Source organism: Mustela lutreola, chromosome 5 (assembly GCF_030435805.1).
Source record: "Mustela lutreola isolate mMusLut2 chromosome 5, mMusLut2.pri, whole genome shotgun sequence".
In the NCBI taxonomy this organism is placed as follows: domain Eukaryota; kingdom Metazoa; phylum Chordata; class Mammalia; order Carnivora; family Mustelidae; genus Mustela; species Mustela lutreola.
In genome coordinates, this window is record NC_081294.1 from 52,266,746 (window position 1) to 52,335,679 (window position 68,934).

General features: G+C 35.8%; 1 protein-coding gene across 1 annotated transcript; it reads left to right on the forward strand.

The window, feature by feature from the left end:
• The first annotated feature begins 1,140 nt into the window (after window positions 1–1,140).
• Window positions 1,141–58,310, forward strand: GABRA1 (gamma-aminobutyric acid type A receptor subunit alpha1). Its single transcript, XM_059174228.1, has 10 exons — window positions 1,141–1,591; window positions 3,881–3,969; window positions 7,347–7,459; window positions 21,174–21,241; window positions 28,129–28,349; window positions 30,605–30,687; window positions 37,008–37,151; window positions 46,089–46,241; window positions 50,601–50,803; window positions 56,155–58,310. The coding sequence occupies exons 2-10, from the start codon at window positions 3,896–3,898 to the stop codon at window positions 56,464–56,466; spliced, it is 1,371 nt and encodes a 456-aa protein (XP_059030211.1). The 5' UTR covers window positions 1,141–1,591; window positions 3,881–3,895; the 3' UTR covers window positions 56,467–58,310.
• The last annotated feature ends 10,624 nt before the right edge of the window (window positions 58,311–68,934 follow it).

Genomic DNA, 68,934 nt, shown 5'->3' on the forward strand with positions numbered 1-68,934 from the left:
CAAAATGACTAGGGAGCTCAAAGTTCGGACCTTGCTGACCAGAAGAAATACCTGAAGGCACCCTATCTTTCAGCGCCTCCTATCTAGTCTGGCGCAAGTACAGAAGGGACAGTTTCCAAGCTTCGGGTCATTTCAGAAACACCCATTTCTTCTGTGCTACAAACACCCATTCACAAAATCCGAAGAGAGAACTCAGTCGCCCCTGGCTCGTTGAAAATTTAGTTAGATTGATGTTGAAATACACCCTCCTTCCCTAAGTGTATAGTTTATTCGTGGGTGGAGAGCCACCAGGGAGGGTAACAGAAGAGGGCAGGGAGGAGGGGCGGGGGGGGGAAGTAGAAGACGGTTTTGTCTTGACTTCTAAAAATCTTTCTGTTAATCTTCTTTCCTCCCCCTCTCCCATTTTCCTAATCCGGAGGATGATGGAGTTCGAGGCGAGGGAATGATTCCGGAAATGGAGCTATGACTCTCAAACCTAGAAATGATCTGGGTGCTTTATTTAAAGTTAAATACTCCTCGTCCTGGGGACCCAGCACAATTCTTACTTAAAGGAGCCCGTGTTTTCTCCTTCATAACGTAAACAGACAAACAGTGGCCTCCAGAGATTAAAAACGCGGTTCCGGAGCGCGTTTATTGCTGCCCTCTAAGCTCCAGACCAAGGTGGGGTGAAAAGCGCTCACAACCTGTGAAAGTGCGAAAGCCTCGAAACCCGGTGGCCAGTGCCCTCCCGGCCAGAACTCTTCCCCGCCAATCTCTCATTATTCGTGACTCCGCAAGACACAGGGACTCAGACATGTGTGTGGGAGTGCGTGTGAGGGAGACAGGCGAGAGGACAGTGGCTTTCCACACGTGCAACCCTGCAGCTCCCTGCATTCATTCATATGCATGCACGGGTTGAATCTTTGATCAAAGGATTAGTTACACTGATGAGTGTTTTTTTGTTTTTGTTTGTTTGTTTTGTTTTTGTTTTTTTAATGGGCACACCTTAAAATAGTGTTCATAAATTGAAAGTATGAAAAGGTTCTGAGTGGAGTCCCTGGGTCTCTAATCCTGTCTACCCTTTGCTCCCCCATTCCTACTCCCCAACAAAAAAAAAAAAAAAAAAAAAAAAAGGAAAGCTTGCAGCAGATTGTAGAAGGATTTGAGTCTGCAGCCAGAGAGAAGGGGATTAGGGCCAGAGCGGTGCAAGTTAAATTGTGCTGCATATAAAAAATGGGCGGATTGGTCTCCAGATCCAGAGGCTGGTACCACCTTCCTTTCTAAAATAAAATCTCTCTGGCATGAAGTCACCGCCTATTTCACATCCGGTTTGCCCTGGGACGTATTACTACTGTCTTGGTAAAGAGAAATCTTTTGTTGTATAGCTGCAGATCGGATACTGGGTAGCGGATTTGGGTGTGAAATCTTCAGCAAAGGAGCACACAGAGTCCATGATGGCTCAGACCGAGTGAGTGAGAGGCAGAGCGAGGACGCCCCTCCGCTCCCGGCGCGCCCGGACTCGCGGACTCGCGCTGGTTCCAGGCTCTCCGCGATTTTCTCTTGCACACTTTTCCCGGGTCTTGAGCGATCCTGTGCCCAGAGGGGGCCCGAGGTAAGTGCGGCTTCAGACCGCTACACACTGAGCTTTGAACGTTGCTTTTCCTAGCTGGAGAGACAGGAATGCTGGAGAAAAAAGAGAAAGAGGAACAGGACAAGAGCCCGATCCCCATAGCAGGTAGAAACAACGAATGTTTTTCTTTCAGGGTGAAAACCGCAGCGATAGAGAAGCATTATTTTTGCCCCTCTGTATCTCTTCTTTCCTTTCTCCCTTTCTTAGGCAGATATGAATTTATTCCGTGGGGTGGGTGGTGACATGTTGTTTTGATTTTTTTTTTTTTTTTCAAGAGGGTGCTGGGTTGAGCTGGGGAGGGGCTTTGGGGGGCATCATCTAAAGTTAAGACGCTGGGACAGAAAACCTGTCTTAATGCTCTGTCCTATGGAAGGCACTCTCACATTCTGTCTGCAAAAATGCCTCTTTTCTCCTTTCCAGTGGACGCTGCTAAAATGCCCTCTGGTGTAGGGGTCTCTCTGGTTCTGAACATGAAAAACTCAACTTATCATTTGATATGAGTGGCATGGGATATGGGTGTTTGGAGGGTGTGCGTTTGGTGGGGGAAGATGGAAAAGGGTAAGGAGGCATCTTAGCATTTCTTTTAAACTATTATGTTTGTATTTGCAAGAAACTTTCTTACTCAACAACTCGAGTACCATGATAGGTTTGTTTTTCTCTTTAAAATGCCAGAGGAGGACAAAAAGCTATGGTACCTTGTCTTGGGATTTTGTTTCATTTACCCCTTCAGGAATACCCCCCCCTTTTTTTATAAAGACCAATAATTATTAATAGGGCAAGAGAAGTTGCTTTTCTTTCATATTATGTTGAAGATTAATGCAGGGTGAATTATAAATGTGCAATTTAGATGCAGTATTTTAATAGAATGATATTTATCCAATATTTCTTCTCATCCGTGCCAAAACCAGTGACTAAATTAAGTAAAAACTATGAAGCTCACTGCTCTTATCTGTAGATCTAGACCATTTTACTCCAAACACATTAATTATGTTTCATTGCTAACATGCCTGTTTGTAATGGTTTTTACTGATATAAATGATCCCCAAGAGTGTGGAAAGCATTTGTGTAGATGTACTTAAAGGCATATCACATTCAATCATAGAGTGGTTAATGAAAAACATGCTTTAAAAGACATGCAATCCATTAATCACTGTCTATACTAAGGAGTATAGATTCAGGGAAGTGCTAAAAAATACCTTTAACATTCTCATGTTATAACTGCCTTTAATTGTAGCACATGAAATAAAGTGTTACCATATCTGCTCCTTAACCAGGTAGTGCACTAATTTTTAAAAATTGACTCCACAAATAGATCATAATTTTTTGAAATATTTAAGCTTTCCATACTCCTCCTTTCCTCCAGCATCCCACTATCAAGTCTAAAATTCAACAATCAGATAGTGATTGATTGCACTTTACCTAAGAGGGAAAAAAGATTCCCGTATTCATGTAAAGCAAAGCACTCCAGCTTCCATCTGTTTGAGATGAAACATTTTCTAGCAGCAACCTGGTAGAATTCAAGAGGGCTTAAAAGATATGTGTGGGCATGTTTGTATGCATTTATGTGAGTGTGGTTTGTGTGTATGAGAGAGATCAGCACATGGTTTGACTGTAAAGTATGTCCTTTAGCCTCACAGAAGCATTAGTGAGCATATTTAATAAGGCAATCACAGGCAGAGAACATAAGCACGACTTCGGCATTCAACAGTGTGTTTCCTTTTTTTTTTTTTTTTTTTAAGATAAATACAGTTGCTTCTGAAATCAAGGTGCATCCAGAATTCAAAGATGAATTCAGTCATTGAAGCATATTAACCTACCCCATCTCAGCTCCAAAACATTTCTCCCCGTTACAAACACCAGCTTAAAAATTTCAATTCACAGTTCAGGCATAGAAACTCCAATCACAAAGGTCAATATTTTCAGATCATAAACAACAAGAAGAGAGTAATTCACACTATATTGGAAATATAAAACCTAAAGGGAAAAAAAAAAACAGTTTTTATGTTGGGCAGTATTGGCACTTGAAAGCATTTCAACTTGTATTTTTTTACAGGAGAAATTAAGACACTGATATATTTCTGAATGGAGAAATGGAAGGGATAGTGGAGAATGGATGGTCCAGGTTTCCATTGCTTCCAATGAGGTGTCATATCCCAGTGAGGTCATTTCCTGACTTCAAAGCATTCATCTGAACTGCCTCAGTCAGCCCTAGTGGTTATAACCTGATGTTTCTTGCGAGAGACATTGATCTCTACTTGTTCTACTTTTCAGCTGCACAAGCCCGCAATGAAGAAAAGTCCGGGTTTCTCTGAGTATCTTTGGGCCTGGACCCTCCTTCTGAGCACATTGACTGGAAGAAGGTGGGGGCACTTTATTTTAAATCTGCATGATAATTTCTGTAACTTTTCATTTATTCTTTCAGGGGGAAGAAAATTGTCCTTGGATGAATTCATGACTAAGGGAATTCAAAAAACTTAACGGCAATAAAATCCCAACTAAGAATAAAGAAGAGCAGTATGAAAAAATAGCCATCCTATTTGCATGATGGTTAGAATACACTTAACACGCTTTTGTTAAAGGAATGTATTAATTCAACATTTAAGTCTTAAATCGAACTTTTCACTGTTCAGTTGTAACTGAATGAAATATGTAGTTTCCAAATTCATAGAGAAAGTTACCCCAATTAATGTCTGCATACTCTATGAGTTGATTTTCCAACAAGAAAATTTCTAGCCAACTGTAAAGATCATAGAGTAACTTGTGACTGCATGAAAGTGGAAAGTTTAAAATAATATTCGTAATTTGAAAGTCCTAAGTCTCTATAAATGTGTGTGCATATTATGTTTTGAAACCATTCTTTGTATAATCAATAGAGGTAGAATATACTAAACAAATATTTAAGAACATTACATAAAATTGAACTTCTCTATTTAAGCGTGACTATTGTGGGAAAAGTTATGAGAAAAATTTAAACATATGTTTAACCATATTTGAAAATTTGCTGATGATCCAATCAAGCATATAAACATATTGTAGTAGCAGTGATGTAAGTGACCAAAAATTTCAGATTCTTCTTTATCTGCTTTTATACTTCTTGCTTGGTCTATTCCTGTCGCCCTTAAGACAGTCTTAGACATAAAAACCCAAGGTTCTTTGAGATGTAATGGAAGGTAAACTCTTAAAAAGTTAAGGTGGAGAGAAGGAATAATCTGGAAAGATGCGAATTTGGGAATTTTTTTTTTAATTAAGAAGTTGTCTGTTTTTATTTTTTGCTATTGTGTGTGGTAAGTGATGACTATCAGATGAAGAGGAGATCCACTATTGCCAGATACTCTTAATCCGAGGAGTTAAATGTTTTCCATTTCTTTTGAAAAATTATATGAAGTGTTACTATTGTAATGACCTGTAGATGGAGTTAGTGCACAGTGTTTTATTACAGAGTGGTTCATTCGGAATCAAAATCAGGTACTGTAACTGACATTTCTCTTCAAATTATATATTCTGTTTAGGAAACCTTACATTGGCATAAGTGTTTAAGAGCAATAAACAATCTTGATCTCTATTCTGGGGTTATTCTTTGACAGTTATAACTGGACATGGTAAATTAGACGTGGAGATGAGAAATACCCTCATTAGAAAATCACAGGAAATAAAGATTACTATTCCAGCTGGGATAGCAGAACTAGTTTTCTGGGAGGGATGGAAAAGTCTCCTTTGGCATTTGCATTCTGTGCATACAATTGGTGGAAAAGGCACTTATAAGATAAAACCAGGGATGAAAGTTTTTCCTCAATTTGGTATAAGCTTCAACACGCAGAAAATGCAGGAAAAGGTAATAGACAACTGCATATTCTAGGAATTGTATCCAGAATCGAATTGTGCTCTGTCACTTACCCCATCTCACCTTACCCTTCTTATTTTGCTGCTTTCCTCCTTAGACTACTTGATCAGGCCCTCCTCACAATTTAAAGTGGACTAGCATTTCTTTTCCACCTTTATCAAGATGACCTTCCAGTATCCTTGAAAGATGCATGCATGTGTGACAGTTCGTTTTGTGAAGACTTTTTATAAGTAATTACATTTAGACAACTATTTTTGCTTTACTGGTATCATCTGCTAATGAGACATCCTGGAAAGCTCAGTGAAAATTTGATTTAAAAAACTAGTAAGATGTTTAATTTTGCCAAGGGAGAATAAACTGTCAAGCTGTATGATATTACTGTTGAATTTAGGAGAATGGGAAATTGTTCCATACAGTTGAATTTCATGTATTTAGCATCATGAAGAGCCTTTAGTTATAATAGTTTCAGTTATTAAATTAAAATTCTATCAGAAAAATGGCCATTGAATTTTGACAATATAAAACTAATTACCTTTTTAAAAATAGTGTTTGTTTTTGAAATGATACTTTCTTTATATTTCTTATTCCTGTCAAATAAGTGAATCCTGGTTTCGGATGTTACTATTTTTTTCATTGATCAGTAATATAAACACACAAGAGTGAAGCCAAAAGCATATTAAACAGAGTATGAAAGTGATATTTTTGTGGCATTTCTTAGTTTACACTCTCCATTTTTTTTTTTTTTACTCAAGGTCAGAGCTGTCATTGGAATGTATCAGTGAGTGTGATCCACTGAGATAAAAAAAAATTCTCTCAAAGGATTTTGGAGGTGTCATCCTAATCATTACATAAAGTATGATTCAACAACCATAAATGATAATGTGATTGTTATAAGAAATGCGCAGTATTTGAACTATGGTCACTATGTGGTTGAAACTCAAAGACTAGTAATGATAAGGGGTAGAAATGATTCCTGAAGCTAGAAAGATTTAAATAGGAACAATTAATCCATTATAGAAGAATAGAACTAAAGTTTTAGACTAAAAGTTGAAGAAAACAGGGTATTTCAAGCTCTGCTCACAGATTGCTATGTTTTCTTAAAACACTAATCCCACACTACAGTTCAATAAACCATAAATTAAGAATATTGGATCATATCTTTTCCGAGGTATCTTTTACTTTAAGACAGAAATGACAAAAATTCATTTAATTAGAGATTTGAATAGGCACATTATAGAAATCAGTTCATAAAACTTGAGGGGAATGGAAATTACACACTGATTTGAAACGTAAATTATCCTAAGAAACAAGTTTTAACTTTTTTTTCTCATCTAAATATCCTAAAAGAACATCAAAAGAATAAATACAGATATATGTAGATATTTCTACCTCTATATCTATATACTTATATAAAGTGGATGAAAGAAGTAAATGTTGGTAGGTGAAATCTTAGGCTAATGCTATACGTTACGTTAAATGAAAGCAAAACTACTAATCTGATAGCTCATAAATACGTTTGTTGTTTTTTTTTTTTTTTGGAAGAAGTTTGCCAGATTTTATTTCTCCTTAGCATGCATTAGCCTTCTTGCCCAGGGAAACATGTATTATAGCATTGTATACATGCTGAGATTTATACAGGCAAAGAGAACTCATTTCCTATAATTTTTCTTCCATAGTTAGAAATATTAGAATAAAGAGTTTATCATGTGTGATAACAAATGTGAGAAAATGGTAAAAATTAAAATGACTTTTTTTTTTAACTTTGCCGGAAGGAATTTTCAAATTAAGATTCAATAGGAAAGAAAATAGGAAAATCTAGGGAAGGCTTTATTTGGAAAAAAGGTTTTAATAGAATTATGTAATTTAGATTGTTACCTGCCTTTATGTCTTTTTCAGCTATGGACAACCCTCATTACAAGATGAACTTAAAGACAACACTACTGTCTTCACCAGAATTTTGGACCGACTCCTAGATGGTTATGACAATCGTCTGAGACCAGGGTTGGGAGGTGGGTTGCATTATTGTGTTTTTATTTTAGAGAACAGTATCAAATCTTTACTAATGAAGCCTTGCTTTCCTTCTAAATGTAAAGTAGTAAGAATAGTAGCATGTAGTTTAAGGACTAATCCTATTTTTAATAGATTGCTCAATGTTAGTTCAATTTACTATGGTATTTCTGTGCACATACCTATATGTAGAAAAAGACAGATACAAACATCTCATAATTACATTAAGAAATGTTACATTTACTTGGAAATCATAATGTTTTCTGTGTAATGATTTTATTATCCGGGGAAAATATGAAGTTAATATTCTCCCTGCTAGTCCAAAGAGTACATCTACTTCATTTGGCATTGCTATATTTACATTGAATTCAAATAGATTATCTCTGAGCCTAATGCTCTAAACATTTATTTTGAATTTTACGTATTGATCCACTGTTTTGCATTAGATTAGTACCAACTCTGGGATAAAAGGTGAATGAGATAGATGGTAATTTTTTTAACCATGAATTTGAACTTAAACCTTAATTTTCTATTGTAAAAATTTACCAATTAATATACTAGTAGATTTCTACTTAGGAAGAAAAAAGCGCTAAATAATACAATATTTATTACAATAAGAATAAATAGTGCTAGATATTACTCACATATTTGAATAACGTTTGAATAAGATAATCCACCAATCTTATTTAGTTAAGCAGAGACTAATGAAGCCAAAACAAAATATTGATCTCAGACTAAAACAAGGGAAGCAAGGAAATAAATTATTGTTTAAAGTCACACAGGAAACCAAGGTGAGAATCTCTGATTCCCAACTATAGCTAATGCTGCACCTTCTCTGAAGCATGTGTTAAAAACTATTTGATAGCAATATTTAAATTCCAATTAGATGGCAATATTAAGAAAGTCATCTCTCCTTCACTGAGGTAGCAAATATATACAAAAAATAAGAAGCTTAGGAATCCAAATTTTTATTTTAAAATGGAACGGTAGCATGAATTTAGTCTTTATATATATATAGAGAGAGTAGTGTAATCTCATGGAATGTGGATCATAGGTCTGTTTTGAGGCTAACAAACACCATTCGTGTCTGAGAGGTTTAAGAGGAACTGCTTTGTCAAAGACACAATTCAAATATACATCAGAGGCCTTACCAGGTGTTCTTTCTTGTCAATTTCAAACGTCCATTCTTGGACATGCTATACAAATTCTTTCAGGTTTGAATTCCACCTAGTGTTCCTTTACTACATTCTGAGAAAAAAAAGTCTCAAGGAACAATGTTTTGATCATTAAATGGAATGCATAATTGGGTATGCGATGTATTGCAATGATATTTGTGTATATCTAAATGTTTAAACTGGCTTCAAGAAAATTGTTCTTAATTCATAACATTTGAAATAAGTTGCAAAGATTTCAGGTAGGGAAGGAATGTATAAAAGGAAGAAACAGGATAGTGATACAACTTTTAAAAAGTAAGGCTTTCCAAAGTACTAATGGGCATGCATCTGATTCCTTTACTTCCTGCTCCATGATATCAGTCCTTACTAATCAACAGAATTTTATAATGCATCTATGAAACACTGTTTCCAGTCTAGTTTAGGAAATCCCTTTTAATACTTTAACATGTGAATATGAGTAACCTCTATAAGCTTTATACATAATTTTCAGTTTGTTGAAGAATTCTAAACACACACACACAGGTACCTTTAATGATCAGCTGTCTTGTTTGGAGTGTAAATAACAAACCCAGAACTGCTCCTTGACATTTAATTATATATAATAATTCTTAAATAAATGTGTATGTTAACTCTTTAAATAAATAGAGTGTAAACAGGAAGCATTTTACCTACTTTTCATCTGCATACCTGGACCTTAGAGAGCCACAGAACTTGGGGATGTATAATGTAGGCTAAGAATGAATTGAAAAGCTAATTTTCAAGAAATGAGATAATGCTAGATATGTCAACAGAAACAACTGCATTGATTGAGCCTGCAACATTACTGTTTTGGTAGAATCTACTTTTAATATCTATTTAGTCCCTCCAAGTAAGAAAAAATAGACATGTGTTTAAAGAACAGAAATAGTAGTTGGCCAAATATAGTCGAATTATATTCTTTTAAATTGAAATGGATATAATGCTATAATAATAGTTAATCCAAGGACTCAAGAAAATTTAAAGGAATGGTTGTGCTTTAATCTTTGCTAAAGATGACTTATCTGATATCTGTGACTCCTAGAAACATTGATTTTGAGGATTTGGTAGACAAAACAAATTAAAAAGTAGCTCAAATATTTACCTCTGTTTCTATTTTATGTATCATCCTGGAATGTACTACAATTAAATCTGATAAATTTGACAGTTATGAGGAAGCTTTAATACTAACTTAATCTTCATTAAATTTTTTTGGAGTGCATCTTATTACCTTAAGGGATATACTAACATGTTTATTACATGTATCTCCAGAGTCATCAGAACTTTTATGTACATTTTGAGAATGTCTCTCTATCTTTAGAACACTATACCTTAAAATATTAAATACAGTTTTTAGATATTTTCTGAAGCATCATCAGCTATAGAATTAGAAAAATATTACCACAATGCTTTCTGAGTGCTATAAACTGAAATTACTGAATAAATATTTCTCTGTAGTTATTTAATTTCATTTCTTTACCATAGATTTCTCTTAAGTATGATATACATTCCAGTAGATCTCCATTGCAGAAATGTACCTTTCTTATTTTTGTTGTTACAAGATCCATTTTCTTTTTTATCTATCTATTTTCATAGATGAAAAGCCCATGTAGAGCAAATACTTGAAATATTATTATTAGTTTATAAGAGGGTAAAAGTTTCCTTTCAATTGCTTCATCATCACCACTGAGTTAATCTTCTCTTATGAGAGAAATGGATCCACTCTCTTCTCTATTATGACAAAAGTCTGTTTTTGTTTTTGTTTTTGTTTTTTTAAGAATAATGTTATGCAGAAGGCAGGGATATTTTGTTCTGAATGTTCTCAGAAGGTATAGAAATATGATAAGCTGAGACTCGAAACTAATGGAAGAAACTCTTTATGTGCAAATTCTTCATGACCTGTTTTTCAGAAAAACATACTGCCACCCGAAGGCATAGCAATACTCTTTGGAGATATACATCCTGGGTCCAATAACTAAGAAACAAAATATATTAACTTGGTTCATCTAGTTGATAGAAACCAGTTTGCAGATTGTCTACCTTTTCAGAGCCCAGAGAGCAATCCTGAGAAGGTGAAAATGCAAGGGTAACGTAAAGAGAGCTATCTGGGAAGGGACTTTTTTTTCTTTTTTTCTTTTTTTCTTTTTCCTTTTTCTTTTTCATTTTCTTTTTTCTTTTCTTTCTTTCTCTCTTTCTTTCTAGATAGGAGAGGTGAAAAGGAATACAATGTGTGGAATTCTAATGATGTAATGTCCTCTATTCAAGAACAAAAGAGAACAATAATTTGGCCATGTTCATATTTTAAATACAAAGTTAATGAAGGAACCTTGAAATAGACTTGAATTTAAATAATCAGTAGCCAGAAAATACAAATCAAAATTGTCAGAAGTTGTGGAATTCATTCTCATTTAAAAGTCTCTTTTTTTGAGGGCAGGGTGTCGAGGGCTACTTCTCCCTTGCAACCAGGAACTAAAGAATGTTTTTGAAAGGCTTTTGCCTAAAGCCTGGTCAGTACAGAGGAATAAAATGGTAGGAGGAGGGGAAAAGGTAAAAGCCAGAAAGAGGCAAGATGGGAAAGAGCAGGTTAGTGAAGAACAGAGAAGGAAAGGGGGCATTGAAGATAAGGAGAGGGAAGTGAGAGGGATAGAGAATGTGAATGGAGAGCAACACAAAGAAACTGGTAAAGGAGAGGATCTGTGTTCTAAAGATGAGTAGACTCAGGTGTTCCTTGATTAATCAAGATTTCTCTTCTCATTTTAAATCAGGACCAAACCAAGCACATTCTGAAACAATTCATCTTCTGAAGGCTTCTCCTCATTAACTGAATTTTCTTGAACTTCCTAAAAAGTTAAATGATACAGCCCCTGCACTGCAACACCTAACTTACATTTTGGCCACCATCACATTGGTTCCCCCTGCGCTCTAGGTGGGGGCAAAAACAGCCTATAAACACAGATCCCAAATTTAATTCTGAAGGGAGGTTTCAGGTTTTTAAGGATAAGTAATTCCTTTCCAGTGACATCTTACCCTTTCCTTTTGCCCAGCTTTATGTACACGCTACATTTAATCAATGATATGACACAATCCCAGGGTGAATCGGGTTGATATGTACAGTTTATTGTCTGGAACATACCACCAAGCTGAGGGGTTACTGTCCCTCCCGTTCATAGGCTTCTTCTTAAACATCTTTCTTCTATAAACAATTTTATTTCATTCCTTGGAAAACTGATTAGGGTAAAACCATTTTTAAATAGAAATCAACCAGAGTAGTGTCAAAGGAATGAGATCTTGGTTGAGCCACATTTTCAAGGGACTACAGAACATTTCACTTGCTCTCTCCCTGCTAATGATAGTTTCTGGAAATATTTTTCTAAATTTCTAAATATTGCCTTAGGTTTAATCTCAGTTATTAATATATAGGATGATGGATGCCTCTCAAAGATTGTATCATCAAACCATAAAGATGAAGATGGTAAAGTTAAGAGAGTGAATGCATAATCATCATGTGACAAACCCAGGGGATGAGCGGAAAAGTAAATCAGTAAATGAGTAGATAGAAATGTAGGTAGATAATGGACTTTATTTATCCCTACCATACCCTTAACAGATATTTAGTTAAGATTTTCTTCTTTTTCCTGTAAGTCATACAGAGTTAGGATTTTTATTTATTTGTGTCATTTTTTACTCAAATGTATCAGTTAGATGAATAATTGTAAGGAGTATAATTGGGGTTTTCTCTCTAGTTATTTTAGCACTAACTAATGTTCAAAAAACAATCATACTTCAAAGCAGACTTTCTCCTTATCTTCCTAATTTTCCCAATTTGGGATTTGTAGCTCAATGATTGCAAGAGATCTTAGCGTTAAGATGTAAACATCTCCAGCTAAGCAGGGTGACTGGGTTGGATATGCATACAGTTGGCAAAGTGGTGTTGACTCCTGGGGGATCTTTGGTTATGGGTTTTTGGTCTTTTGGTTTTTGGGGTTTTTTTTTACATCAAAAGAAGTAAAGGTGGAAAATTAATCACTCTGGATAAAAGCAGATTAACTTTTGCGAAGTTTTTTGTGGCTTTGTAAAGTTTAGGTGACTAGGGTTAGAGAAAGAAGCATAATTTAATTCTTTTTCAAAATTCAACTTTGTTCTATCTCAGGATTCCAACGCATCCAATATTCATGTAATTTTTAAAATTATTAATTTATAATTTATATAGTTATCCTATCATTATTATTATTATTCTTTGTATCCTGTGTGATTCTGAGATCAGAGACAACCATTTTATTCATGTTCAACTGAATTTTACACATACATTTTATATTTCTATTAAACAGCCAGAATTTCAAAAATTAAGAGGATGATATATTAAGAGGACAATGTGATGGCTTTTGACAGAATGAAAAGATTCTAAATTAATAACAACATCCAAAAATTTAAAAGATTTGATTCATCTAATATTTTTTGTTGGTAAAAGTGGTGTTATATTTCCTTTACCAGATCATGGCTTTAGTATTACCTTTTGAAATGTGACTCTGGAATCCTTCATTCTGAATTTGCTGTAGCCTTATCTGGTGCATTTAATGTGAGCTGTGGAGCAGATACTCAGACTCTGGCATAATGTAATCCATTTTCACAGAAATATTATATCTAGACATTCCCAAATTCAGTTGAAGTTTTGAGAAAAAGCAGTTACTAAAAACCCAAGAGGAACTGTTAAAATGAACAGAGAGCACCTTTTAACCTTCACTGGCTGGGATCTCTAGTCAGCTCCTAAAGCCAGCTTGTCTAATGAATCCAAGCTAGATACCCAAAGGAATGTTGTAGCATGTTTAGAAACTTTCTACTCTCATCGTTTTCTGTTGTGTATAAATCATCGACAGATCAGTGCCAAGAATTTCCTGAATTAAAATGTAGCCACTGAGGCTATGCTCAAGTTATAAAGTCCAAATTATTAGTAACAGCCGCAGTTTATTTTCTGTGCAATTACTTTTGAACTTTTTATAGTTGTCATTTCCCATCTTGATTCTAGAAACAATGTAGAATATTTTTTAAAAAGTTTTCTGTTGGTGATTTTTTTTTTTTTCCGGGTGAAATCTCAATTCCTTACTTGAAAAATAATGTTGTAGTGTTTCTGAGATGGGAAACTCTGCCATTTTGGAAAACTTAAGAGAAAACACAGTCCTAAATAGATCCCATATTCCTCCAAAGATTGCTATAGTGTTCGTCTTATGTAACTAAAATGCTGTGATGGGAACAGGAAGTATGATGCCTCAAAGCTTTTACAGGTTATACATTTTTTTAAAAGATTTTATTTATTTATTTGACAGAGAGCAAGATCACAAGTGGGCAGAGAGGCAGACAGAGAGAGATGGGGAAGCAGGCTCTCCGCTGAGCAGAGAGCTCAATGTGGGGCTTGACCCCAAGACCTGGAGATCATGACCCAAGCCAAAGGCAGATGCCTAACCAACTGAGCCATCAGGTGCCCCAGTTATATAATTTTGATCAAGACTTACATAGACCAAAAGAAACCCATTCTTCCAACACAGCCAACTCTCTACAGGTTACCCCCTCTCAATAGAAATTGCCTATAACATAAGGAGGGAAGGAGGGAAATTCTCAATGGAAATGAGATTCATCTCTGCCATAGTAAACTTGCCCTTTTTTCCCCCCGGAAGATGTTTGTATCATTTGAGTACTTAGAATCTGAAAACACAAAAGGATCAGGGATTGGTTAGTTACCTCGAAATGTGGGTTTCTACCCCATATCCAGATTTAGTAGCTGAACACAGCCACAATTAAGTAGCTCTACATATCAGCTAGAGAAAGTTGCCAATTATTTTAAAGAATTTAGGGAACAGAAATGAAGGACATGGAGCAAAAATGTTGCCCCAGGCAGATTGGCAGGGAGCTGAAACGTTGTCCAATCCAGGAGTACACACTGACGGTTATGTAGGGAGCCCAGAACATTTTCAATTTCCAAACAGGACCATTTCCAATTGGGATTTTAAGATATACTTTATTATGATGACTAATGTTAGTCCATTTAGTCTCCATACAGTGACTGCTTCTGTGAATTAACAGATAGAAAATAACATAAAGGAGACAATAAACCCCCTTCATAAACTGTAAGTCTACAGAATAGGGCCTAGTGAATATTACTCTGAGTTCCTCAGTAGACAGCATTTCCAGTGAAAATATGGCCAATACCATATTAAATAAATTGTTGTGATAGGCATTCTTAATAAAAACACCATCTTTAATTCTTCATTGTTGATTCCCTATTCCATTTTTTATGACACTCTTAGAACGCATTATTCACACAGCATCAGCTATCTTCTTAAACCGCAAGTAACATCATTTCACTTCATTACCCAAAGGCTCTTTATTGCATTAGAATAAAGGTCAGCTGCTTAGTGAAATGCAGAAAGCTCTTTAGGTGTGGTCCCACTCCCACCACAGTGTCCTTTTGTACCATGATCACTGGCATAACCAGGCTCCAGATGTATTATCAGACTTTCTGTTTCTTTTTTTAAGATTTTATTTATTTGAGAGAGAGGCAGAGCACAAATGAGTGAAGGGATAGAGGGAGAAACAGGCTTTCTACTGAACAGGGAGACCAATACAGGGCTCAATCCCAGGACCCTGGAATTATGACCTGAGCCAAAGGAAGATGCTTATCTGACTGAGCCACCCAGGTGCCCCCGGGCTTTTTGTGTCTTAAACATCACACATTTGCTCTCACCTCAGATCTTGTTCTTTCTTCTCCTCCTTTAATAATCTTTCTCTTTCTGCTCCTCCCTGAATTTTTTTCATCATTGAGGTCTCAGTTCAAAGTTATCTCTTCAAAAGACACCCTTTCAGAGTACTTACAGTGATCCGAAATGAATTTGTATAATTCGTGTATGTGTTTGGATATAATTATATATGTAATTATATCTGTCACCTTCCTGTCATCTACTACCAATTCGTGCATCTAATCTATCATCTATTTATCTTTCCTATTTATGTTTCTAACCTATCTAAAATAGGTTTTCCCCAAGACTGTAAGATGTGCTACAGAATAGGAACATTTGCACTTTTGTTCACCAACCCAGTATTATTACTTAGAACAGTGCCTGTGTGGCGTATAGAAAATGCTCAGTAAACATTTGTTGGTTAAACTAATATACTCAACAAATGTATTTCACAGTGTTTTTAGCATCTAATCTTATTCCGCCCTTACTCTAGCGTGATGTACTCAACTGTGCAGGTGTTATTTCTTCACTGAAAAGGGGAAAAAACAGGCTCAGAAAGATTAAAGGCTTGTACCTAAAATCACACAGCTTGTTCTCCAGGAGAATCAGAGTTAAAATCTGAGTGTTTTGACTTTTAATCGAGTGTGCTTACTACTTACTATACTATACTGCTTTTCTCATTTCTGCCTCAAGCACTAATCATCTTTTTGAATTATCACTTCAAAACATCTGTTATTTCAATACTTATCAGCAGGATATCAACATTGTAAGAAATCTCTGTTAAAAACAGATTTACTACTGTCTAACAGCTATAGAGTATATAATACAGTATGTGTATGTGTTTGTATATATAGATATACATTTGTGTGTATATAAATAACAAATATACACAAATCATATATATAAAGCTTTTATATATGTATATAAAGTATATGTTTGAAGGATATCTTCTTTAAAGACTGATTTTAATTGGTTTATTTATCATCAAAAATTTTGCTGACATTGATGTACTATTTTAAGGTATCCCAAATTACTATAATAATAATCACCAACATTATAATTTCATTTTACAGAACTATTCCATGATTATCCCTATGACAGTCTAACATGTATATAAATTTATACAAATTTTAAAGACTGTTGATTTTTTTTATAATGGACAGGGAAGGATTACTGTGAAGAAAATACTTTAAAAATTATTTGCTAATTAATCTGCTCTTTGAACATTTCCTCCAACTGGGTTATTTTAATTGTTTCCATTTTCAGACAATTTCCTAGTTTCATAAGGGGTTCATTGATGTTTACATTTGAATAACAGTAAAATCACTCTAGCTAAACTTCATTAGAAGTTCCTGACTCATGTTGTATGGTCTTAAATAGAATATTTTAGAACATTAAAGTATCTTCACTTTTCCTCATGTGATTTGTAGAAAGGCCTTGAGTACTTTCTAGGTATTTCTAATAACACTAGAGTCCAGTGCTGAATCAATAAAGTCTGGTATTAGAGCATAAAATTTGGATTTTAATGTTCTAATGTTCCTTCAATAATAAATAATTCCTTAAATAATAAATAACATCCTAAAATTATATATCTATATATTTCTCCCCTTAATGGGGATTTGTGGGAATTTCAAGTTGGAAAGGAGGGGGAAAAGATGACTAAATCTTCCCAGAATTGGAAAAAAGAAGATTCCTCAACAATTCTCTGAGATATAAGCCCAGGCACATACATATGAGCATATCTTCCATTTAAGCCTGATCCTAGACCTAAATGGGTCTGGATTTCAAATCATCATTTCTTTACTGAAAAGGCAAGTTAACTTTTTATAATTTGACTAAAGTACATTCATAACGGTCCTCTATCTTGAACCTTTGCACTCTGAATTATAAATCTTCTGTCTAAAGAATGACTTCATGTATCACTAAGGAAATAGCCTGCGAGTTGTAAGGAAAAACATACTTTTGGTCAAAGGAACCTATTTCTTGTCACTGAAATGTACTCAACTGAATTAGAATGTGGTTTAAGGATAATCATTTGAATAGGGGGAAAATAAAGGAGGAAAGGAATACATCAAGATATTAGCAGTAGATGTATGTGAATGAAGATAATCTAAGGGGGTTAATTTTCTTCATATTTTTCTTTTTGAAATTTCTGAACATACTTTCAAGTTAAAAAAAGATTTAAATAAACAACATGATAAATAACATTAGCCTTATGTTTACCCAAGGCTTTTGTAACATTTTAGAGTAACATTCCCAGATAAGTTTGGGAAATACAGGGATAAAAAAGGTTGATGACATTTATTTAAAACATGATTTCTTAAAGACATTGACATGCTAATTTTCATGATGAATCTTCCAGAGACATACATAATAAGCAGAGTTTTTCAGCAGTGGAAACTGGCCACTCACAAACAGCTGATGACAAATCAAAGAAAACCGTTTGGGTATGTGGCAAGGAAAATATGTTAGAGGGAAAAATACAGAAAGTGTTGTTTCCTTTCTTTAATCACCTTATCCCAAGTTCCAGATGGTTTCCCGGATGTCGTAGCACCATCGTGCTTTCTCTTCTGGTGCATCACCCACCTCTTACATTTAGTAGTTGAGTGTCCCTGCACTCCTCCCAACCCCCACCAGGCAGTCTGCAGTTTGGAAATTTTGCTACCTTAACCTTAGGGTTTGTCAATATGTTTGGAGGGAAAACAGGATGAACAGAGAGCACAAATCAGAAACTCTTTAAGGATATCTGTATGATTAGAGTGCATAGTGAGAAGGTCGTCTGGACTCAGGTGAGGGATCTCAGTCAGGGTGCATGCCTTGGAATATTACAGTGGTGATGTTTGGAAGGTATCAGAGGGAGAGAACTAGTAGAAAATAAGGTCAAGCACTTGAAGATGATGAACTGGTATGGTAAAGATACTTAGGGGCAAGGATAGATAAAGGATTAAAGAAATAGATTTTTAAAGTGTGATTATAGCCATTTGTGTGAACTGCTTTGCATTTATTCCTAATCCTTCTATGTGGCACACTAACAATTATGTTTGGCAATTAATGTGTATGAACTTAACCATGTTTTACATTCCATTTTATTGGTACAGTAATCTTTATAAATAGGCTTTTTGGTCTTTATAATTTGTTAGTTATATGGCAACATCATTTACTAACAATTTAAAAACAGCAGAGGGAAATAGCCCATATATTTGGCAAGTGGATATCTCATTTCTTTAGAGCGCTTTATCATGCTAGATAAAACAGATTGGTTGCTCCTAAAACATCTGCTGAGCCAATTTTTGTAAAGCTAGCTACCTTGGAGAGTTACCTTGAAGTATAAAAATTATGCCCTCCCTACATGCAAGAAATAGATAATGGTGATAAAGGAGTTCAGGAAAGCTGTCCCAAACTGCAAAGCACTTGCAAGTATGCTGATAGGGATTCATACATATTTCCCAAATGAACATGCATTTAATAGTAGATCCCTACCACAAAAATAAAAAAGGAAGAATGAACATAATTTTAATTCTGTAGATGTTACCCAGATCTGTAAGATATTCACCATAAGTCTTACAGTTTATATAAACTCAACCTTAGAAACAAAATTAGGTTGAATCAACCACTCAGAAAAATAAATAAAATAACAAGAGGATCCAACTATTTGAAGATTTTTGTAAAAAGAAAATATAAATATTAATTCTCCTTGATCACATAATATAGGGTACTTTTAAAAGAAATAAATTAATCTATATAAGTAACAAGAAATAAAATTATTACCAATAAGGAGCATACCTGGGATACTAGTAATTAGGAAGAAAATGTGCCCAATTCTCTATTACCTGATATCTTTCTTTTTGTACTATTTTCATGGCAATAAGTGCATTTTTTTTTCATATCAAAGGCTCCTTTGCTTAAACTAGAAAGGAAAATGCTGAAAAAGAAAGGACAATAATGAGCTCAGTTAATAAAATAAATTCCAGCTTTTGGGAATAGATAACATGCATTTTCTTTTTATTATTGTTTTAATTGAAAGTCAGTCCTGGTATTCTAATAAAGTGTGAGCTCTAGATGGAGTCTTAAGAAATAACAGATGTTTAAACTAAGAAAAAGAGTTAATTGAGTAAAGAATACATATGGAAAGAGGGTGCAGGAGAGAAAAAGAGATGGAAGCACTGGGCAAATGCAGACAGAAAGAGGATGGAAACAGCCCGAACAGGCCAGTGGTTACTTCAGCTAAGACATTGCTGATGGCTGTTCCTTTCAAGCTCTTTAGTTGCTGTAGAAGGTTAACACTGACTTTGGAAGGAAGTGAGTTCTAAAGTTTTTTTTTAAGTTTTCTTTATTTATTTGACAGAGATCACAAGTAAGCAGAGAGGCAGGCAGAGAGAGAGGGGAAAGCAGGCTCCCTGCTGAGCAGAGAGCCCATGTAGGGCTGGATCCCAGGACCCTGGGATCATGACATGAGGGAAGGCAGAGGCTTAAGCCATTGAGCCACCCAGGTGCCCTAGGAAGTGAGTTCTAAAAACACAGCTCTGTTTTTTTTGTCTCAAACTATATCCTCCATTTTCAAGTTTTTTAAAGAGTAAATCTCAGATAATTCTTACGTCAGGGGGCCCATTTAAACATTTTGGAGCCAATGAAATTGTTAGGCAGAAAAAAGGAAGAAAAGAAAGAAAGGGGGGAAGGGAAAGGAGCCAAAAAATATTATATTGGTTATTGGAGGGATTATCTCTACCTCCCAAGTTATATTCTCATTTGTGGTACACATTATGTACAGTATACAACATGACCTTCTTGAGAGAAATTTATACTGAAAGTATTAACTGTTTACAAGTGAATTGCTGAGAGATAAAATTCTTGATTTTCAGAAGAATTCATTACTGCTTATATTGGATCACCTTTTTAATGTCCTACCTCAGAGATATAAATGTCCTGATAAATAAAATGAATTGCTTAAGATACTGGACCATTATTTCTCAGAGCTACAGTTTAAAATTACAAAGCCATATTTTTCACTCTCACCTCTAAACAAATTGTGTCCTTTTATGAAAGCAGCATTTTTCTATCATTTTTTTTGGGGGGGTGGCTGAATTTCCTTGAAAATGCCTGTGTTGAGTTGTCACCAGACTATAATGAATATGTTTTATTGGTTGATATATATGCCTCAGAGACTAATAAAATAAAATTGCATTGAACTTGAAATGGAATCTACTAAACGAACTTTTTCCGTGCCATAATATATTCTTCTTGTCCTCAAAATTGCAAGTATTGATATAGGTTGTCAGTTTTTCCTGGGGAGTAATTTGGATGATCCAGTTATGATTTAATGCCAGAAAGCATCATTTACAAAACATGCCCTTGAGCCCTTAAGGAGTTAATAAAGCTTGCTACAGTATACTGTATACTTCCCAGAAGTATCTGAAATAGCTAAAGGATCTGGTGAGCTCTGTAAGAGTATTTAAGCTTAAATGACACCCATATGCCAACATGTTTTTTTATTACAATGTGAAATGGCTTGGTATCATTAGGAAAATGTGCCCATTCTTGAGGAATTTGTTAAGCAGCAGCTGACTTTTCCATAAAGTCTGCCTCCCAAAGTGGCATATTTAGGCTTCATTCTCCATTGAAAAATATTAACTGTGAAATTTCGTGTGTAAGCAGTAAATTATCAGGACTACACAGTGGACCAATTTTAGAAATAGCTAATCAAAGCCAATAAATTTCCCATTTGGGTATGAGTATGTGGTAGTGAGATCTAATAAAGACTGTTGATAGACATTCACTGTCCCAATTTCCTGCTTCATCAGAGCGTGTAACTGAAGTGAAGACTGACATCTTCGTCACCAGTTTCGGACCTGTTTCAGACCATGATATGGTAAGTGACACTGCATTTTTGGTTTTCTTGGTGTATTTCCTAAGTTTAACTTTTGAAAGGAAAATATAAACCAAGTACTTAGAGAATAACTTGAAATAGCTTAGCTATATCTTTGTGTTTTTCTGTATGCTTATATAATATATAACATATACTAATATATAATATTTATATCATAGAAAATACCCACTTACTTTCCAGACCAAACCCATTTATGATATCAACCATTGCAGTCTTCTTTTTTTCCATCCCTGAAATGATTGCTTTGACTTGGGTTATGTTCTGTAAGCCAACTAGTGTAATCTGCCTTACATTTTATTTAGGAGGGCATGTTGATTGAAAGATGCTATGTCTCTAGATAGCCAGCATTCTTATACAGTAGCCATGAACATCATGATTTCCGAATTATTCTTGGCTAGAAAGGGGATGTGAGTGTAAAAGCTGAGTGAATAGTTGACCAGAATTAGACAGAGAAATAGTTCAAATAAAACACATTGGTGGGAAATGTTTAGCTTCACTGCAAAAGAAATTCATTAATTATTACCAAGAATAAAAATAAAATTAATGCATACCTGTTCTTTCTTTTCCCAACCTAATAAGTTAACATTAATTTCTCTTCTATCTCATGGGAATTGGTTTAAGAGTAGAACTCTGATGTAATATTTGCATACTCATAATAGCCACACTCCTATGTAATAAAAAAAATCATAAAGAGCCCATGAAGACACACTGTTATGAAACATTTCAAAGATAGACTTATTGAATATTATTTTCAAAATGCCTTTCTATTGATACCATCTTTACATAAAAGTTCTTTGATTTCATAATAGTTCAAGTGATTGAGAATAAAAGTTATAAAAAATATCAGTTAAAACCAGCAATTTTCCAAAGTGTGGAAATTCACAAGTGTACCCATTTTGGCAGCTCTGACAAGTCCTGAAGTAAGGAAACCTGTTTAACTACATTTAATCTAGTGTTTTCCAGTCATATTTGTCTAAACCTTTAATGTGGTAACTGTTGACATTCTGTAGAGCTAATACTCTGTGAGCCAAAAACTGGGAAATGCTGGCTCAGGATAATTAGATAGGTTAGATCTTAACACAGGTTATGAAATGTACCAACTATGCAAATCAGAGTCACTGAGCATAAGAGTGTTAGGTAAGAATATAGATTTCTGAACCAGAATGCTGTCTGGGTTTATATTCCCAACTTCTGTGCTTATAAGTGTGTGTTAAGTTCCTTAACATCTCTTTGCCTCAGTTTCTTCATGTGTAACATGGGAGTGATGATAATACCATGGGATTATCATAAATATTAAATGAATTCATACATGCAAGAAATAGAAATATAATAATTAGCACAAGTGTGTATTTATTTCTTTGTCAACTTTTTATAGTGGTTGATCTATAGACCACTTTCTTGAAATACTATTATACACTATTTTTTGCTGAACTCTTCACCCCGAGGACCTCTTGTGATTCCCCCATGTTGGAACTCTGTCTTAAAGCATTATTCTCTTGTGCTACTTTTCTAATTAAGAACATTTAATAGATCCTAGTCAAGTTTAAGGTCAAATTTACCCTCCTCTGCCTGTATTCCGTACAGTTCACAGATGATGTTACCATCCGTCCTCTCTTGTTCCTAATATTGACAATTTACTTCAGTCATTTGCTTAAATATTACTTTCTGTGAGGCCATAGCACTTGGGGGTGAGCTGAACTTGTCTAGGATCCAGGCTGGCTGAATTTACATCTCACCACTGCCAATAGCATGACTTTGGGCAAATCACTAAAGTGCATAAGCCTCAAAGTCTCTACAATGGGTGTATTATTGTAATAGCCTCTCCTTGTAAAATAGTTAGGAATTTTAAATGAGCAATGTAAATAAAGTGTTTATAGATAGTGCTCAATAAACTCTCAGTAAACTAAATAGTTATTACTTTTGCCTCTGAACTCCTTATCATGCTGTGTATCCTTCATAGAAAATTCCCTCTGTTTCCCACCCATCTAAATTCTGCATTTCCACAAAGGCCCAAATCAAGACCCAAAAGCTTAGTGAAAACCTTTTTTTTTTTTTTTTTTTGATTAATCCGATAATGGATGAGGTTTACCTTTCTGTATTCTAGTCAGATTTGTTGACTATAAAATAATAGCTTAGCTTCTGATGTCATTTATAACACTGCTTTGCAAAGTTATTTCTCTTATATAAATGTCTTATTTTCCTAAAGTAATGCCAAAAAATGTAAATATACATTTGCCTCAAATCCCTCAGAGTATCAGCACATGGTTGCCTCATAGTAAGTGTTGAATTCCTACTTATTTAATGGTAGGTTTAGTTGTCTCTATTGTCTTTACAACAAAGTCTTGTGAGACGCAACAAATAATACCCTCTTTCCTGAGTTCTGAACCTTTTGAGAAATAAGATAATAAGGGATTTGGAAATTGAGAATCATCATCTTCATTACTAATTATTAAGGTCCTGTGGAAGGTGCTTTATATCTGTAGACAAGTGAGTTTCCAGAGAGTAAACATCAGAATCGATCTGATTAACCCACCCAGTCACCTGGTAAGACTTTGGCCTACTCCGTTTGTTAAGGCAGAGACTGTCCATACAAAACTTCTAGCATGGAGAAACATCAGAATTTGTGAGTCTTGTGGAGAGAGCAGCAAGAAGAGGCTGAGATAGGCAAGATTGATTTCTCCTTCCAGATTTACCCATCAAATGAAATTATTCTTCCCTCTCCCCCTCCCTAAATAAAGGAGTATGAGGGATTGGAGAGCATTCAGAAGTTTTGCACCGGTGAAGCTCTCTTCTCATAAATGGAAACATCAAGAGGGGATGAAGCATTACAAACATCACACACTGATAATGATATTATTCCTCCTCCTCATTATCATTATTATCATTACCATCATCATAATTAAAAATGAATATTCTCTATCGCTGGCATCTTTCATAATGCCTCACAAAGATTAGATGCTCAATACGAGTTGTTACAGGACGGTGCTCAAATAAAGGCATATTTTCTTTTCAAAATATTTGGCATACCTTTGAGTTATTTGCTTAGATTGTCATTTAAGGAAACACTGATTTTTTTTTTTTTTTTTTTGTCTTGGACTAAAGGTGTATGTTGGGGTTTTCGATACACCATTAAGTCTATGACTTATGCATTACTTTTCATAAATGGCCTTTGGTCAAAAATCAGATAGGAAGAAGGAACAGAGTGTCTAAGCCGGTTATACTTCCTGTTGCCTAAAATTTCTGAACAAGATAATGTTTGAATTGTTCTGTCAGAGGACCAAATTACCCAGGTCTACAACTGATATGCTAAGAGGCTACCTGGCCAATTCATTGGAGATTACTCATTTAAACCACATTATGGGTGAATTACAAATAAAGAGCAGTATGACTTAGAGTCTATCAAAATTAGAAGGCCAATGACAAAGCTATTTTCAAGACAAGAAAAGCTTTGTAGTTTTTAAAGTGATAACTAATAAAATATCTAATAAGGATAATTGTAATAACAATTCAACAGTAATGAATGCTTATAATATGTCAAGCACCATGCTAATAGGTTTATAGATCATATTTCATCTAGTACTCATGATTTTACCTAGGCATTATTATTATCCACAGTTTCCAGAGGAGGAAAGTGACCTAGCTAAGTAGCAACTTGAACTCAGGCTGTGTGCCCCTAGAGGTTCCATAGCTCCCAAGGCATCTGACTTCATCTGGAATAGAAAACAAAATTAGGGCAACTCCTTAACTTTATTTTAAAAACCATTAATTGGCAATCAAATGGCACAATCCCAGGGCACTAGGTTCTGACAGAAATATCCAGGCAGCACAGTTGCAGAGCCCTGTTTTCCATAGTGGTGAAAACGTATGAAGTCAAAGCACACACAGATGGTAGTAGATGATGCAAGTGGGAACACTTCAAAACAATATTTATGTAGGAACATAATGGATGTTCTGTCCAGTCTTCAGAGTAAGACACATTCTCCAGCAACCTACACTATTGAGCAGGGTAACGTGGAGAGAGACTTGTCACTTGAATGGTGGCAGCTAGAACACTGAACCTTGAGCAGCATCTTTGTCAGAACTTCCTACTTGTTCAGTCTTCTGTAGAGTCTTTTCCTTTGCCTTCATATTTTACTTTACTTGGTTATGACCTCCTCACTTTCCTGAGGTTTCCTATCCTGCTACCAGTCCAAACAAAGAGCACTTTTTTCATTCTCAGCGACATTGAAATCTAATATAAATTTGTGTTGATGAGCAAAGAAATGGGGAGACAAATAACTTCTAATGTTTACTGAGAACTTCCTCTGTTTCAGACATTCTTGTAAACTGTTCACTTCCATCATTAACTCACTTCTTACAATAGGCAAGTGAAATCGCTACGGTATGATCCCCACTTTATAGAGTGGAATCTGGAGTATAGAGAATGACCTACAGTCACACATCGGGCAGACAGACAATTTAGTTCTAGTTAAAAAGTTTAGAACTTACATCCATAACCATTATGCTGTGGGTTCTGCCTCTCCTCCCTCATATTCCAGCTTCCTAAAGAAGGAGCTCCGGCCCATCCTGGTCTAGTGCACTGTGACCCCAAGGGTGAGGTCATGCTGAGAACCTCCTGCTGCTACCTTGGCAATGTTGCAAGGGCAGTTCTTAGAAAATGGGACACTAAATTTTTACACTCTTGCTTAGATAGGATCTCATTGTTACCAAGTGTTTTTATTTCACTTTTCATTTCCACTTCCAGCTGAAGGGAACACTTAAATGAAAGCTTATCCAGTTAGTTTTGCAGTGTGTGTGTGTGCATGCTTGTGTGGCCAGTATAGTATTTGGAGGGAGAATATCATATGAATTTGGGAATTTCAGTGTCTGCCATTAGCCAGGTAAGTAAAGCTGGTTGTAAACATGACAAATATGTAAACATGAGGAATTTGGCAAGTTTTGATATAATTTTTGGAATCACTGACTTTGGGATGTATCTTATCAAAGATTTGATAATAAATCTATTTTAAAGTTTTTAAGATAGTTAACATTTATTTCATTTCATTTTCAAAAATATCCTTGGAGCAAATGAACAAATCAACTAAATAAAATTTTTGGATTCATAGGAATATGGTCAGTTGGACATCTTGATTTAACAAGTGACTGTTCTTCTACTATTTGACAGGCTAAAGTAGTTCAGTTGGATAGAAAATAGAGCTTATGTGGCTGATTCCTGAGTAATAGAAATGTCCTGACTATCATACCCATATCTCATAAGCCTATCGTGCAGAAAAGAGAACATACAGAGCTCAGGGTAAATCCATCCCTTTGCTTCCTGGCAAGCACTGCTCCTGTGTATCATTTCCCAGTGTTGTCCATAGGTTCCCACCCCATCTCTTTCCTCATGGAAAATACCATTGGATGCCCAACCTACTCCATGAGTTTTCTTTACAGCATCCAAGTTTAAGCAATTTCTCCCTCTGCTAAATTTAAAGATGCTTAACAAATGTTTCCTGGTGAGAAAATTCCCATGTCATGTGACTCAGTGCCTTTTCATGTCACACTTCCAGACACAAGACACTTCCTAAGCAACAAACAAGGTAGTTTGTCTTCCCACAAACATAAACTGACATCATGTTACACTTCCTTGTTGCTGTTTCAGTCAAGATATAGCACTATGCCCGGTCCTCTGTAAACTATCCAATAATTATTAATTACTTGATCAGAAGGTCTTAGCTATACCATATGTGTGGCAGAAGGATAAACCTTTCTTCAGTCTTTACCCAATCTTACTTAAAGCTTGAGGAAAAAAGCAGATAGTTAAATTCATGCAAAATATGCTTAGACACAGACATTTTTTCTGCATGTTCTAAAGATGATATGTATAAGATTTGAAAAAAAAAAAAAACAGCTTTCTCTAATACATTAGAGTTTAGGGGATTAAGAAAATGTAGCATGATGTTTTCAAGTTAGTCTTCCTTCCAGTTTGGAGCATGCTAAGATTAATGGAGAATGTGGTAATCTTTATTTCAAACCATTAAGTTCCAAATTTAGTGTCAGTGTAGCAAGTGCTGCAAGGAAGATGGATATTACCCTTTTCAGTTTTAGGAGCTGGTAAGTCACATTGCTTGTTTTCAGATTAGCAGATGTTTGTCTCTGGGTATTGCCATAAGGAATGCTGTGTTTATTCAAATAAATAGATTCCCTGGCTGTGAATGATGATGAGCTTCACACATTTCTCATGTGTCTTCTACACACATATACTCAGATACACACTCACACACACCCTCATATTCTGCATTTTTTTTTTGCAAAGATTCCCAATTAACAGTGAAACAGATTATTTTCATAATCTTCTTTGTTGTGGAAAATTGAAAGACTATAAACATTATCTGTAAAAAAAATTTTTTTTTGCTTATCCATAAAAGAGATGGGGATTACCAGGCTAGTATTAGAACCACGAATGATTTGAAATTGACTGTGAGGTTTCAGACTAAGGAAGGACCCCCCAAAATACTGTATGTAAGTAGCTGTCATTATCTAATTTAAACAGTAAGCTCCAGCATGAGTTTTGTTTTTATGTGTACTGTATTCTATTTTTTTGAGTGCTGGTGTGGTAGAGGTATAGGGAGAAGGGCATGATTTTCTTTTCACATACTTGAGGAGATAATTGTGAATTTTTTCTGACCAAGCAATATTTCTGGCATTTTAGATATTTTAAAAAATGATTCACTGGAAACCACTATGTACAGACCACCACAAATTTACTTTTGAAAACGTCACCTAGCTCATATTTTGCCTTTAAAGTTGTAAAAATTATGCATTGTCTGAGTATTTGCATTGCAAAATACAGCTCCCTGAACTCTTTGCCATTTTCCAAAATTATCTAGGAATATACAATAGATGTATTTTTCCGTCAAAGCTGGAAGGATGAAAGATTAAAATTTAAAGGACCGATGACAGTTCTCCGGTTAAATAACCTAATGGCAAGTAAGATTTGGACTCCGGATACCTTTTTTCACAATGGAAAGAAGTCAGTAGCACACAACATGACCATGCCCAACAAACTCCTGAGGATCACAGAGGATGGCACCTTGTTATACACCATGAGGTAAGGGTGACTTTGTTTCTCTCTGTGATTCTTTCTGTACTTCTCTTCCATATATATGTGATCATGAAGCTGATGGGCCATGGTGGAGCCTCTGGTTTCCTCTTTGCCCTCTTTTTTCAACCTTAATAATTATTCCGCTATAAAAAAAAAAATAAACAGACTGTTTAATGCAGGTATTAAAGCATTAAGTAAAATGATTAGGTAAAGTGGGGGAGGCTTATAATGTATATTAAGTAATATGTCACAAGTATCTCTCCAACTTGCTCTAATTCAATATGAGGAACTTCTATTCCTACTAACCTCATATATTGCTGCCTCCCAATAAGTTCTAGATCATATTTATAGAAGCAATCTCAAGGTATGTATCCGAAAATGTTTCTACTTAAAAAAGGAGGGGAAAAAAAAAAAGAACAGTTCAACTATCTTAAAAACTGTAGATTCATGTGGAAGTATGCACTTAGAAGAAGTATCTGAATTTATAGTGTTATTATTATACTGAGAATATAAATATTCTTAATTTTGCTTACATTGAAGAATATTTACATATATGAAGAACATACGTGTGTGTGTGTGTGTGTGTGTAAAATTCCTGCTTAATAAACATTTCTCCATTTTGAGATTGTTGGAAAACCTGGCAGCTAGATATCTTTATTCATTTATGGTTCAATGAAGAAAATATGAAACAAAAAACATTGTGAATACTTTTAAAGAAAAAAATGTTTAAAATATTCCTAATTTGTAAGCAATTAAAAACTGTCCAGAACTCATTCTTAAGGGAAGTAGTTATTTCATACCCAAGTGACTTGTTAGAGTGTTGTTTTTATAGACCTGGACAGTACTTGGTAATTCAGACCGTCCCAAGTGTTCCTCTGGCACAAAAAGGTAATGGAGACAAAATCCTAGACTTGGTGGATTTTGTTTAATGTGGGAATAAAGTGATTCTTGCTTTTGAAGAAAGCTGCCAGAATTTCTACGTTTTTATACAAAATATCCAAATGAAAAAAAAAAGGGAAAAAAATGCTTCAAGAGACGCTTTAGATGTTAGACTCAACTAGTAAACATGTAATAGAATTAAAGAATGACAATTTTCTAAAAAAGAGAGAGAGAAAAAAAAATGGAGGATCAGTGGACAGACGTGCTGAGACCTTTTCAGATCATCCAAGTAGGATCTATTTATAATTGAGACTTGAAATATTCTCCTCTTACAAAACACCCTACACTTGTTTTTGAGCCTAAGTTCCATATTTATTCCTCGCAGCTGACAATTTTCTGGGGCAAGATTTGTACCTACTGAAAAGTTGCCCAAATCATACTACCTGGAGAGTGCTGTGTTCTTCGTCAATAACTAGCCTGTTACTGTCCATCTCCTAAACTTTTAAACTCCTAAACCACCTTTGCTAATATGTCATAACTTTCCTTAATATTTTGATTTTAAGATGCAAGTTTGATCATTAATTTATACATTTCATATTTGCGTTAATCAACATTGCAACTTAATGAGTTTACTGACTATAAAGCCATCCCTACCACATTTCTTGAGCTACTTACTAATATGAGTGAATATATTTTATAAGAACCATGTGAGGAATTAGACATAAATTCCCTCATAATTCCACCAAACAAAATCAAGTATATTTCAGTGAAATATATTTTTCAAATGTAAATAGAACTGAAGATAGGGACTAAAGAGAAGCCAAGCAGAGTCCTGGCTTCCATTAGACAGTAAATTTGTATAAAACGAAATGGTGGGAATATAGTGAGATCACCCACAACTCTCCTTTGCCTATTTCCTTTGTTGGTTTATCCCATTTGTGCTGTTTTAAAGAAGGAGATAGGGAGAGCTGCCCTGAGCAGAGGAGACATCCTCTTCTCTTCCTAGATATCCATGTCTTCTTCTCCACCAAGTCTTTATCCAAGTATTTATTTGCTTACATCTAGTTTTAGTCCTGAGAGATTTTCTGGGTCTGGGTGGATTAAGTAATGAAGCTGGTCCTCGGAAACATAACAAATGCTTGCCCATCATACAAAATCTGATGTCAATGTTTTTCTCAAAACAAAAACAAAATCCAATCGTTGTTGGAAATAATTCCTTTTAGATACTTTGGCTAAGAGCTCAGTATCATGCTGCTGTTGTGCCTGCCTCGCTTGCTTTTCTTAATATATTTGCTATAATTAATAACATCGAGTCGTATTTATCAGTAAGTGCCCAATCTATAGGGCTCTTTTTATATCCTCTGTTTTCCTCAACTGATAAGGCTGACGGTGAGAGCTGAGTGTCCAATGCATTTGGAGGACTTCCCGATGGATGCACATGCCTGCCCACTAAAATTTGGAAGCTGTGAGTAAATTTTTAATTTTATTTTTTTTTTTATTCTTATGAGAAACCTAAGTATTTCTTTTAAGATTTTTTTTATTCATTTACTTATCTGAGACAGAGAGCAGGGGGAGGAATAGAGGGAGAGGGACAAACAGATTCCATATTAAGTGCAGAGCCTGATGCGGGGCTCAATCTCACAACCCTGATTTCATGACCTGAGCCAAAAGCAAGAGTAGGATGCTTAACTGACTGAGCCACCTAAGCACCCCTGAGAAACCTAAGTCTTTAAGCAAGAAACCTCCAATTAGTAAAACCTGTTAGAAAACAGATAAAGATAAAAATGAAGAAAGTTCAGTGATTTGCTGCAAATACTTTCTAGGGGTGCCTGGATGACTTGGTACGTTAAGATTGTCTGCCCTCAGTTCAGGTCATGACCTCCAAGTCCTAGGATCAAGCCTTAATCAGGATTCCTGCTCAGTCTTTTTCTCCCCGCTCCCACCCCACATCTCCCTCCTCGTTCTCTCTCTCTCCTTCTCTTTCTCAAATAAATAAATAAAAACTTTTAAAAAATACATTCTATAAGTAATAATCTTTAATTTCATTTTTAATGTTATTTCAGGAAGAGATTATTATAAGAAAGAGTGGATTTAATTAATTAGGGAAAAAAATCTAGTTTTGTTAATTCATGGAAAAACAAGTGGAGTATGGATGCTTTTACCACATAGATAATAACTCCCTGCCAATAGATGGAGATCACTGTGCTTATTTTGTATCATTGCTGACATTTGTTTGACTTTAAGAATATTGCAAGTTGTTTATCAGATGAAAATATTGGTAGGTGACAGCAGTGGATGATAATTGTTTCTTCATAATGAAGCCTACACCTAACAAATATTGCCTGATGAGAATTTACCCTAATCGTAGCCTTTTGAAAAGTTCTAGATCTGTTTGGATATCCCGTGAAATTTATGTGTATATTAATGCTTTTGAAGGTATCCTAGATACCTTTATGATAACTGTTAAGGCTTCTGCTATTTGAAACTATGCAGGCACACATTAGAGGAGCCAAGAGAACAGAACTCTGCCCAGCAGAGTCAGGTTCTCTTGTCTTCCTCTAGCCTTCTGCTTTTGACTAGTATGCATATGTAAAGGGAGTAAGAAGTAAGAACAATGTATTCCTGGTTTCCTGCAGGAGAGTTACTTTTAGACTGAGTCAGCTCCTGGACTACCTAACCATCTTTCTGTTCCCACTAGACAGACAGTCTAAGCAACTATTTTGGTGAAGATATGATTCATAGAAAAAAAAAAAAATAGTGGTGGTGTAGGAAGACAGCAAGCAAAGAAAATAGCAAAGGGCCTTCAGGCTCCTAGCAGCTCTAGTCATGGAAAGACAAGTTTATTTATAAATCGAATTCTATACTGAAACCCAAGGACAAACTACTTCAAAAATTGTCAGCCAAACAGGCCTTTGGTGATAACTCCCTCCTCCTCACTCTTTTCCCAATTTAATGTATATTCTATGTTTCAGACTACTATATTTTCTCCTGATTACCACCTCCATTTTTAACAATATTATGTATTATGTGTTACTGGTATGCCAGGCAGTATTTTAAACATTTGTATATGTATCAGCTCATCTAATCCACAAAATCTTATACTTAGGAAGATCATGCGTTATAGGTTGCCTGGGGCAGTACTTACTTTTGCCTTATATCCTGGTATAACTACTAGTAGTGCCCCCTTTTACCTTCAGAAATACCTTGTTTTGAACAACAAATTACTTGTTTAGTGTACTAGTCAGGAATGCTTTCAAGCCGTGAGTATAGCTAGCTGAAAAAGAAGAGGGGTTTATATTTTTATATAAGATGAATGGTGGTAAGTGATTGTTGGTTGATTGTTGTTTTGTCAGCATCTTAAAAATGATGATGTGTTAAGATGCCCTTAGATGTTCTTCCTGATCACAAAATGGTTGCTGCAACTCCAGCCATTGCATCTGCTTTCAAAATAAAGAATAGTGGACAAAGAAGAAAGAACGAACACCTGTATTGAAGAGATAAAAGCTTTCCCTAAAATCCTAGCAGACATTTATGTGTATCTCATTAACCAAAGATGTGTCTCATTGCCAATGCTGACTACAAATGAGGCTGGGAAGAAATATTCTTAACTAAGCACATTGTTAGCCTGAAGAAAATAAGAGGTATTTTAGGAAGGAGGAAATGGATAGCAAGTAGAAAACACATAATGTCTCATGTAAGAAAACTGAAGTTAAATAAAAATCTGCTTTCTACCTCAGAGCCTTTATACATGCTCTTTTCTCTACTTGGGTTACTCTTCCCTTGGTTCTTTATGTAAGTGGCTTCTTTTATTTTTCACTTCTCAGCATAAATGTCATCTTCTGGGGCTTCCCTAATGACCTTATCTAAATTTACATACAGTCCCACCCATCTTCTTGATTATAATACATGTTTAATTTACATGTGTTATAGCAATAATTATTAGTTTTATTTATTGGTTGACATTTTTATTGTCTGGAGACTGTAAAACTCTCATGAAAGCACAACCTATTTTATTCAGCATTTCCTAGTACAGAGCCTAATATGATGTAGACACACAAAAAATATTTATTGAATAGATAAAAATTATAGTAATCGGGTTTTAAATGCCCCTTTAATGTTTAAGTCTCAGAGAAGATTGCTTCAGAAAAGGGTTTAAGACCTGTGGGTAATTAAACAGAGAAGATTTGAAATTGGAAAATAAGCATCTGAGCTCAGTGGGAGAGTGCCATGACTAATTACCATCACCTGCCATTGACTTGAGAAGGAGTGGTGGTTGATTTATTGTATAGTTAGTTCTCTGTCCTGGCCTAATTAGCATACTTCTGAAATGAAGAAACTGAGGCAAAAGTGGGCTAAAAATGCATTGACCCAGTTTTTGAAGCAAACATCTTGCCAGAATCACACAGAAGAAAATAATCAAGAGATAAGCTAGAAGATTTTGTAATAATTTAGTAGAATACTATGTAATAAATGTTAATGAAGCAAAATCATCCATATGTTGATAGGAACTAACCTCTGAAAAGCAGATGTTTTCCACTTTCCATTACCACTTCCATTCGACCCTGATTGTCAGTGCTATATCACTCTTTTTGCTTATTGGGGATAAAGCCATCTTCCTAAGGCCATATAACCAGAAGACAATGTGCATGATTTAGTTGACATCTTTTAACAGCTTTTGAGGAAAATACAAAGAAGGCTTTGATTCTAAATGAAGAGATTCAGATGATATTCTGACAATAAGATCTAGGCAAGTGCTAGATCTAGTTATGGACTCAATAAATGATGGTTTCCTGGCTGATTATCAAGCATAGTGCCTTGTAAATAGGAGAGAGGGATAAGTAGAAATTTAAACAAATTCTGAATAATAAAAAACTTTGGAAATTATTTAGTGCGCCTGCTTCATACACATGAAAAGACAAAGGCCTGTAAAAGTGAAGAGATAGTGTCTATAGCAGATGCTCTTCTTCCTTTTTTTTTAAATTTTTTATTTATTATAAACATATATTTTTATACCCAGGGGTACAGGTCTATGAATCGCCAGGTTTACACACTTCACAGCACTCACTCTTCTGATACCAAGTCTATGCTCCCAGTGTTGTAGCACCGCAGAGTTCTTTCACAAGCCCAAAGTTTTTTGTCTTCTTTTTAAAATTTTTCTGAGGTAATCTGCTAATTTTTTTTAAATCTGAGCTCAACATTTTGACTAAGTAGCTGAAGACTCTTTTTAACCTTATCTTCTTTATGCTGACTAGTCTCAAATGAAGAAAGCAGTCATAGGACCTCTTTTCTAAGTACTAAAATAAAGAAATAAGGTATATCACCTATTGTGATGCCTTATATCATGAAACACAAACTTTCTTTTTTTTTTTTAAGTTTTTATTTAAATTTCATTTAGTTTGTTGGGGCACCTAGGTGGCTCAGTCTGTTGAGTGTCTGCCTTCAGCTCAAGTCATGATCCCGGGGTCTTGGGATCAAGCCCCACATTGGGTTCCCTGCTCAGTCGGAAGTCTGCTTCTCCCTCTGCCCCTCCCTCTGCTTATGCTCTCTCATGCTCTCTCTCTCTCTCCCCCCCTAAATATTTTTTTAAATCTTTAAAAAAATAAATTCCAGTTAGTTAGCATACAGTGTAATATTATTTTCAGGTGTACAATGTAGTCAGTCCACTCTTCCATAAAACACCTAGTACTCCTCACAAGTGCGCTCCTTTATCCCCATCCCCTGTTTAGCCTTGTGGGTCCACTCTGCATTTTGGGAGATTTCCATTGAGAGACATGGACAATATGTCATCTCCACTTTCACAACAACGCTGAGTTTATTGTAGGTTTCATACACAGTGGAGTTTCTAAGAGATTGCAAGTGTGAGACATTGAATTATATGAAGTTTAAAGGGGATGGTAACAAATTTTTTCGTCTAAAACTATATTGGCAGCCTATCAGCAACACATGATGAAGTTCAAAAAAGTAGAGTTCAGGCACTACTGCTAATGATAGTGCAATACAGTAGCAAGAGTTTTTTTTATTTGTTACAAAAATGACACGAGGTTTAGAATTGGTTTCATCCCAAATTACTTGACCACTAAGTATCCCCTTGCTTGGATGTTGAGCATATAATATACAGTTTTTGCCTAGGAAATCCTTATTAATAACAGTAGGGTAGAAAGAATGTCATTCTATGCTCTTACCTCTGTTTTTTTTTTTTTCCACTAAATAGCTATTTAAATATTTAAGCCCCTAAATAAGCCATTCAATGTTTCTGTGCTTTATTTAGTTTGTCATCTGTAAAATGAGACAAACTATATAACCTCTAAAGTCCTTCCATGTTAACAATCAATGATTCTGTGTTACCATAAACTTGAGATGTGTTCTTAGGTTAGACCTTTCCATTTAAAAAAGAAAAATTTACCATGATGGGAAAAATATTTTACTGAATATAAGTTCCTACAAACTGTGAGCAATATGGTTCTTCTCAACTAGTGCTCTGCACTTCTTTGAGGGATTTTTTAAAATAAACATGTTTTAGATGCTAACAAATGCAGTCCTCCTCCTTAAGAATTGCAATGCTGAAATGATTCAAAATTTAAGTTAATGGGACATGTTGGCTCAATGGTAGGAATTATTTCACAGTGTATATGTATATCAAATCTTTATGTTGTATACTTTAAATACCTTATCATTTTATTTTCAATTTTACCTTGATAAAGCCGTGTGTGTGTGTAAAAATCTAACAGCATATACTGTCATATACTGTCATTCCACCCCATGTGTTGTACCCACAACTATCTGTTGTACCCAACTTTCTATCTGTGACTAGAAACCAGAAAAGCTATGGAATCCCTTCTTCTCCTTCTCACCCGTTCTGTACAGCTCTCCCACCAACCTTCCTGAACTACGGATCAGGATTATGACCTCATCTCTCATGTAGAAGGATGGCTAGGTTAAAAGTAACATGGAGAATGAAAATGATTGAGAAGTGCAATGAGCTAAATGGTGTAACTCATCAACATCATCATCGTGATAGTAAACATCCATAAAAAGGAGAATTAATTAAAAGAAAGTAAAGTTACACTTCTTTTAAAAATGGGTGCTTGGTAGAATTTCTGGTGTTATATTTCACATGTATCATGACCTTCCCTTGGCCTGACATAATCCAGACCCAGGCTTCTGCCTCTAACTGTATTCCATCTCTCATGTACACAGATTTAGTCACATTGATATTCCTGCTCTAACTCAAACATATCAAGCTTTTACCTGGACCAGAGGAAGAAACTTCTTTGTTGACCTATCCAGCAAACTCTTCCCCAAGACATACCCTACTCTCATTTCTGTCATGCATTTAACTGTCATTTCCTCAAGGACCCTCTCTGAGTCCTTCATCTAAAATAGGCCCACATCCTTCATTCTCTACTCCCTTAGCCTCTTGTGTGTGGTTTTATGGCATTTAACACTACTTGAAATTATGTGTTTATTAGCTTGTCTGTTTTTGTCCCCATTACTCCTGTGCATATTCCACAACATCAAGGAAACTTGTTTGTTACAGATTTTTTCAGCAAGGTCCTTTGTCTTTTGTAGATGCTTAATAACCATTTGTTGTAAAAGTGAACAGATGACTGAACAAATCAGGAAAACGTGTTTTAATTTTCCTAAGCTAAGGGACATGGGCTCTTTATTTCCTGGCCTGCTCTCTGGAACCATGCAATTGAAAATAGGAAACTAATAGCACTTACTAGCTGGTGAGGAGTATCAAAGTAACATGACACATGGACATTTTCCTTCCTTTCCTTTCAGATGCCTATACCAGAGCAGAAGTTGTTTATGAGTGGACCAGAGAGCCAGCACGCTCAGTGGTTGTAGCAGAAGATGGGTCACGCCTAAACCAGTATGATCTTCTTGGGCAAACAGTAGACTCAGGAATTGTTCAGTCTAGTACAGGTAAGTGCCAGTTGATTATTCCAGATATGTCAGAAGAAATATAAACAGTTTTTGTGAGAATGTGACAAATCAGTAAGTTCTTCAATAACACAAGTAGAGACAGAGAGAAAATTTCACTAACCTGCGACCAGCTAAGCTAGGAACTAGTGTAAACTCTATAGATTTGTGCCCTTGTATTCCTCACTTAATGTCTTCTGGCCTCTGTTTCTTGGTTTGCAACATAAGATGCTAGTTCTATGTGATCAGGGTAGCAGAGTATTTAGAAATGTGAACTTTGGGGAAGAATGTATGGATTAAATTCTTACTCTTCCACTCTGTCTGTTGATTGTGGTCACCTCACAAGATTGTTAGAAGGTATAAATTAAATCCATGAAGAGTACCTTAATAGCTTCTGGCATATAAAAAAACTCTCAAAAAATGTTAGCTATTAATATTATCTAGGCCTGATCTATTATAAGGAGTCAGTGAATCTTGGTGAATTTGTAGCAGTGATCATTATACATGAGAACTAGAGCATATACTATTAAGCGGCTAGACCCAAATTTTAAATTTTGAAGTTGCTTCAAGAAATAAGAGTTTAGTTATGCAAATATCCATTTGTGACTAAATGTAATGTGATTGTTGGGCTGGAAAACTATAAAAATTTGGATTTTAACCCTCCCTCAATCCCAATAATTTTAATTATGTTCAATCAATGAAAGTTTAACAAGAGCCAGAAGTTTTTATAGCTGTCTTTAAAATTTTAAATTAGTTCACCCACTTTGGTAATTTCTTTAAAAATATGCAGTTTGGTAATATATAAGGGCAGATGTGCTATTCTTGTCAGAAAAAATTTCTTCCTTAAATTTCAGGTTTTATAGTTTTATATTAGAACCCTGATAATTCTAACAAGTTCAAGTAATAGGTCAATATATCTTATTCTGGCTATTGGAAAATCCTTGTTTAATGGGATTTGCATTTTGCTTATTTTGTCACTACCATGGCTACTCTGGAAGCCCAAATATTTATGTTTCTTCTTTTGAAAAATGGAGAAGATTGTTGCTCAGTTTTGCCCATGTTAAAAATGCATGTGGCATAGTGGAAAGATTTTAGGCTTTGTAGTGAGAAAGATATGCCCTCAAGTCCTGGTCCTGCCACATAGAAGTCTTGTGACTTTGGCAAAGTCATTTATCCAACTAGAAACTCTGGTTTCCTCTAAAATGTGGGCATTTTGTACTTTTGCAATAAAGATGAGATGATGTAAAACACTAAGCAGAACATACATATGGTAAGTGCCCAAAATGGTATGTAGTCTGAGATCCCAGAACATGGAAAAATACTGAAAATTTCTCTCACTCATAAGTTATGTGGGAAAACATTCTAAAATGAGCAGTGTTCACCTTTAAAAATCAAATGCTATTATAAACTGGTTATTGTGGTAGATACCGGAGAGTCAATCATAGGCAAGGCAGAGAGCTTGCTGTCATGGAATCTAAAGTCTAAGGGAAGACAAACACATAAACTATAATTATCAAAATGGGTGGTAAATGCTGTGATTAACATTTTTGTGAGGGCAGGAACCATATCTATCTTCTGTATCCCTATCATTTACTATAGTAGCTAAAACAGAAGAGGCACTAAATAAATATTGTGAACTAATGAATAAAACAATAAATGTACCCAGCCTAGAATAATCAAGGAGGAATTGCTGCAGGGGTTGACTTTCATGTTGTTAATCTGTATTTGTTGGAAACCAAATAATCACTGTTTTAGGTCCAGAACATTGAAAATAATAAACATAGAACTTTCCCTCAAGAAATTCTCCATTATCATTAGAATAAAGGCTGAGGGATGTGAAAGCAACAATAACTCAACCCCAGTGGCATGCATTCAATAGCAGAAGTAGACACAAGCCAGGAGGGTTACCCAAAGAAAGGAGTGCCTCCACTCTAGTTGTAGTGCTCGTGACCTTGACATGTCATTTCATCCCTCTTTATGACCAATTTCCATGTCAGCAAAGTGAGTGGCTCATTCTGATAAACTTGGAGATGTTTCTGGCTTCATCAAGATTTAGCCTACATACACCGTAGTTATTCAGAAATGATATACAGGCATACGTGGAGCTAGGAGATGAGAGGCAGTGGCCCAACCCCCCATCACCAAACTGACTGTACCTCATACTCTGGGTCTGTTGAAAGTACGTATTCTGTGCTAAAGCAGCAAGTTTATCTGTACAAATAAGAGCTGTTTCTTGTCATTCCCATAATTGATTTTGGTGGGGAGGAAGGGAAGGGAGGTGAGGAAAATAGTGAGCAAATTCTCAGATGCAGGGGTTCAGTTTGGTGTACCCTTTCAACCTCACAATAAAACACTGAACTAAACACTTCCTCTGGGTCCACTTTACCTCATCAAAAGTCCACCCTGATAGATTTCTGTGGGAAGAAACAAAGATCTTTTTAAGGTCTTCAATTCCATATTTCACATATCCTTGTGGAGTCCTAAAAATATTAAGATAAATGGAATTGAGTGCTTTACCTCCCTATTTTTGCCAGAAGACTAGGAATGATAGCAAGAAAGAGCACCACACGGAGAATGATTAGGTAAAAAACCATCTTCCTCTATCTTAAAATTCTCTGCAGGGAGAGAAGCAATTCAAATCACCTCTTAGAAGGGGTTTCCCTACTTGCCTGAACCAACTTACATGTGAACACACATTCATAGGTACTACCAGTAATCTCTTTCAAGTCAAATACCTCTAGATCACTTCAGTGACATAGGAGTGGGGTGGAATATGAGGCTCCATCCAATGCTTGGATTTTTTAAATTCAGTACAAAACCATTAAAGTCCCAGTATCTTTCCTGAGGTCTGCCACCAGATTTGGGAGAAGACAGTAAGTTGGAGAGTTAGTTTGAAGTACACCTACTCACCTGGCAGAGAAAAACCTTTAAAGTCACGTGGAAGGATGAGTCCAGTGAGCTCGCAAATCCAATACAATTCTATGTTATCCAATACAATTTATTCACTAATTCCTTCAACCATTTACTCACTTTCTGTTGTTTGACATTGTAATTGGGCCTGGGAAAGATAGATGAAGGACATTTAGTTCCTGCCCTCAGCAAATTCATAATTGATTGCTGTAAGTAGCTAACATGCTCATGGCATTGTTCTAATACGACAATCCCAGGATATAGGTACTAACGTTATTATATCCATATTGCAGATGGGACATAATTGAAGCCAGAGAGATTTAACTGCTTTTCCTAGATCACACAGCGAGGAAATGGCAGAGCTGAGATTTGAACCTGGGGGTAGTCTAGCTGCAGAGTGTTCAACCACATGACTAGTAACAGGCAACATAGACATGTGTGAAATGCAAGGCTGTGGTACAGCATGGATTTAAGAGTGTGGACTCTGGAATTATACTGTGAAGGTTTAAATGCTGGTTATACTACTTATTAACTGTCTGACCTTTGGCAAGACATTTCTCTGTTCATCTTTCTCTTGCACAATTTGTAGATGATAAAAGGATCTACTTCATGAGCTGCTCTGAGATTGGAATAAGAAAAATGCATGTAACCTGCTTAGCAGAGTGTCTGACATATAAAAATTATGTAATAAATATTAGATATTACTATTAATAATGATGATAGAGTTAGTGCAAGGGAGTGACATAACATAAAGAAGTCATTTCTGCTTGAAGTATCAGAGAAGGCAGTTTGGAACTGGACCCCAGACATTGCCCCTTATCTCATCTATCTTACCTTATCTATATTGCATTATGTTTCCTAAGTAATTTTTTAAGGAGAGCCTATACAAAAATTATAACAATGACTAAAGAGCATGAAAATATGACTTATACAAAGAAATATAATAATTAAATCAGTGACCAGGCATAATTATAAAATCATGGCCAGAAAATAATAAGAATATAATAATGCACAATGCCTTTTTAAAATACATAATGGTGCGTCTAAAAAAAAAAAAATAAAATAAAATACATAATGGTGCCTTAAAACCTTCATATTTACCAAAGTCAAAGACAGATTTGATCAAAGGAATTTTAGGTTAGCCTTGCTGAATAAGAATGTTTCTTCTTTATGAGTGGCTGTCATTTATCCTTAGAACAAATGACCAAGAGAAATTGTGAGATCCCCTTTCTTAAAGAAAGTCTTTCCTGGATGTGTTGATTTAAGGATGACACTGCAGGCTCAAAATGAATGTGGAAAACAAGCATTTTCCCTGACCAGGGGCAATAAGAGTGATCGGCATTCATCCAAGGATCCTTAGAGCCCCCATTTACAAAGCCTAGTACATGATCTCCAGAGAAATAACTATAGCCATAAAATGTAAAAAGTAGGGATTGGAGGTAGGGCAAAGAGACTTCTGCAGTTATCTAGTCAATTCATATTTCAGATGAAGAGACAGGTCTAGATTCAGTAGCCTAGAACTCTAGCCATTTTTTTTTCTTATTTCTATTCCAGAACTCTTTGACACAGATATTAAAGTACCAGTTCCTCCCTCAATGATATTTTTGATTTCTCATTCTTATTAAAAAGCAGCATAAAAACTTGGGAAATACATAGCTTAGAAAACACAAAGTTAAGAATACTTGGAAGGAAAGTGATCTATTAAGGATCTGTTATCTATTAGGGACCGATTTATAGGAACCTAATGTTCATTACAACTTTGTTGACATGAATGGTTGCTTTCTAGAGCTGGAGAGAATATATTTCTATCGTTTCTATCTTGCACTCTCAATTTGCACATGACTCAATTTTTTTTTAATGACTTTTGTATCTATCATTTTATTGTATCCTCCCAGCATCCTAGGAAATAGTTACGTAAAGCACTATTATTTTAATCGAACAAATTAGGAAACTGAAGTCAAATAAAGTTAAGCAAAGTATTTACTCTTCAAGTAAATGAAAGCCATTTACTAAACAAACCCTCCAAGCTCCTTTATAGAATTCTATCCCTGCTTCTTTTCTTTCTTCTCCTTAATTTTGTATGGTAATGTATCAGAAATATTGTCACATCTAATTTACAAGCTTCCCTGAGGGTTACATGATATGCAAGGATATTTGAATTACAATTCTTCTAGACTGTTGAATTAGAGGAAAAGAATTTGCCATGCTTAGTGTATAATTGTGCTCTTCTTTTATTTTTAAACTATTACAACATGATTCTGATTTTGCTGCCTTTTTTCTCCTTACTTACATGTTCTGTGCCAAAACTTCTTAGATTTTTTTTTTTTAATTTAGGAAAATGATTTCAATAGATTTGAAATCCTCCTATTCTTTCTCTAACTTGTTAGTGAGGAAGTGGTTTATAGAACAAATATAATGTGGAATAATAGCTCCTCCAAAATAATATTCTCTGTAGAATCTTCCTAAAATGTCACATTGCAAACAACAAAAGATGATAATGGAATATGTATAGACACTCATCTTTCTGACATTATATGAAAGATGGAATTTTTTCTTTGAGCTGATGACATTTTGTAAACCAGAGTTGAATGAATGGTTAGGAATAATAATGCATACTCCTGAGAGGGTGAAATGTAACATGGCCATGTCCACACAAGACTACATTTTAGTAATCCTGGAAAAATTGGTTTTCTGCCTTTTTCTGAAATTTGAATCACTCATTTCTTTCAGATGACCTTGGAGTCATCACCCAGGGTATCTACAGAAACCAAGAAGAAATTAGTAAACATTAAAAAAAAAAAAAAGAAAGAAATTAGTAAACATTGTATTTACCCTCCCAAAGAGAGAGTCTCATGGATGTTAATTTAAGTGAGTGCCCTTACACCTCAATGCGTCCCTTTTCACCATGCACAGATGTTGAATACTTAAAGTATGTAAAACCATGCTATATTCAAAGAACTGTCCTCTTCCAAATTAACTGTCAGTTTGATGAAAGGGATAGAAGGATATAAGTTAGCTAAAATAAAAAGTGTGAGATTTTATCATAAATGTAAACAGAAGCTATGAATAAATTTGAAGTTACTTACTAGTGATCAGTCAATGGCAATTGTTATTAACAATTAGCAGTGAAAGCATACTTGTGTGTGTGAATGATTTTCTCCTATAAAGAGTAAATGCATTTATTTTACCAATATTTTTACCAATTCTGATTGGAGGGAAAAGAGAAGAAAATGGAGAAGGGAGCCAAAATTTATTTTGAAACTCTTACATAGCATTACCTTAATTAGAGCCCTTATTCTTTATTCTCCCCACAATATACTTCTCACCTTTTTTTTTTAAAAAGATTTTATTTATTTATTTGACAGAGAGAGAGATCACAAGTAGATAGAGAGGCAGGCAGAGTGAGAGGGAAGCAGACTCCCTGCCGAGCAGAGAGCCCTATGCGGGACTTGATTCCGGGACCCTGAGATCATGACCCGAGCTGAAGGCAGCAGCTTAACCCACTGAGCCACTCAGGCGCCCATACTTCTCACTTTTTTATAGAATAGGAAACTGAGGATTAGAAACTGTAAGCAAGTTACCCATGGCTATCCAGAAAGAAAATAGCATATCTAAGTTTTGAACCCAAATCCATTTGCTTCCAAAGCTAATAAACTTTCCTTTACAGCACATTTCTTCCTATTCCACTATGGACTGAACCCAACCCAAAGATGAACAAAATACTCAGCAATAATAGATGTGAAGTAGAGAATTTTGTTGGTCATGATACTGAGATGTGAAATGCATGGTAAGGCAAGAAACATGGCACTGAAATGCTTATTAGAGTATGATATGGAGAGTCTTAAATGCAGGTAATAGAGTTTGCTTGTCAGTAGGAACACTGGAGACTGTTGATTGTCACACTGGAGAAGGGTGGGACATTTGCTAGTATCATCTAGTGAGTAGAGGTCAAATAATCCCAAAACATATGGGACATCCCCCACAACAAACAATTACCTGGTCTGAAATGTCAATAGTGCTGAGGCTGAGAAATCTTAATGTAGATAATGGAATCTATTAAGGTATTTTAAGACTTTATGTATGCTTTAAAAAGATTACTCTGACATCAAAATTTAGGGAAAACTCGAATGAGGAAGTGATTGGAGATAAACAAGGCAGTTAATAGATCTACAAAAGAGATAAGAGCAGTGACCATGAGATAAGAGATAGACTGAAAGATACTGCACAGGAGAAATTAAAATTGTAATGATCAACTGATTCCTTCCTCTCTCTCTCAGAAGCCGTACTTAACATCCAAGGTTTGATCCCAGGATTTTAGTCTGAGTGAACAGACAGATGAGAAAGTATCATGAATTTTAGAGATAGATTTTAAATGGGAAAGCAGCACAGATATATGCTGGTCATTATTTTTTTTTATGGGAAAGGTTAACTAAAGTCAGTTGTTTAACATATTTAGTTGGTGATGTCAATGAAAAATCAGTATTTCTGAAATGTCCAGTAGATATTTGGGAATACAGGTTGATTTTGAAAGCAGTGTCACTTAGAGCTGTGGATTTGGCAGCCCTTTAGATACAAATGAGTCTAGGGGCAGGAAGAGAAGGGAAATTCCTGGTTAGAGTCCCCCCCCCCCCCGAAAAAAAAGTGGAAGAAACCTAAAAGCAGAACTACACCAGGAACCTCTATGATTACTTTGCAGAAGGATGAAGAGTGGGATATTAAAAGGTCGTGAACAGTTTTAGCTACATTTGTAGGAGCTGAAGCTAGATGTTCATGGGCTGAGACATAAATCACAGGTTGCATAGGGCAAAATTTGGAGTTGAAAGGAAGGAGAAAGGTGAGATAATTTGAATGCCAAAGAAAGCTATGTTTTCTTAGTAAGAATACACCTATTTCTCTCCGCCCCCCCCAATAGCTAAGTATATACTCAGAGTGGATAAAACTAAAATTTTCTAAGATTTGTAATGGAAAAAATATAACATCAGTTTAGAAAAAAAAAAATCCTATAATTTGGGTTGCATGTCAATTGCTTTGGTAAATGAAACTGCTTTTCTGAATGAAATCAGACTTTGATATATACAAAGACATTAAGTGTGCCCAGCTAGTCCATTGTTTCCTAGCCCAGGCTATGAATTGGAACAGTTCAAAAGCTAGATTGAAGTGGATTTTCCTCTGCCTCCCTTAAAGAATGGTTTGTTTATCTAGGTTGGACCGGAAGAAATGAATGTTTCAAAACCTTCCCAGGTGATTCTGGTGGAGGTATTCCTCAAAATAAATTTTGAGAAATCATGGATTATATCCCACTTTCCTCATTCCAAAGATCAGACTAAGCTAAATGAGTTACCCAGGGCCACAGAGCAGCTGAAAGGAAGTGCTGGCATTAGAACGGGAATTCCCCCAAAGTTGGACAGCAAAGCTCCTTCATGAGACAGTCTGAATGTCCTCCACAGTGGTAAACTGGGAATTTGATATGTTCTAACTCATTACTCTGTGTCATCAGGATCTTACACTTTGCCTTCATGGTCATTAAAGTCATTCTGTAGGGGCGCCTGGATGGCTCAGTGGGTTAAAGCCGCTGCCTTCGGCTCAGTTCATGATCCCAGGGTCCTGGGATCGAGCCCCACATCGGGCTCTCTGCTCAGCAGGGAGCCTGCTTCTTCCTCTCTCTCTGCCTGCCTCTCTGCCTACTTGTGATCTCTGCCTGTCAAATAAATAAATAAAATCTTTAAAAAAAAAAAAAAAAAAAAAAGTCATTCTGTAAATAGATACTCTATGTCTCTTACATGTTTGATACACCAGGATAAGGGTGTAGCAATATCCATAAGATCTCTGGCACCTCAGTCTTATCCTCAACCCCATTTTGGTGTTTTAATAATGTCTCTGTTCTTTCCTGGATAAACGTTTTCTTTTCTGGAACCAGATGTCACATGGGACATGTTTTAAGTCTAAGATTTTGCTGTTGATGGAAAAAATCCAGAGATAATTTATTTTCAGGGTCAAATTGCTCACTTTACTGTATGTTTCACCCTCTAGGAGAATATGTTGTTATGACCACTCATTTCCACCTGAAGAGAAAAATTGGCTATTTTGTTATTCAAACGTACCTGCCATGCATAATGACAGTTATTCTCTCCCAAGTTTCATTCTGGCTCAACAGAGAGTCTGTACCAGCGAGGACTGTCTTTGGTAAGTGCCAATCAAGACATACAGGCAAGGGTCTGGAGGGCAAGTTATATTATTCTGGTGATGTTGCAAGTAGAATAAAAAAATAATTATACATTAAAATCTGAAGTTAGCACAATAGAAAGGTTCAAAGAATTACCATTCTCATTGTGGTGTGATTTAAAAAACAAACAAAAAAAACCAAAAACCTCTTTCTTTAAATAGAAAGCTGTTTTAATGTATGTAGATAAATGCATGTGAATATCAACTAGGCATGTGCTATGTTTAAGACTCTACTATGGAATAAAAAGCCTTAAGATGTTTATAATCTAATCTGAAGATTATTCATGTGCAGAGATCCCTATAGTATCATTCTTCAAGAATAGGCAAGAATGGAAAATCAGTTATCTCAGGAAAAAAGCAAGACTTTGCTACAAGTGCCCCGAAGAGAGTCTTTTCTTCTGAATTTATCAAAGTGCTTCCAGGTTGAAACTGCCAAATCTTTGCTCTGACAGTAGCCTAGGAACACAGGTATATTAAGATCCAGAATGTTTTCAGTTGCAGAGCACAAGAGTAGTTCATTTCAAACTTTTTAAAAAATTATCATCTGTTAATATTAGCTAGTGTTGAAGCCATTTACTAGCACTAAATATTGAACTCTTGTCAAGATGTTTATTTCTATATGTATATTCAGTTTGAGCCCTTTATTCACTGAAAATTAAGAAAAATAGCATATGTTTTAATTTTATTTTTTAAGAATGAACAATAACACTATAGTGAAAAAGATTTTTTTTAATGTTCACACTTCCCCCTTCTTACCCTAATAAATCTTACTCTTCCTTTTTGAAAATTCTCTAAAGCATTTGAAATGTTTAATAAGTCAAAAACCTTGCTCTTAACATTTTCAACAATCTGATGTCTCAGCCAACTCATGCCCTTTCGGTGAGCATAACTACATATCTGTAAACTCAAATATGGCAAGTATTTCTGTGTATCAAGTTATATATTTCTAAGGTTTTAAGTTCAGTACAATCACAAATACAATTTCCCAAGACCTTTAGCCTTTTAACATTTACTTAGAACACATGTTTCTATTGTTTTTAGTCTCAACTCAGCACTTTCCTCTGTGCTGAATGAGAAGTCTGAGAGGGTCACAGATATTTAAAGAAACAATACACAAAGGGAAAAGGAAAAGGTACAAAAGTTGTACTTTGTAACAGTTTAGTATAAGGCATCCAGAATGCAGCAAAGCTGAAGCATGTTTTATGTCTTCAAAAGTCATCTTGCTGCTCCATGCTCTCTGTCATTTAGAGGCAATGTGGTCATGTAATTTTGCTGCCAGATAGATCCAAGTTTTAGGTTCCATCTTCATTTGTGTAAGATTCAGTTGCCTAAAAGTAAGGAGTTTGGGGGGTAGGGAAGGAAAGATGGGATGGGGAGGGAGACAAATCATAAGAGACTCTCTTAATTTCACAAAACAAACTGAGGGTTGCCAAGGGGAGGAAGGTAGGGAGGGGGTGGTTGGACATTGGGAAGGATATGTGCTATGGTGAGTGCTGTGAAGTGTGTAAGCCTGACGATTCACAGACCTGTACCCCTGGGGCTAATAATACATTATATGTTAATTTAAAAATTTAAAAAAAAAGATTCAGTTGACTATAAAATGATAGTACAGTTAAAGTAAAATAGTGCTGTTTAAAAGATTGAGAAGAATAAAATAAAGTATGTAAATTATCAGGTTGAATTCTTGGAACTCAGTAGATGCTCAACACTTTTTTGTCACACACACGCACATGTACGTGTACACACACCCCCTCTCTTTATGTCCTTAATTTATGGATACATTTAGTTTAAGAGCATACATTTTCAAATTAGCTTCTGACAGTTGCCTACATGAACCAAATTTTGAAAAAAAAAAAAATGGAATTCACTCTAGCAGAGATTTATTAACAAGGACTGAAGTTGTCAGTTAACATTGTTCAACATTGTATCAACAAGTTGATAGCCATTAACTTTGTTCGTGGTATCAGGTTCAATGCTAAACACTATTACAGTAGTTTATTTAATACCCATAATAGCCCTCTGAGTTAGACTTATTAATTTATAAAGAAATAATTTTTTGAAAGATTTTATTTATTTATTTGACAGATAGATCACTAGCAGGCAGAGAGGCAGGCAGAGGGAGGAAGGGAAGCAGGCTCCCTGTTGAACAGAGAGCCTGATGCTGGGCTCAATTCCAGGACCCTGGGATCATGACCTGAGCCGAAGGCAGAGGCTTTAACCCACTGAGCCACCCAGGCGCCCCAAGAAATAATTTAAAAAAAAAAACAACAGAAGTTCAGAATTGTGAGGCAATTTTCCCAAGGTCATTCAGCAATTAAAGAACTGGGATTTGAAAACTGGGTTGTTCTGTTCCTCAAATACTGACATTTAATTACCTTGCTCTTTGCTCATGTTAACATTGATAGGTAAATTTAAGGGCTGTTTACCAGTCACTATTTCTTAAACCATTTGTTGGTTATATAATATAGGTAATGCTCCAGAACTTTCTGTAACATCTCCAAAGTTTAAAGTAAGTCCATTCTTACATCTGTGATCATGTATCAAAAATGTGATTTAATAGAAGTCTCTGTTTCTTCTTTATTTTTTTAATTTAAAAAAAAAATTTTTATAGACATATAATATATTTTTATCCCCAGGGGTACAGGTCTGTGAATCGCCAGGTTTACGCACTTCACAGCACTCACCATAGGACATACCCTCCCCAATGTCCATAACCCCACCCCTTCTCCCAACCTCTGTGTTTCTTCTTAATCTTCTAACTTCCTAACGTAGGAAGTGTTGCAAAAATCATCTACCTTAAAATTCACGGAAAACTAGGGAATATTGGATGGTTTAAAAAAGGGGCACCTGGGTGGCTCAGTGGGTTAAAGCTTCTGCCTTCGGCTCAGGTGATGATCCCAGGGTCCTGGGATCAAGCCCTGCATCAGGCTCTCGGCTCAGCAGGGAGCCTGCTTCCCCCTCTCTCTCTGCCTGTCTCTCTGCCTACTTGTGATCTCTGTCCGTCAAATAAATAAATAAAAGCTTTAAAAAAAAAATGCTATGAAAAATGAACTACCTACCAGCTTTGTTATACTACTGATTCTCTAAAAATTAATCAAAAAGTGTAATCATAGACACAAGTTTTATACATATCTGATGACAAAATCTTCCATTGCAATAATTTATCATCTTTAAAATGTTTTATATATTGTTACATTTAATCATCAAATAATCTTGTGAATAACTGTGCAGAAATTTTTCTTAGAATTTCAGCAACGATAGGTAGTTGAGAGAATGAAATCTAAATGATCCCTCTTACAGATATAGAGACTGGGGTCCCTAGACCTGAATTTTCCTATGTGGCCATTGAGTTAGTAAGTGGTAAGTTTGGGACTAGTCAAGGGAAGAGGTGAGAAGTTTTTCCATACCATATAGCTTACTGGGTTACTGTGAATTTTTTTAATACTGTGAATTTTTTAATACCCTTTCAAATAGCTTGCAAGGTATCTTACAATATTCTATTCCTACTGCATCACATATACTAATTATCCAAATAAGCTAAAAGCAACTGACTTGAAAACTGCTTTGAATATTGGCAACTTTAATCACTAAGGATGGATGTGCAGACTGAGGGCACATGAGGCAATATTAACAGAGAAAAAGAGTGCTCCAAGGTTTATTTTGTCACTTCTGTGCTGTGTGCCCTCAAGGAAGTGACATGCAACATATTTCAGGAGTTTCTTCAAAAGAGGAGCTATATCAGAATTAGGAGGGAAAGAGAGTGTAAAGCAGAAGAGTTTGTAACAAAATACTATCCTCAAATTATTAATTTAAAATAATGTAACAAGATATTATCCTAAAACAATTCAATTATCTATCAATGATTAACAAAAAGCTTTTGGCTTCTTGGTTTATACATTTAGGATATGCAGATAGAATATTAAACAGAGCTGAGGATCCAGCAATTTCTTGTGGGTCCGAGACAATGATGATCAGTGCTTTCAGTTTCAAGGAGTTGGGTGAGACAGTATTACTTCCTTTTCTGCTGAGGATACCTTATTCAAGGCACCCATTTAAAGGAATTCATGATCTTATTAACTGCTTCTCGATAGCAGAACAGTTTATCCCTCCAACAGTTTATCCCTCAATCAAGCTGTACAGTGAACAGCCCACTACACTGGGGTTAAGTTAAAACTCATCCATCCCAAATCAAAATGGGATGAACTAAAAAAACACTGTATCTATGGTCCTGCTGGTTTCCCTTTGCACAAGTAGACTGACCTTCAGTGATCAAATTTTGTGATGTGAACCCACAGATTCACTTAATTTCTTTCTTTACAGGAGTAACAACTGTACTCACCATGACAACTTTGAGTATCAGTGCCAGAAATTCCCTCCCTAAGGTGGCTTACGCCACTGCTATGGACTGGTTCATTGCAGTGTGCTATGCCTTTGTGTTCTCAGCTCTGATCGAGTTTGCCACAGTCAATTATTTCACCAAGAGAGGTTATGCATGGGATGGCAAAAGTGTGGTTCCAGAAAAGGTGAGTACTTTAATATCCCCTATGATCTGTCACTGGTATGTTTTATTCAACCTGTGAGATGGCATGCTTGGACTTTGGGAAATGGATGAAGAGTGCAGACACAGAGTAATGAGGATTCTCTGTTTCCTAAATCATAAGTGACTGTCTGCTGTGGCAATTTTGGTACTGCTAAAGAGAGAGGTTATTTTAAGGGGGCCGATGTGCAGAGTAGAGTGAAGGAGATAAAAGAGAGACGAACATAAACATTTATTCTCAAATATGTTTTCCTGGGGTCTCTATTGATTTAAGAACAGTTTTAATCAACTTGACATTAGGTGCAAATAAATTTATACCATTGTAATTTGAACTTGAAAATAATAGTCTTTTTGTTGTTCTCAAAGCTTAATCACTTTGGTCATAAAAATTATTAACTCTAATGCCTCTGTTGAACTTAGTTTACAAAATGTATTATCTCCAATTTCAGTGAAGTAAAGGACAGGAAATATATTTCCTTTACAAATTAAAGGTTTGCTGTAAGGATCATACACAAATCACAGAAATATTCTTCATTATAGAAAATTATCAAGTCAAGCTCATTACTGTTTCTCTAAATTACAACCTAATTTGGAGTGTATTTTAAAGCACATGTGGTGAGGATATTTCTACCTCTATTGCTTGAAGGAAAAATATGTCAAAATGCAAGTGAGTCTTGGGATGGTAGAAAGAAGGTCAAAGTCAGAGACACAGAGATTCTAAGATGTCTAGAAATAATCTAGGAGGAATCACTCTATAGCAGCTTTTTCCCAAAATTCTATTCCTCAGATTACTAGTATCATGAGTTAGTCTCTAAGAATAAAGTCTGGTTGAATACTCCCAAATAATGCTGCGTTCTATATCATAGAGTCTCAAGATATTCAAGAATCTAAAAGGGTTTATAGTAAAGGGATTAACTGTGGTATTTTTCTCAGGGCTTCACAGATGTACTAGAAAAGAGAATCCTTTGTGGTGGAAACATCTACCATATTTAAACTAATTTAAAGTGTTAGCTATTATAGGATGGGCCATTGATATATTGATATATGCATAAGTAGGAAAGAAAAGATGCTGCCAAGTCAAAGCTCCTTTAGATTTACCCCTCAGGCACAGATGAATCAGCTGAACACCCCAGTGGTCTCCTACAAAAAGAAAGTCTGTGTAGAATGCATTATGGCAGCCAACAGAACCTGAACCAGGCCCTCGAAATTCACTTGTCTTCAAACATGCTTGCTAAGTATGAAAAAAAAAAAATTTTTTTTTTCTTAATTTGCAAACCAAGGACCTTGGCTCAGGTTCCATAGAGAGAAAGGACAAGACGAAGGGATTTGCATTTACCAGTTGGAGGGAGGAGAGAAAGCGTGAGGACAGAGTGACGGTCAGATCCGTACTTTAGCCATGGATGGTCTCCATTTGTTCTAGAACAGAAGGGCAGCCCAAAGGAGAGTGAGCCAAACATGGAAAATAGTTAATCACAAGATACTACCAAGTGTGAGACATAGCCCAGAGTCTCAAATGTGAACCTTTTTAAATGCACATCTCAGAATCGGGGAAATAGTCTGCTAAAGTGCTTCAGAATTAATGGTACGCAAACTTGGGTGATAGACAGCTGAAAAGTGATATGCCAACTGTGGGAAAGATTGCTTTTCTAGCTGAATACTTTCTTTGCTGCAAGAGGCCAGTGTCTTTCTGATTCTGTCTCATCAGTGTCAGTATCAGTATCATGAATTTCGTCTGAAAAACATACATTTGGATTGAGGCATTGGTTGAGCTCACAGTCCACCTTATATTTATCTCTGTCTGACCCTGTATTTTTTTTTTTTCAAGTGCTATGTCTCATCGAAAATACTCTAATCTCCATCAATATACAGCCCATGTTTTTCAGCATATAAATATAGATGTAGGTAGTGTCATTATCCTATCTATATATATGCATATATATTTATCAGTAATTCATCTAAGCTCATCCCAATGAGAAAGATAACACTTTCTGTAAATTATCTATGCCTCTAAAATAATCTTCCCCCGGGCTTAGCCAGTTTCATTTGCTTATATCAGGGAGTGTGAGCACAGTGTGAACCAGGTCTCATTTTGACATTCAGAGAAGATGAATAAAATATGTTTTCTATGACCAGGTGAGTGTTTTCAGGAGAGTTAAATTTTCCGTCTTTAACATGGTATAACTTGAAATTAAAAAGCAACTTTCTGTAAGTCATCACATTATCAACAGAGGATTCAGGAGCCTGCTTAAAATCCATGTTCATATGGTAAATTGCTAAAAGAAATACCAATTTCTTAAAGAATATGGGGGAACTCAACATTCTCAAAAGTTTAGAAAGATAATCAAGTATTCTTTCCTGATAAGCCAACCACGTATTTCTCAATATTGTATTCAATATGATGTTGCAAAAAAAAAGTTCTTAACTTGAGAAGCGTTAGTATTGGAGTATTATAATAATTTGAGACTAGGAAAAATGAAATATATCAATAATATAAACTCTTCTCCAAGAATCATTCCTGCTACAGATTATTTGTTTCAGTTTATCTAACAGAATGTCTGTCACTCAACAAGTTTTGATTATATTGGAACCCATTGCCTCTCTTCCACAATAGAGTACATAACCATTTTATCTAAAGTACATGCATGGTTTTTTAATGTAGTCTGCAATGTTAGAACTTTTATTTTTAAGAAATGGACTAACACAAGTTCAGTTTGGCTGTTTAACTGTGTTGAAATAAACCATATCTATTCTTTCATTCCAGTAAAGATGATACAAAGTGTTACATTAATTTCAGGTGTACAACCTAGTGATACACTAATGCATACACTAATGCTGTGCTCACCACAAGTGTAGCTACCAGTAGTCACCATACAATGCTGTTACAATACCATTGACTATATTCCCAATGCTGTGCCTTTTAATCCTATGATGTATTCATTCTGTAACTAGAAGCCTATATTTCTCACTTCCCTTCACCCATTTTGCCTATCCACCCCTGTGCCCTCCCCTCTGGGAACCAATAATTTGTTCTCTGTATTTATGGGTTTCTTTCTGCTTTGTGTTTATTTATTCATTTGTTTTGTTTATTAGATTCCACATATAAGTGAAATCATATGGTATTAGTCTTTCCCTGTGTGACATACTAAACCATATTTATTTTTGACCTGTAGTCACTTTGACATTGAAAGAAAGAATCACTTTTACTTGCATTATTATTGTACAAATAATTATGGAAATTTCTGTCACTCTTTATAAAGCTTAACCAAATCTGTCTTCACTATAAAATAGGAGTACATCTGAAGTAAGTGGCCTTACTTTTTTTTTTAAAGATTTATTTATTTCCTTGAGAGAGAAAGAGAGAGAGCGTGAGCACATGAGTGGGGGGAGGGGCAGAGAAAGGGAGAAAGAGAATCTCAAGCTGACTCCACACTGAGCAGGGAGCCTGATGCGGCGCTTGATCTCAGGACTCTTAGACTATGACCTGAGCCAAAACTGAGAGTTGGACTCTTAACTAACTGAGCCACCCAGTGCCCCTAAGTGGCCTTACTTTTAATGACGTTATACTAGAAAGAAAAAATTCTGGGCTTTTTGTCATGTCCTAATATAATTCTTAAGGATTTGGGGGGGGGGGGGAATAGCAGGTCACAGGGCTGGATAATTTAAAAAAAAAAAAAAAATTAAACTGTTAAAATTCCTGACTAGTGTGCCTTGTGAAAAGCAACAGGTCTTCTGGTAGTGATATTTTATTCTGATTCAATAATAAAAATACAAATTTTCCAGAGAGCATTGAGTCTGGTTGGTCAAGTTTAGAAGCTCATCAGTATTCTCTGTATACCCTTTTGCAGTTTCTGTAACCAGACTCTGCTCTTGAGGAATTCTGATTGAAAATATGAGATTGTGCACAAGAGATTTGCCCTTTAAAAATTTTTAACTAGTGGTTTAGTGTGCACAAAAGAAAGAGAACTACTCTGTTATGCCAGTGCTGTCCAGCAGAAATATGTGAGTCACAAATGTGAACCATATATATAATTTAAAATTTTCTAATTAGCCTTAATTAAAAAGTACAAACCAGTGCAACTAAATTTTCTTTTTTTTTTTCTTTCTCAAGTTTTTATTTGACTTCTAGTTAATGTACAGTATGATACTAATTTCAGGTGTAGAATTAGTGACTTATTAATATGCTTTAACCAATATACCAAAAATATTTTATTTATAATAGGCCTTCAGAATCCTATACATATTTTATACTTACACACTAGTCACATTTCAAGTTCTCAATAGTCGCAAGTGACTAGTGGCAACTGTATCAGACCACATAGCTGTAAACAATGATCTGCTTCAGTTTTTAGAAATTTCTTTATGACAGAAACCCCAAGAAATGCTGCAGTTGTGACTCATTGTACAGGTAACATGGACAAGCAGCTGACATGGAACAAGAACTGACTTCGGGATACCCTGAATAACTCTGCTTGATCACTTGCCCACTGGCAACATGGCGAGAAGGAGCTAACTAATAGTTCAGCACCTTACTATTGTAAAACAAACCACTCCAAAACTTAGTGCCTTAAACCACCACACTTTGGGGCTGGGAACAACTTGGTGGTAGTTCCATTAGTAGACTATGGGCTCAGCAACATGGTTGCAGTACACAAGAGGCTCCACCAGGGGGAGATCATCTGCAGTAGCCACTCATTCTTTTGGGGCCTGGTACTGGCTGGGCCTCTCCCTGCACGTGATGTCTGGTCACCCAGTTTTCCAGTCCAGACTTCTTCATGAGGCAGTAGTATGTCTCCAGAGGGTAAAGGCTGAGGCTACAAAGCTTCTTGAGAATAGGTTTCTACACTGGCGTCATCTCACTCTACCTCCTGATGGGAAAGCCAGGAAAGTACTGGGTACTTTTTTCCAGCTTTATTGAGATACGTGACATTGTGTAAGTTTGAGGTATACAGTGTGGTTCATATGATACACTTATGTATTGTGAAGCCATCACTACCATAGCATCAGTTACCATCTCCTTCCTGTCACATAGTTACCATTTCATTTTTGTGGTGAGAACATTTAAGACCTATTCTTATCAACATTCAAGTCTAGAATATGTATTATATTAGCTGTAAACACTGTGCTGTATGGTAGATGCCCAAACTTGTCCATTTTATAACTGGGAATTTGTGTCTGCTTTTTTAAATCATCTCCATAATACAGCCATATATCACATTTCTCACATTTTAAACAAATAATGGGTTTGGGTTCCAAAGTAAAGGTCACTTTGCTCAGCAACTTATAAACTTCCTTCCCACAGCTGACTGAACAAGATGCTTTTACTCTTTCCTTCTACAGCCAAAGAAAGTGAAGGATCCTCTCATTAAGAAAAACAACACTTATGCTCCAACAGCAACCAGCTACACCCCTAATTTGGCCAGGGGTGACCCTGGCTTAGCCACCATTGCTAAAAGTGCAACCATAGAACCAAAAGAAGTCAAGCCGGAAACAAAACCACCAGAACCCAAGAAAACCTTTAACAGCGTCAGCAAAATTGACCGACTGTCAAGAATAGCTTTCCCGCTGCTATTTGGAATCTTTAACTTGGTCTATTGGGCTACATATTTAAACAGAGAGCCTCAGCTAAAAGCCCCCACCCCACATCAATAGGTCCTTTCATTCACATTCTGTTGTTCAGTCCTCTGCACTGGGAATTGCTTTCTGTTCCCACGCAGTGATTCCCACCTGCTTTATTGCCTCTGTCTTAAAGAATTTGAAGGTTTCCTTATTTCCATAACTCATACAAGAACAACAGACCCCTGTCCAGCAGTCCTGAGCAAAGCAGAGCATACAGCTGAGAGACAGGATTCTGAGAGAGGAAGCAAGAGAGAAAAGTCATGACAGAAGGAGACAGAATGGAAGAGAGAGGAAAGGTGGGGGACTAGGTCCAAGCTAAGAGGAAAAGTGGAAGGAAAATAAAACTTTAACTCTATTAACTCCAGGTCATTTGTAGATATATATTTCCAAGTATTCTTAAAAAAAAAAAAAGAGAGAGAGAGAGATACTGTATATGTCAAAAAATATTTTTATGTGGAGGTGTTTCAAGGAATAAATTATAAATATTTAATGAAATTTTAAAAATCTATGTCTTTATTGCACAAACTGCTGTGTGGTTTACATTTTGTTTTGTTTTTTAAGATGATGTATAGCTTTAACACTTTGTTTCCAAAGCTAAAGATCCCTGTTTAAAAATGGCTAATGCATTATTCTGTTGTTAAAGGCATTTTAAAATTCATGAAAATTGCATAGGCAAACATGTAGTTCCTTACCGTTAACCACATTTAATCCAAAAGAGAGAAAAGGTTTAATAAATAAGTTACTTCACCATCATCTGAGCTTTTATCACTAGATTCAATGAGGAATCATTTTAACAGAGACATGCACTCATTAAAACCAAAAACTAAAATAAATAAATAAATAAATAAAACAGTTAAAAAATACTCCCTTTGCCACCCTGTCTATATGCAGATAGCACATGGGTCCAATGATCACTTGATTCTCATTACGAAAAGATGTTTTCAGAGGGGCAAACATATTTTGCAAGCTCTAGAATTGTTGAATGTATTATTTTATATAACAATACATTAAAAGCTTTAGATTGAAATTTATGATTAGTAAATATAGATTATTATATAAATTATGTATGTAAATATACAGCATGAGATTGTACATTTTTTACTTTTTTAAAGTTGTGTTCTTACAATATTGTGTAGGACTCACCGCTCTTAGCTGTTAGAATGTTGTGAAGTGCTACGGAAATACCTTAGAGCCTGCATTAAAAACAGAACAGCCTGTGGGAATCAGATGGAATTTAAAATAGAAGGGTATAAAGCCCACTTATATAGAGAAAGCCTATAATTGTAAACTATCATCCAGTGTGCAGTAGTAAATCAGTTGCTCTCTGCTCAAGTCATGCCACATTTCCCTATTTGAGGCTCTTATAAAATAGAGAGAAAATGGAAAAGCATTAGTTGGAGCTAGAAAATCAGCTGTATAATATTGCTATAATTGCTGATACCAACTATCTCAATAGGTGTTGTACCATATGTAGCATTAAATATAAAAACACATGAAAGAATGTACAGGAAATAGCTTTTATTGAGTAACATTATTACATTTCATTTATACTGTAGCAATATATTTGTAGGTTTACTATGTAAGGGCTTTAACTACAAGAGGTCCATTAATACTCCCTATAAAAATTCTGGTCTGTTTCATTACTTCCCAGATGTTTTAGAAATGAATATTTATGCAGAAGGTATTTTTGAAGTCTCCTTTTGTCTGATAGAATTTCAGAGATGTTTAAAATTAGCATCCAGAATCCGCAGGTCATAGTCTAACCACATTTAGAATAAATACTACAACATAAACCTATCAGCATAATTGCCAAATAAGTCTGTTGGGATCTGTACCCAAGTTTTGAGCAATGTTTCTTTCAAAAAGCTGCTATCCAATGATATAGGAAAAAACAGTTTGTGTTTTCCTAAACAAACTCTGGTTTTCTTTTTTAAATGTGCTTTATTGTTTGATTTGGTCCTGCCTAAATTCAATGAGCTAGGCCAATAAAGACTGAACCAAGGACGTTTCATCCTCTGGTATCATGTGTAGATATCATGTATAGAAAATAAAATGAAATATGGCTCTAACCTCTGTGTTGCTGTTTATATGTTATTTTTCGGCATTAACTCAGTGTGTTTATTAAGAGCATTTTACCTTCCAGACTCCTCATGGCTAACATTTTGTCTGTATTTTGCTCATTAGATGTGAATATTTCTTATTAGTCTGCTTTCTGCTATGCAATGATTGCATTTCTATCATTTCTTAGTTTGTTAGTATGTGTGGATAGTATTCTATTGTATAAATTGATTGCACAATTTATCAAAGACAAATTATTCTATGTAGCTTTTCTACAGTGCTTTGCTAAACCATGTAATACTAGTTAAGTCTTCCTTGAAAATAAAGATACACTCTTATAGAGGACAGTTCCTGTTTACTCCCAGGAACATTTTTTAAAAGATGACACTGAATGTTTATTGCACCTTAGTGCAGTGAAGTGGCAATAAAACCTAACATGAATCGAGGTTGTTTATGGCAGATGCATGTATTGCTTTACAGAGTTTAGCAAAAGCTCTTAATTTTATGTCATACTGTATTCTATTCTAATAATAAAGCTAACATTATTCAATAAACAAATGGAATGCTTGACTCTCCTTTCATATTATCCTAGGACCTACCACTGACCTGCTTTAAACATTTTCACATGGGAGCACCTTAAAGTGCCAAGTGCTAACAAGAATCTAGGGTACAGAGAAGAGTTTTGAAGCTGTGTCAATATTCTGACCCTAAACTATGAATGAATCACTTTGTAAAGAGGAATTAGGACGGCCGTGTGGCTCAGTTGGTTAAGCCACTGCCTTTCGCTCAGGTCTTAATCCTGGGATCCTGGTATTGAGTCCCACATCGGGCTCCCCGCTCAGCAGGAAGTCTGCTTCTCCCTCTGACCTTCTCCCCTGTCATGCTCTTTCTCACTCTCTCTCTCTCTCTCTCAAACAAATAAATAAAATCTTTAAAAAAAAAAAAAAAGAGGAATTATTGTGCAACCAGTAGCACTTCAGCTCAAAATTTATAAAACATAAATAGAAGAGAATCAAAATGCTGAAATGATAGTAGAATATCTATTGTCAATACTGCAAATCTATTTTCTGATCTACTTCGCAGAGACTGCGGTTTAATTGTTTTGAGTGGGGCGTCTGAGCATTGTCATTTGAAAAGCTCCCTTGGGGCTATTCCATTCCTCAGTGTTTCTGTGATCATGAAATCAGATTAAAGTACAAAACACTTACAATCACTTGAAAGACAATAGAAAAATGATTTCAATGACAGGCATAAACCTGTACCAGGTTTCTACAGACAAGACTATGCAAGGCAAAATCTTTATGTGTCAGACGGTGGCCACGCAAATACAAAATAAATTCTATCTCTACAAATAATCCCCCAAAAAAATGATTGAGGATTTAGCAAAATTAATAATTTTTAAATCCTCCAACCAAATTGTTTATTCAATCCAAATAAAACTGCTCATGTAAACCAACTGAATCCGTATACGCTGATTTCTTGGCTCTTACAAAAATGAATGTAGTGAACTATGGTAATTTTGGCTATCAAAATAGATCCATGTCGGGACTCACCGTGATAATTAGCCAAGGAATCAAAACCAGAATGGACTTGGCATAATTGCTGACCATCTGTTTGAATTTCATTATACCTGTTTGTTAAGACCTTCTGTTGGAGTTTTCTAAAATCTCTCCAACTCTGGTAACCCAACAAGAACAAGCATCTGACTTGGTTATGTTATAGCCACATTTTGGCCAAATAAACTCCAAATGTTAATTTAATTAAGTTAAATTCTGCTAAAATTTGCTGAGTCTCTATCCTGTATTAAGTATTGTGCTCTATGATAGGCAGGAAGCCATAAATAACTCATGACTTTTTTTTTTTCCTTAAGGAAATTGCTGTTATGATAGAAAAGGAAGAAAGAGTATCAAGGAAAGATAATATAAATACTATGAGAATAGTAGAGGATGCTAAGAGACAAATAGCAGGGATAACAGCACTCTTCATAAGTTACATAGTTGTAACTGTAGGAACTAATCATGCCCAAGCTAAAATTTAAACTGTAAGAAGAATCAAAGTTGTCCCAGAACATTTGTCAATGGCCTGGGGTTATGAGGTCCTATGCTTTGTGAGCCATTTAACCACTATCTAACACAGGAGACCTCTTTGAATCCTCCAGCTACTGTGGTAGGTCCTGAGAGGACAGAAGTGAAGATGATGGGATGATCTTGGAAAGTTCGTAATTCATAGAGAATCCAAGTGAAGCTAATGTTAGAACACTTTAAAGAAAATGTACAACTACTAATAAATGTACACGGTATAGGGTATTTATTACTTGGGCAGTTTTGTGAGTTTTTAAAAGCTGACTCAATATTTATCAGGCGGTTTGTTGTTGGGGATGGTTGATGATGAGGAGGGACAGGGCTTTCATTGAATGATGAGAATAACATGGTAACACTTCACTCAGCGAGTCACAAAGGCTATTGCCAGGAAACTAATGCATGGGTGTGAAGTAGACCATATACTACACTAGAGCAAGCACTCAGGTCTGTGAGAAACAGGCCACATGCCCAGTCTCCTTAGTTAGCCTCAGCCCAGCTATGTTGTACCATGTGGAGAAGGGGGCTGTATATTCCTACAGATATCCCAATGATACAAAACAAAACAAAACAAAACAAAAAAACAAAAAAAAATGTCCTTTTAACTCCAATTTTGAAGCTTACTGTATTTGCCAAATATATGATCCAGTTGAATCGGACTAATTCAGCTGAATAATGATCTCTGTTTTTCAGAAAATCAAGACAGATTCATACATTAATTTGAAAATCATTAATTGAGCAGATATACTATGTTTGGTGCAAGAATTACTTCACAGAGAAAGGAAAGGTGTTCCTCCTTATTAATAGCAAACTTGAAAACTGTATTTGAAACAATGTTGATTACCTACATTTTCTAAAGTCACATTATTTTTCAATAAAACATATGTGGCCTAAAAAGAAGTTGTTTTCTGCATGGGGCTGTGAAATACTAAGGGATTATTTTTTTGTTTGTTTCCTTTGGTAATGTACCTGTATTTCTCTAACTGAAACATGGAACACGTTTTATTATGGAAAGTATGATTTCTTCATTAATAGTCCATCAAGGTATAATTACAGATATTATTTTCTTTGATTCTTCCCACAAGTAGTGTAGTTATAAAAGAAGAAATTTATGTAGGTCTGTTGATTTGCCTAAAACACTGTGTAAGTAATATTGCCTTCACAATAAAGCAGATACTTTCAGAATTCATCTTTTTTTTAAAAAAATTACACTGAATTTCCTTGACTGATGGTTTATGTTTGTTTGAAAAATTAATAATCTTATAAAATATTGCAAACAACACAAACACAAGTCATTTCAAATCAAAAAGAAAGGTCATCTGAAACAAGCTAGAGATGAATAGGGTGGCTCATAATGGACACTTTCGTATTCATCCCCATCATAGCATAAAACAGGCACTGAAATCAGAGATCTCACTTTAAATATTGACATGGCCTGCTGATCAGTTCCTGCTGAGCCTTATTTATGCAGGAAACAGGAATAGTAATAATAACTAATGTGAACATTGCTAGAATGGCAAATAAAGACCTGAACAAATCTACTTTCCTAAGACAAAATGAAGCTTGATAGGTTTTCTAAAACAATAATTCAGAACTCTAGAAATCAACCAAAGCCACACAATAAAGGAATATTTATTCAACACAAAAACAAAATAGGGCTGAAACTTTTGGAAGAATATTTATATGCCATGTTTGAATCTGGAATTACACTCATGATCTCTTTATTTACATTTTTGCAATAATGCTACCAGTGGAGGACAGGCTGTGTTAACAAACACCTTCCCACCTGAAGAGGTCCTTAATTTAGGGCAAAGCAGGCAGAAGTTCCATACCCATGGATACTGTTAAAAACAGTAGCAATCTTACAAGCAAATGAATAAGAAGACTAATATTGAAGGTAACTAGAAGTAACAATCCCAGGTAAAGCAATCAGAAGACCCAAAGAACCAAAAGTAGAAATTTAACAGGAAGATGAGGAAAAGAAGGCATCCAGAGTGGGCTGACTTCAAAGCAGTATAATCAGTGTGTCTGAAGAATCAAAAAGCTATGTTCAAGTAATAGAAGTATTAGGACAATGATACATTAAATAGAGAATACCAATAAAGAGGTAGAAATCATAAAAAAAAGTAAATCTAAAGGGAAAAAAATCTAGACTTAGAATAGCTGAAGAAAGGAGTGCCTAGTTGGCTCACTCAGTTAAACCCCTACTTTCAACTCAGGTCATGATCCTGGGGTCCTGGTGTCAAGCCCCATGTTGGGCTTTCCGTGCTCCCCATGCTTGGTGGGGCATCTGCTTCTCCTTCTCCCTCTGACCCTGCTCCCTGCTCATGTACTCCCTTTTGTCTCTCTCTCCCAAATGAATAAAACCTTTAAAAAAAAAAAAAAGTAGCAGAGACAATATAGTCACTAGAGGAGCTCAAAAGTAAATGTGGACTCTTATTTTATTATTTGCATATATCCACATTACCCACAGCCTATGTTTATGGGTTCATTAGTTTTATTTCGGAAGCTAAAGTAACAATACCCTGGGGTGAGCAAGGAGGGAAGACTGAAGATTTAAGCAACAAAGCATAACTTTAATAGGGAAGGTATGTACATTTTACTATAAATGACAAGGAATTCAAAATTTTATTGAAAGAAATCTTAGAGATTTCATCTCATTCAGTATAAAACTGGTAACTGTAATAAATTGTACCCACAAATGAAAAAGTGAGTACAAATAAAGTGGAGAAATAAAATTCAATGAACCTGTTAAAACTGAGAGGTTTTTTCCTGACATAATAAAATTTGAATATTTTTGAAAATTAAATTGCTTTGTCCCTTTTAGAGAAAATTCAATTTCAGACATTACAAATGAGACTCTATTCTGCTCTCTACATTCTAGTACAGCGGTTTGTAGGACACTCAGTACCATTTGCTCCTGCTGTTTGCAGTCCATTTGCTCATGAGCTACAGTTTTCAACTGATGTAAGAGCAGGAAAATGTCTGTGGATATTATAATTATTATAAATGCATATGATCTTCTAAGAGGAAATGCAACCTATGCTTAGAATCCTCTAGTTTTAGGGGCGCTTGGGTGGTTCAGTGGGTTAAGCCTCTGCTTTCGGCTCAGATCATGATCATGATACCAGGGTCCTGGGTTTGAGCCCCACATCAGGCTCTCTGCCCAGCGGGGAGCCTGCTTTCCCCCTCTCTCTCTCTGCCTCTCTGCCTACTTGTGATCTCTGTCTCTGTCAAATAAATAAATATAATCTTTTTAAAAAAATTCTCTAGTTTTAGAGGGTGCCAAATGGACACTCAATAATGAAACACTGCCTAGATCTTCCCCACATTGAAGGTTATACAAAAGATTGTTGAATAGAATTAGAATTTCCGGCATAACAATTAGCTCAGGGTGAGGGGTTCAATAGAGTCTCTTCAAAATATTGTTGAGCATTTCTCTTTAACAAGGTTATTCAGGTACTAAAAGGTTAAACGTTTAAATTTAGTTTTACAATAATATTGGTGATTCTCTGTTCTTCTGCACTGATTACCATTGGGAACTGATGAGTTGACATGTGGAAACTGAATCCACATATTTGGAGGTCAGCTGTCCACAGTAAGTTCTGCTTCTTCCCTCATGGCCACTATAAAAATAGAAGACATAGGAAGAATATAATAAAACTGCTTTTTAAATTCAAGCCTTAGGTAGTACCTAGTAGAGAAGTACTCTCAGGAACATTTTTCATTCAAAAGAAGTTTTCTCGAGTAAGGAATTATTCAAAGGTAAGAGTAAAGTGCTATGTGGCCCAAAGAAAAGGGATTTTTTTCTCTTCAACCAGTTTTGGCCAGTGCTCCAGGATAAAGTTAAATCTTGATGTTCCATCATATTTGTGTATTCTGTGGATCCTAAACAAAACTCCCATAGGAAAACAAGCCATTGTATGATGTAACAAGAATGATAATCACTGATTAATTGTTCTCAATGACGTATTGCTTTCTTAGTGTCAGGGATTACACTGTATTATTTCATAGCTCTTTCATTTAATTCTTATATCACTGTGATGCACTGGTGACAATTCTCATTTTACAGATGAGAAAACAAAGGCTTAGAAAGATTACAGAACCCACCAACTGTTTTGTAGCTATAAAATGCCAAACAAGGATTAGGAACAGGATCATATGCAAATAGTGGTCCAAATTATATTTAGCAATCACTGATATCTGGAAATTATTTTGATGGTTTAAAAACAATATGACGTGGGGCGCCTGGGTGGCTCAGTGGGTTAGGCCGCTGCCTTCGGCTCAGGTCATGATCTCAGGGTCCTGGGATCGAGTCCCGCATCGGGCTCTCTGCTCAGCAGGGAGCCTGCTTCCTCCTCTCTCTCTCTGCCTGCCTCTCTGCCTACTTGTGATCTCTCTCTGTCAAATAAATAAATAAAATCTTTAAAAAAAAATAAAAAAAAATAAAAATAAAAACAATATGACGTCTCAATAAGCAGTATTTGCTAATGGATGGCGTTAGGATATGACTAAATTCTCTTATTGACCCATTGAAAGCAGGTAGAGGGCTACTAGTTAAAAGATCTTACTTCCTAAAGCCTGCCAGGCTATTATGGGATTATTTATTTGAACTACACTTCCTTATCAAGTCATATAGAGGTTTATGATTCTTTTATACATTCTGTCAAAAGTGAGGGTTACAATGATAGCAATACCCTTAGCAAGAAAATAATTACTCAAACTGTACTTGTAAGGATATAAATACTATATTTATACATCATCAGTACAAACCACTATGCAATTTTCCTATTGAAAAGTCAGTTTTCCAGAGCAGAGGGCAGGATAGCCAAGAAAAAAATGATGATTTTTTTTTTCTTTTAGAAAAGGGAATGATTTGGGTAAGCATTTGAAACAACCTTGCAAATAGTTAAGTTTTACGTAACTAACACCAGCCTTCCTCTCCCTTACAATAAAAACCCTAACTGGACATTTACACACAGAATAGTGAAATTGCTTATGATGCTGAGTGTGATGATGATGTATATACTTACCCCCAAACTCACCAAGTTGAATATATTAAATATGTACAGCTTTTTGTATATCAATCAAACCTCAATAAAGTAGCTTTTAAAAGCTAAATCTGGGGCACCTGGGTGGCTCAGTGGGTTAAAGCCTCTGCCTTCAGCTTGGGTCATGATCCCAGGGTCCAGGGATCGGGCCTCGCATCCGGCTCTCTGCTCAGTGGGGAGCCTGCTTCCCCCTCTTTCTCTCTGCCTGCCTCTCTGCTTACTTGTGATCTCTATCAAATAAATAAATAAAATCTTTAAAAAAAAAAAAAAAAAAACAATCTTTGAGGCAACTGGCTGGCACTGGTTGTGTCTGCCTTTGGCTCAGGTTATGATACCAGTGTCCTGGGATGGAACCCCACATCAGGCTTCTTACTCAGCAGAGTCTTCTTCTCCATCTCCCTCTCCCTCTGTTCCTTCCCCTGCACTCATGCTCTCTCTTGCTGTCTTTGCTCTCTCTCTTTCTCAAATAAATAACATTAAAAAAAATTTTAAATGAAATCATTAAGATAATAAGTACAATGAAGAACATAAACCAGTATAGATAACACCTATGGTTGATCTTTGTGGGAAATCAACACATTCTGGGACATAAATGTCAAGGAAAAGCCAGAAATTGATAATATAACCCAACCAGACAGAAAGCTGTATGGCTGGGATAAGCTGGTAAAAACTCTAGCAAATAAATCAAATACACATACTGAAGTATTGTGGGTAGGAGTTGGAGGAGATGGTGGCCAGGTAGCAGGGATCTTAGATCTTAGCAGCTGTTGTAGACTATAAATAAGAGGCTGGAATTAGTTTTAAGTTTTTGAGGAGCTGTTGCAGCTAATCAAATGCTAAGGGTCAGGCTTCTTTGTCTGAATTAAAAATTCAGGTCCTTTCAATGCTACCCAGTATCATATCTCATACTTGTTTTCATAAGAGAGCCGGGGAGTGTCGGGGGAACATGTAGAGTTAATTTGAAAATAGGTAAGAATTGCTTCAGGGGAAAAAAAAAATCATGATCACATACTACATAGATTTTAGGGAAAGAAAAAAAAGACAAAAAGGAAAGAAAGAAAGAAAGGAAGGAAGGAAGGAAGGAAGGAAGGAAGGAAGGAAGGAAGGAAGAAAGAAAGAAAGAAAGAAAGAAAAAGAAAGAAAGAAAGAAAAGGAAGCATATTGCTTCCAGAGGGAAGAACAGTTGGAAAAACCCAGCCGAGAGATTATTCGGTCTATACATTAGTTACAGATTTAAACAGTATGCCTTCTGCTTGGGTATCTACTGATATTTGAGTTTTATTCAACTTTTATTGATCATGTAATAGATGGAAATAAGAAGAATAGTAGGTGTGGATTGGAATGTGTTGTAAACTTGGACATATAAAGAAAGACCGCCAGGAGTAAATGAGAAAGGACCAACTGAATAATGAGTAGTAGTAGATGAGCAGCAGATGAGGATGAGGTTGAGATGGGAGAATTAGACATCAAATTATTTTTAAGAATTTAAAAAATTTTACATATACATTTTTTCCAGTTTTATTGAGATATGAAAACCTGCCAACAATAAAGCCGTTTCCTCCAAGGCCACAGTAAACTAAAGTAAACTGGTCTGCTGCCCCTTCCAGACCAGGCATGGAACTTCCTGTTCTTCATAATCCCACCGCCCTCCTGTGCCCTCACCACCACCCAGCACACCTGCCTGGCTTCATTCACTGATATTATCATTCTCAACTTTGCTGGCATTTGGAGGCCCTTAGTCCATAACACTGTGCACATCTCAATGGAAACTGAGCCGTCAGACTCTCTGATGCAGTAACTTCTTCATAAATCTAGGTTTTAACTCTTTCTCTCTTTCCTATATTTGGGAAAATAATAACTATGTATGTATGTGAATGTTATGTAATGTGTGTATCTCTTTGCATCTCTCTCTCTCATACTATATAAAGAGAAAAAGAAAAAGATAGAAACAGATACACACATACCCAAATATATATGCATAGTTATTATCTCCTCCCATATTTCCTCCTATTTGCAGAACCTAATAAAGAGAGGGTAAACAGCATAACAAAGATGGTGGCCACATGGTTTTTTGGTCTAGAATTATAACAAGCCCATAGGTGATCTTGATTCTAAATGAACCTTCTCAACAGCTAATGGCTTCTCGCAGTGCCAGTGACACCTGCATTTTTTAAAGTAAAGAAAGGGCAAATTCACTCTTTCGGCATCCCTGGCTTTCAGGTACCTGTTTCCTTTTGTTGTTGCCAAAGGTTATTGGGACAAAACAGAAATGACAGATTGTCTGGAGACTGTAAGCTGGTAGCAGCCCACGGCAGTCCAGACAGCACCAGGGAGCAAAACTTACACAGACTGCCAGGCCCTGTGCTCTTTCATCGGGACTGCTAAAGGGTGCAGGTGGCCTGGAGATCAGGACACCCTCGTAGAACACAGGAGAAATACTGACTATTTCCTCCCCACCTGTTCCGTTTGGCTCTTCTTCATTTGATACAAATATCCTCAGGAGCAAAGAGGGCCTGCTTTTAAGGAGAGGTCAAATATCCTCTTTTTTAATTCCCAAGAATAAAAATAAATGCAAACCTAAAGGGGAAAAAAGCAAAATAAAACTATAACAGCAAATAAAGCTGTTTATCAGAAGCAGGAAAGGGCAGAGATAACCACAAGGTCAAAGATTTCTATAGCTATGACAGATAGCATGGATGATTTTAACCTTTCCCTGCACGTGTTTCGTCAATTCCCTGGACCAAAACGTAACCTCCCTGGGAATATTTGTCTTACAGGGGGTATCTTGACCACTCCAAAGTCCTCTGCAACCTCTGTGGTACAACTTTTGGTTTGGATAGATTTCTAAGTTTTATTTCCTCCCATTGAATGGCAGGTTTTCCCTTCCTTATTCTCCTTATCCTCTTCTCTTGCAGCCCACACTCCATGGGACTTGCCCAGTGTTCACAGCCTCAGGCTCTGTCTGTGCCTGGGTCCTCAGGCCAAGCGAGCCCCAGTGGAGGGTCAGCATTATGCCGAAGGCAAAGCTACATACTATTGAACTACCTGCAACCTAAGCTCTGATCGACTCCAAACACTGTGCTCCCAACCTCAGCAGAATTTCACTAAAACCACAAGAAAAACAATGAAGGGACAAAATGCACTGTGAGTTCAGAGGCAAGTGTATCAGCTGAGGTTCAGAAAATTAAGGAAGCATGTGACTTCACCCACCCCAAATGGATAGTGTCTGCATAAACAGACCAAAAGTAGGCCGCATCACAAGAGCTAGAAAGCAAGACAGAGGTGCCAATTCAAGAACATCTGAGTTGTGTTTG

Coding starts and splice junctions, on each gene's coding strand:
- GABRA1 (XM_059174228.1), top strand. CDS start 3,896: ATGAAGAAAAGTCCGGGTTTCTCTGAGTATCTTTGGGCCTGGACCCTC. Junction 3,970..7,346: donor AGCACATTGACTGGAAGAAG/GTGGGGGCACTT, acceptor TGTCTTTTTCAG/CTATGGACAACCCTCATTAC. Junction 46,242..50,600: donor ACCAGCGAGGACTGTCTTTG/GTAAGTGCCAAT, acceptor CTTTCTTTACAG/GAGTAACAACTGTACTCACC.